The sequence below is a fragment of the Schistocerca cancellata genome, chromosome 8, assembly GCF_023864275.1.
Source record: "Schistocerca cancellata isolate TAMUIC-IGC-003103 chromosome 8, iqSchCanc2.1, whole genome shotgun sequence".
Lineage (NCBI taxonomy): Eukaryota > Metazoa > Arthropoda > Insecta > Orthoptera > Acrididae > Schistocerca > Schistocerca cancellata.
The window spans coordinates 420711521-420783609 of record NC_064633.1 but is presented as its reverse complement, the minus strand read 5'-3'; the positions used below and the strand labels follow the sequence as shown (position 1 = coordinate 420783609).

The following is a 72089-nucleotide window of genomic DNA, read 5'->3' as shown; positions in this document are numbered from 1 at the left end:
TTTCGTTAGGCGCAAATTTCACTGGGTGTAGCTTACAGGACACCATTACGTACCTATTATATTGAGGTTTTACTGACATCAGAACAATACTGGTATTCCGTGCAGGGTGAACGACGTAAACAGTGGACTGGAATCCTTTAAAGCAGACATAGCGCTTTTACTATGGTTCGGCCAACGGCGTTAGCTGACAAGCACATGTTATGTACTCCCGACGAAATGCTCAACGCCGCCTTCCATCTGAAAAAAAAAAAATCAGCAGGTTGTTCCAGAGAGTTGTTGATATGGTGGCGCTCACAAGGTCAAAGGCTTGCTGAATACCTCGGCCAGTACGCACGCTGAACACGGAGGAATGAGCGTTATCACACGTAGAAGATGATATTCAAACAAGTATGCGGAGAACTGTAGCTAACTGAGGCAAAAACCCTCTCTTGCTTGGTAAGTTCTGCACGAGGAGTTACTTTAGCCATAATACAGTATGTGCAAGATCTCGGGGCACAAGATCAGCGTGACATGTTACTTCAATTACAACTTCCGGGCTTAAAGGCCGTCGTCGACATGTGAAACTACTCTCTGGCTTTCTCTCTTCATTATTGCAGAGCTTAACCCATCTTTTTATAGGTGTAGCTATTTTTCTTGAAAGCCGACCGTAAGTGATTAAGCTCATAATGTAAATAAACCGGCTTTCAAATTTTATTAGGCTCATCCACAAGCGACAAAGGTTTAAAGACGCTTCTTTCTTGTCTTGGGTGATTGTTGGATTCCTTATGGGAGATATCGAAAGGAGTGTGTTAGCTTTCCTGTACACATTACGACGCGATAGCCCATCCACCCGTGAGATTACGGATAAACCCAGAAGACTAAGCTGCCCATTGCTATCTTTCGCCATCGTAAACAAAATCAAATGGCTCTGAGCACTATGGGACTTAACATCTATGGTCATCAGTCCCCTAGAACTTAGAACTACTTAAACCTAACCAACCTAAGGACAACACACAACACCCAGTCATCATGAGGCAGAGAAAATCTCTAACCCCGCAGGGAATCGAACCCGGGAACCCGGGCGCGGGAAGCGAGAAAGCTACCGCACGACCACGAGCTGCGGACAATCGTAAACAGAAATGAAAAGAGAAACCCTGGACTAACGATGAACAAGGGTCGCCAACTGGGAAAGTTTTCTTCCCTTTTATTAACAAGATTACGGATCGGATGGGAAAAGTGTCAGCCCAGTATGTGGTTGAAACGTCTTTAGCGCAATAATAATATTAATAAGTGTGTCATTCACTAGCGAGACCTGGGTTATATAAAATTCCGTATGGTTGTGAGGAAGTATACACTACCTCACAAAAAGAAGTGAAGCACCCAGAAGACAGTCGAATGTAAATCTAACTTCGTACACCTACACACCGTTGGTAGGTATGTAAATGATTAGGCTTACAATTCTCTGTGACAGTCAGAAAAGCCACCAGGGTGTTCAGCGTTGTTGCCAGGCCTGGAACGGTACAGAAGGCGTGTAAACACATCAGATGTTGAGTGATCACTTGAAAGACACAGAGTTGCTACATACTGCTGTGACACAGCATTATCAATTTAAAAGAGGCTTCATTGTGGGTCTCCATTTACCTAGATGGCCAAATCGTGCAATATCCAGCTTTATGGGACATTCAAATGGGACAGTAGTCATTGTTGAACGGCATCGTAACGTGAAGGCAGGCATACTAGTCGTCAGGTTTTTGGTCGATCACATATGACCACTACAAGGTGTGATAGCCGTATTATACACCAAGCACATCGTAACCCCTTCACATACGTGCCTGCCATCCGAGAACATGTAGCGGACTAGCTGGAACGTCCTGTGCCATTCCACATCATTGGTTGGAGACTAGGCAAGAGACAGACTAGGGTATTTTTGTCCAATTCATAGACTGCCGTTAGCAACACAACACAAACGGCTGCGTTTGGAGAGGTGTTGTGACCGGGAAGCAAGGACTGCTGATGAATGGCGTCAGTGTGCAAAGAATCACGATTTTGCACTGCAACGGATGACCGTCGTCGGCGTGTATGGCAGCTACCTGGGGAGAGGAACCATTCTACCATTGTACTGGAAAGGCACAGTGCTGGGAGCCGTCGCGTTTGTCTTCATGTCGCGGCTGGCGGTGACTGACGGGACTGTGATGCCACAGTGGTACGTCATAGACAACCCGTATCCTCACATGTTAGCTTTCATCTGACAGTAACGTGGCGCCATTTTTCAACAGGACAATGCTTGTCCACAAGTGGCACGTCTCTCTATGAAATGTCTGCCTGATGTTCAGGTATTTCCCTAGCCAGCAAGATGCGCACATCTCTCGCCGACAGAATTCGTGTAGGGCCAGCTCCGTTGTCAACTCTGTCTCATTGACAGGACCCATAATATCAAGGATCATCAGAACAGTTGTGGCCAGCTTGTCTCAAAAGCCGGCCGGTGTGGCCGTGGGGTTCTAGGTGCTTCAGTCTGGAAGCCTCTTGACCGCTAAGGTCGCAGGTTCGAATCCTGCCTCGGGCATGGATGTGTGTGATGTCCTTAGGTTAGTTAGGTTTAAGTAGTTCTAAGTTCTAGGGGACTGATGACCTCAGAAGTTAAGTCCCATAGTGCTCAGAGCCATTTGAACCATTTGATTCGTCTCAAAAGTGTATACAACGGCCTTATGTCGCATTTCCCAATCGAATCAATCCATGCAACTAGGCCATACCGATAAGTAGGCTTACACGCCAAGTTTCTTATAAACTTGACTCGGTGTTGTAATCACTGTACTAACATGACATACCCACTCAATCCGTGAAGTTTCTTTTGCTCCTCCACTTCTGGATACTTAACTTTTTTTGTCAGGTGGTGTAATTTTTTTAAAAAGAAGTGTTAACACTCACTAAGCTGAACAAAAAGAAACTATACCCTGAACAATACATCACATTGCCACTAATGGAACATGCTTCCCTAGTTGGAGACCATTAAAAAATCTGTGAGGCTAGAGTGTTAGCAAAGGCAACGCATTACACGCGCGCACGTATGGAGAGGCTATAGAGATTTACAAACACCGTAATAATTTTAACAGAAATGGAGAGGAAGTTAAATTAAATATCAATGACGAGTTTGCACCAAATGAACGACGGTGATCTTGTTGGCTTGTGGAGCGCTCAACATCGCGCTCAAGAGCACTCGTACAAGTTCCAATCTCTCCATTTGCAGTCTCGCCACTACCCGAATGATTATGAAATGATGATAACACAAAAACCAAGTCCTCGGGCGAAGAAAATCCCCGACTCGGCTGGAAATCGAACCAGGGACACCGTGATCCACAAGCAGCAACGCTAGTCACTAGACCACGAGGTGCGAACCCCAAAAGAACGACGAATGATAGTCTAACTGTTAATTGAGAACGATGGCGTCCTTCAGAGCAAATCTCACATTTGGGCAACGCTTGAAGAACTGTGGTACTCTCTACACAGTTTATAAATTTGATAGTTCCTTGAGCCTTTGATGCAGTCGCCGTTTCACTTCCAAATATGTCTTCCGTACTCGGAGACGAGACGACAAGAAATAATTTTATATGTCGAGCATAGACCCCAGCCCAGAAGTTTTAACTATAGCGAACAACAGTCAAGAAAGCCTACACTGTATGATGACAGATGACTGTTCAGCCAATAGGTTCTAAGACGGAGCGCTGAGCATCCGCAGTTCGCGTTTTATTTACGGGGCAGGCTGTTTTCACATACACAACAGGAAATAAATTTTTTCAATAACCACCGCTGGGTAGATGCATTCCATCGAGAGACCATTGAAATAAGGCGTCATTTTCGTTTTAGCATAAGCAAGTAACCCACATCCCTGGCCGATTCTTTAAAGGATCGAACTGCTTTACATAAAACAGTAGGGGAAGAAGTAATAAATTAAAACGTCATGTCTGATGATGAAGTTTTACTGTATGAACAGCGAAAACGTAGTAAGCCACAAACTTTTTTGCCTTTCATTATTTTGTGAGGTGTGTCAACGAGATAAAGCTTCTAAAAGATGAAAATTACGTGTAAAGTTTACTGGAAGTCCTAAGCGCTCTCGTTCACAAATATAGGGTTATTACAAATGATTGAAGCGATTTCACAGCTCTACAATAACTTTATTATTTGAGATATTTTCACAATGCTTTGCACACACATACAAAAACTCAAAAAGTTTTTTTAGGCATTCACAAATGTTCGATATGTGCCCCTTTAGTGATTCGGCAGACATCAAGCCGATAATCAAGTTCCTCCTACACTCGGCGCAGCATGTCCCCATCAATGAGTTCGAAAGCATCGTTGATGCGAGCTCGCAGTTCTGGCACGTTTCTTGGTAGAGGAGGTTTAAACACTGAATCTTTCACATAACCCCACAGAAAGAAATCGCATGGGGTTAAGTCGGGAGTGCGTGGAGGCCATGACATGAATTGCTGATCATGATCTCCACCACGACCGATCCATCGGTTTTCCAATCTCCTGTTTAAGAAATGCCGAACATCATGATGGAAGTGCAGTGGAGCACCATCCTGTTGAAAGATGAAGTCGGCGCTGTCGGTCTCCAGTTGTGGCATGAGTCAATTTTCCAGCATGTCCAGATACACGTGTCCCGTAACGTTTGTTTCGCAGAAGAAAAAGGGGCCGTAAACTTTAAACCGTGAGATTGCACAAAACACGGTAACTTTTGGTGAATTGCGAATTTGCTGCACGAATGCGTGAGGATTCTCTACCGCCCAGATTCGCACATTGTGTCTGTTCACTTCACCATTAAGGAAAAATGTTGCTTCATCACTGAAAACAAGTTTCGCACTGAACGCATCCTCTTCCATGAGCTGTTGCAACCGCACCGAAAATTCAAAGCGTTTGACTTTGTCATCGGGTGTCAGGGCTTGTAGCAATTGTAAACGGTAAGGCTTCTGCTTTAGCCTTTTCCGTAAGATTTTCCAAATCGTCGGCTGTGGTACGTTTAGCTCCCTGCTTGCTTTATTCGTCGACTTCCGCGGGCTACGCGTGAAACTTGCCCGCACGCGTTCAACCGTTTCTTCGCTCACTCCAGGTCGACCCGTTGATTTCCCCTTACAGAGGCGTCCAGAAGCTTTAAACTGCGCATACCATCGCCGAATGGAGTTAGCAGTTGGTGGATCTTTGTTGAACTTCGTCCTGAAGTGGTGTTGCACTATTATGACTGACTGATGTGAGTGCATTTCAAGCACGACATACGCTTTCTCTGCTCCTGTCGCCATTTTGTCTCACTGCGCTCTCGAACGCTCTGGCGGCAGAAACCTGAAGTGCGGCTTCAGCCGAACAAAACTTTATGAGTTTTTCTACGTATCTGTAGTGTGTCGTGACCATATGTCAATGAATGGAGCTACAGTGAATTTATGAAATCGCTTCAATCATTTGTAATAGCACTGTACTGTGTAATTTATGTGCGGTGAGTTACGCTTCCTCAAGTCATGTACACTATTTGTACCTTTAATACGTGACTTATTGTGATATGCCTCTAACGTAAGGTTAAACCTCCTTATCAGTCGATTAGGCAACATTCTAAATTTTTGAATTCTGTCATTAATCATATGAAGCACAGAAAATAAAATTTTTGCCCCTCGAACCCGTTAGATGGGCAACCTGAAATTGTAACGGGGAGACGGATGCTATTTAGTAAAATAGACCAGGAAGCTCCGCTTCTTTAAAGAATCGAACTCCCATTTATAAAATTGTTTCCGATTACTTTAGAAGTGAGTTACTGAGTTAAGTATTTTAGGCCAAGCACGTATGTGGGAAGAAATTTACGAAAGGTTTGAAACTACACTCCTGGAAATGGAAAAATGAAACACATTGACACCGGTGTGTCAGACCCACCATACTTGCTCCGGACACTGCGAGAGGGCTGTACAAGCAATGATCACACGCACGGCACAGCGGACACACCAGGAACCGCGGTGATGGCCGTCGAATGGCGCTAGCTGCGCAGCGTTTGTGCACCACCGCCGTCAGTGTCAGCCAGTTTGCCGTGGCATACGGAGCTCCATCGCAGTCTTTAACACTGGTAGCATGCCGCGACAGCGTGGACGTGAACCGTATGTGCAGTTGACGGACTTTGAGCGAGGGCGTATAGCGGGCATGCGGGAGGCCGGGTGGACGTACCGCCGAATTGCTCAACACGTGGAGCGTGAGGTCTCCACAGTACATCGATGTTGTCGCCAGTGGTCGGCGGAAGGTGCACGTGCCCGTCGACCTGGGACCGGACCGCAGCGACGCACGGATGCACGCCAAGACCGTAGGATCCTACGCAGTGCCGTAGGGGACCGCACCGCCACTTCCCAGCAAATTAGGGACACTGTTGCTCCTGGGGTATCGGCGAGGACCGTTCGCAACCGTCTCCATGAAGCTGGGCTACGGTCCCGCACACCGTTAGGCCGTCTTCCGCTCACGCCCCAACATCGTGCAGCCCGCCCCCAGTGGTGTCGCGACAGGCGTGAATGGAGGAACGAATGGAGACGTGTCGTCTTCAGCGATGAGAGTCGCTTCTGCCTTGGTGCCAATGATGGTCGTATGCGTGTTTGGCGCCGTGCAGGTGAGCGCCACAATCAGGACTGCATACGACCGAGGCACACAGGGCCAACACCCGGCATCATGGTGTGGGGAGCGATCTCCTACACTGGCCGTACACCACTGGTGATCGTCGAGGGGACACTGAATAGTGCACGGTACATCCAAACCGTCATCGAACCCATCGTTCTACCATTCCTAGACCGGCAAGGGAACTTGCTGTTCCAACAGGACAATGCACGTCCGCATGTATCCCGTGCCACCCAACGTGCTCTAGAAGGTGTAAGTCAACTACCCTGGCCAGCAAGATCTCCGGATCTGTCCCCCATTGAGCATGTTTGGGACTGGATGAAGCGTCGTCTCACGCGGTCTGCACTTCCAGCACGAACGCTGGTCCAACTGAGGCGCCAGGTGGAAATGGCATGGCAAGCTGTTCCACAGGACTACATCCAGCATCTCTACAATCGTCTCCATGGGAGAATAGCAGCCTGCATTGCTGCGAAAGGTGGAAATACACTGTACTAGTGCCGACATTGTGCATGCTCTGTTGCCTGTGTCTATGTGCCTGTGGTTCTGTCAGTGTGATCATGTGATGTATCTGACCCCAGGAATGTGTCAATAAAGTTTCCCCTTCCTGGGACAATGAATTCACGGTGTTCTTATTTCAATTTCCAGGAGTGTATTTTCCATGTTTGTTGGAAGTCGCTAAGTGCTTTCATTATCAGCTAATGGATGAGTATAGAGCTGCGCCACGAATAAGTACAGGCGTGGGTTTGGGGAATTCTTGTAAATTTCGTGCAGCTTTGGCTGGAAGGTAGCAGTAAAGGGACCGATTGGCTCATAAGATGGCAGGCAAGGGCGATATTGATATTTTGCAAACAGTTCTGCGCGGCAGGTTTCAGACATCGCTCGCAGGCGGGAAGGCATGGACCGGCAGTCACTGTATGCAATTGTCAAGTAATCAGGGCAGCTCTGGTCACTGGTGTGCTGTGAAGAACCCATACGTTGCAGTTACAACAGCACGTAATGACCTGTGATTAGGGGCGGAAGCAGGTTGAGCAATGCTGCATTCCACTGTTCCCCTCCAGAGGAACTACACTACTGGCCATTGAAATTGTTACACCAAGAAGAAATGCAGATGATAAACGGGTATTCATTGGACAGATATATTATACTAGAACTGACATGTTATTACATTTTCACGCAATTTGGGTGCATAGATCCTGAGAAATCAGTACCCAGGACAACCACCTTTGGCCGTTATAACGGCCCTGATACGCCTGGGCATTGAGTCAAACAGAGCTTGGATGGCGTGTACAGCTACAGCTGCCCATGCAGCTTCAACACGATACCACAGTTCATCAACAGTAGTGACTGGCGTATTGTGACGAGCCACTTGCTCGGCCACCATTGACCAGACTTTTCAATTGGTGAGAGATCTGGAGAATGTGCTGGCCAGGGCAGCAGTCGAACATTTTCTGTATCCACAAAAGCCCGTACAGGACCTGCAACATGCGGTCGTGCATTATCCTGCTGAAATGTAGGGTTTCGCAGGAATCGAATGAAGGGTAGAGCCACGGGTTGTAAAACATCTGAAATGTAACGTCCACTGTTCAAAGTGTCGTAAATGCGAACAAGAGGTGACCGAGACGTGTAACCAATGGCACCCCATACCATCACCTCGGCTGATACGCCAGTATGGCGATGACGAATACACGCTTCCAATGTGCGTTCACCGCGATGTCGCCAAACACGGATGTGACCACCATGATGCTGTAAACAGAACCTGGATTCATCCGAAAAAAGTAACGTTTTGCCATTCGTGCAACCAGGTTCGTCTTTGAGTACACCATCGCTGGCGCTCCTGTCTGTGATGCAGCGTCAAGGGTAACCGAATCCACGGTCTCGGAGCTGATAGTCCATGCTGCTGCAAACGTCGTCGAACTGTTCGTGCAGATGGTTGTTGTCTTGCAAACGTCCCCATCTGCTGACTCAGGGTTCGAGACGTAGCTGCACGATCCGTTACAGCCATGCGGATAAGACGCTTGTCATCTCGACTGCTAGTGATACGAGGGTAATACGGCGTTCCGTATTACCCTCCTGAACCCACCGATTCCATATTCTGCTAACAGTCATTCGATCTCGACCAACGCGAGCAGCAATGTCGCGATACGATAAACCGCAATCGCGGTAGGCTACAATCCGACCTTTATCAAAGTCGGAAACGTGATGGTATGCATTTCTCCTCCTTACACGAGGTATCACAACAACGTTTCACCAGGCAACGTCGGTCAACTGCTGTTTGTGTATGAGAAATCGGTTGGAAACTTTCCTCATCCAGCACGTTGTAGGTGTCGCTACCGTCGCGAACCATGTGTGAATGCTCTGAAAAGCTAATCATTTGCATATCACAGCATCTTCTTTCTGTCGGTTAAATTTCGCGTCTGTAGCACGTCATCTTCGCGGTGTAGCAATTTTAATGGCCAGTAGTGTACGTCAGGAGCGTCGGGAAAAGACGTGTAAGTAAGTGAGCCCAGAGGCTCAAATCAGGCAGTGGTGTCGCCGTTCTGTCCGTGTCTAGAACCGAAGAGAATGACGATTGTTTAAGTTGCTGGCTAACCACGAAGACTTACTGTTGATGAATAACGGCAGCCAACAGACCAATTGAATCTACCTCCAACTTCCGCTGCACGAACACGTCATCGCTGTGTCGGGGCGTGTCACACCTTGGAGCTACACCGACAGGTAGAGCGAGAATACTGCCGCCTCCGCTCTCTGGCTGGCATAGTCCGGAGGACTGAAAGTTGCCTTCCACAGGGGCGGGGCCAGGGCGCGAATTCGCGACCTACAGGGTGCAGAGTTGTCTGCGGTCACTGAACGAACTGCCCTCGGCGGATGGTCGGAGCTGCAAATGCTCACCACAACGACGGCGAATGGCTGTTTCCCTTTGACGCTTGAGGGAGCAGTCAGCCGTGGGCACAGCGACCCAGGCGCCGGCCACTTATCCGTAGCGTGGATCGGAGCGCTACGTCCATAAAGCATGGCTACCGGGCACCGGCGCTTCAGGTTCCGGCATCCGGCACCGTTGCCGAGTTCAGCAGAAGGCCTGCTGTGTGTCTTCCATGTAATGAAGTCATTGACACACTTGCATGTATTTCTCTGCACGCTTCGGAGCGAGTCACCCCTCTCTCCCAGATCATACCTCTTGGTCGTTCTGACATAGTACAACCCCTGAGCTCGAAGGGATTTAACAATAGTCCCGGTAATTTTCTCTCCATTTTAAGCAAAAGCTAGTTTTTCATGCATCGCAATGTTTACAATGGCATACCTCTTGCACCGTGTGTCGTATAATGATTGGATTTTGCAGGTACTGTAATGCATACGTGCACTCCTTTCACGTGTTTATGCTAATTATTACGCACATTATGAACCTTTGCGAGATCTAAACGCTCGGGAATGCTCTGTAGCAGCCAGGATACATGTCCAGCTGACAATTATGCGTCAGCAAGGAGCATTAACGATAACACCATAAGAGGCAATGTTGTGCAACCTTAGTAGAGACAAGATTCGACTATTCGGGAGGAGGATCTTACAATCTGAGAAAGTGTTCCGAGACAAACATCCGTCACACTGTCCGCAAACGTGACGTCAGATCCGCCTGGCAACAGCGATCTGAACGCCCATTGGCTGAGAGTTTTGATATCTATATGCGTAGGACACGAGTGGAGTATCCCTGTTGGCTGAGGGAGACAGCTGGGTTCTCACTTGTGCATCGGGAAGACGGTGCGAAGTTAGTAGCAAGGCGCCACTCAAAACGCACGGTCGAGTAACCGGAAGAGGCTCTAAAAGGACGGTCGCGAGTAGGCAGTGGCAGTAGCAGAATGCACCACTGACCACAAATATAGAAGTGATAAACAAGACACAAAGTTAAAGTGAATGGTATTATCAGTGAACGCCACGTGTCATGGGCAGTATCTATAATGAGTATTGAAAGTGATAACGGTATTGTAAAGTGTTGATTGTAACGGGGGAGTCCAGAGCTGCCATATTTGAAAGTCTGTGACGCGTGTTTTAAAGTCTTCTTCATTAAAACGATTATATTAGAAGACGTTGTTAACCTTTAACAACTGGCATCCCGACACACCCTATTTCAGCAGGAGCAAAAACCTACATTGAACATGGCGCCTGAGTGCTACTACTGCGACGAAGGACAACCGAAGCAGCAAGACACCAGGTTAGTAATAAACAAACCAGAGAAGGAAGGCAGAGTCGCTTCCGTCTCGCTACAATGCCACACATAAGAAGGAGGGCATTGTAGTACATTCAGTAATACATGTAGATACAGTGCGTTACGAACAGTAGTAAAAAAGTAGTAAATTAGAAGGACACCGTATGTTGAAACATTATTCCATGCCGTCTTAACCAAAGCTAGTTTTTCAAGCATCTACATTTTAATAATGTCATATCTGCTAAACTATGTGTCACACAATGATATAATCTACCCTTCAGTTGACGTTACATTTCAGATGTGTTACGACCTGTGGATCTACCCTTCATTCGATCCCTGCGAAACCCTACATTTCAGCAAGGTAATGCGAGACCGCATGTTGCAGGTCCTGTACGGGCCTTTCTGGATACAGAAAATGTTCGACTGGTGCCCTGGCCAGCACATTCTCCAGATCTCTCACCAATTGAAAACGTCTGGTCAATGGTGGCCGAGCAAGTGGCTCGTCACAATACGCCAGTCACTACTGTTGATGAACTGTGGTATCGTGTTGAAGCTGCATGGGCAGCTGTAGCTGTACACGCCATCGACAACATGCACATGTTAAAGTGGCGGTTGTTCCACATATGTAACGAAATTCGGGGGCAGATGGCTCTGAGCACTATGGGACTTAACATCTGTGGCCATCAGTCCCCTAAAACTTGGAACTACCTAAATCTAACTAACCAAAGGACATCACACACATCCATGTCCGAGGCAGGTTTCGAACCTGCGACCGTAGCGGTCACGCGGTTCCAGACTGTAGCGCCTAGAACCGCACGGCCACACCGGCCGGCTAGGTGTGTTTGTGACTTTGAGTAGAAGGGCTCTAGGCTGCGTAAGAAAGAGTGGTTACTACAAGAAATGGATCCTATAATGTGAACAGACATATTGTTATTATCGAACAGAATTGTCCATTTCCCAAAACATATTTGTTTCCAGATATACGTTTATAAAACATTTTTCCAATTTTCAACAATATTATCTTCAGAAAGAATATGGGATTATGATAGGACTGTTGCTGCCGGCCGGAGTGGCCGAGCGGCTCTAGGAGCTACAGTTTGGAACCGCACGACTGCTACGGTCGCAGGTTCGAATCATGCCTCTGGCATGGATGTGTGTGATGTCCTTAGGTTAGTTAGGTTTAAGTAGTTCTGAGTTCTATGGGACTGATGACCTCAGAAGTTAAGTCCCATAGTACTCAGAGCCATTTGAATTTGACTGTTGCTACTAATTGAGCTCAAACATCCATAGTAGCAGAGAAATGGTTTTACTGCTATAGTTGTTTACAGGTGGCGGGTTCCACGCTGTAACTATCAATGTAAACACTTGATTCACAGGACGGTACTAAAATAGAGTGGCAACACGTTTGATGTGTGGCACTTGATGTCCTATAAATAATACAATATTTTAGTAATTTTACTCTCTCTTAGCATCGATGATTTTGTCACTGTGACTAAAAGTAATGTGACAGATGCTCTTAATTGTCCTACTACTCCACAAACGGCAATTTCTGAGTCTGAATGTAGTTTTGTAGGAGCTTTCCTGAACTGGCTGTAGCCAATGAGCTGTCTGACTGCAGGATCTGAAATGAATGTCCGTGGTACATTGTATTTTGTGCATGTCGGCGGACGGGTTTCCGTCTCCGCCAGTACAAGGCAAAAGCAAAGCAGTCAACGAGTGGTGGTGCTCTCTCGGTGGGTGTATATGGCGTGTTGAAGGACGTAGCGCAGGAGCAGAAAGAGGTCCGTGTTTGTGAGCACCATCTGGAGGCCGCTGCGTGCAGCTGAGAGGCGCCGGGCAAGTGGTTGTGCCACTGTCGCGGCGGCCTCTCATGGCATTCTGCCTCTTGCTTGGTACACAACGCTAAAGCAAAGCTACACAGCGGGTCGCCAGGCGCATTTTCCCTGGTGTCTCGGCAGATACTTGCAGTTCAGCTTTTTCAATGTGTAGTTGGAGTCAGCCCAGAAAAATACTTGTCAAGTCTTTCGTGCGACGCCTAGTGTCAACAGGACGTGTCGGTTTGTTTCCCGTTACAAACCAGATGATTTTAAAGCATAATTGTGTGTGTCCATTCGATTGATTGGTCCCAAATTTGTCTTGTGCGGTATTTGTTTAACCAATACACATTAACAGGGACAGTAAAACTCGCAGAAGTAACGAGTACTTCAGCAGTGACAACACCAATCAGACCCTCACAACTGCTACACAGCAGCGCTGCTCAGGAACTGCTGCTGGAGTGCTTGCTATTCTTCTGGTTTTATTGTCTCTGTTAATACACAGCGATTAAAAAATATCGCACTATACTAATTTGGGACCACTCAAACGAATGGGCACGCGAAATTCCGCTTTAAAATAATTTTGCTCGTAATGGGAAACTATCTGACGCTTTCTTTGGCACTAGATGTCGCATAAAAGACTTGATGAGCAGTACCTTTACAGGCTGACTCCAGCTTCAAGTCGCAAAACTGAAATTACAGATATCTGCAAAACACCAGAGCAAATGCTCCTGATGCCTCTTAAGAGAGACGTCCTATATACGCTGATGACCACATGCTTAACAGCTTGCCTACCCGTCCTTGGAATGAAATGCATCACTGTTTGTGACATCACAGATCCGACAGATTTTTGGTGCGTTTTTCAAGGTAGGTGGCATTAGATGTCTACGCAAAGGTCATGTAATTCGCGTTGATACCGCCGCATAGCGGCTCAGACTGTGTCCATGGGATTTACATCAGGCAAATTTGGTCGCCGAGACATGATCGTGAGCTCACTATAATGCTCCTCAAACCACTGTGGCACGGTTCTGGCTCCAAGACAAGGACAATTATACTGCTGAAAGATGACATCGCCGTCGGGGAAGGTATCAAGCATGAAGGGATGCAGGTGGTTCGCAGGTGTCAGGGTGTCTTCGATTACTACCATAAATCCCATGCAAGCGCATGAGAATCTCTCCCACAACATAATACTGCTCCCACCAGCCTGCGTCCATGGGAGCCGTCGTTCACCTCGATGACGGCACTTGCGGAGACGACTATTAAACTATTATAGCAAAAATGTGATTTATCCAAAGATCCGACATGTTTCCATTGATCAACGGTCGAAAGCCGGTGGTCCCTTGCCCACAACAATCGTAACTGACGATGTCGCTGAGTCAACATGTGAACATATAGGGGTGGTCTGCTGCGGAGCTGAATGTTCAGCAATGTGCGATGAACGGCGTGCTCTGAAACACTTGTGCGTACACCAGCATCGTGGTCTGTCGGCCCAGATGCCAGAGATCACAATCTGTCCTGCTTTAGAGAGTGACAAGCCTCCTAACCCCACGTGCTGTGAAGAGTCGTGGACGTCACACCATTTAGCACCTAGCGGTAGTTTTATTGTCCTTCTACCTCTTCCCGTACATGCTCACGACAGCAGCACGTGAACATTCGACCAGCTTCGCCGTTTTCGAGATATTCGAGTACAGGCTCTGCGTAATAATAATCTGCCCTATGTCAAAGTCGCTTATCTCGATGGATTTCCCAATTGTAGCCCATATCTACATTAGAGTGATCCCCCGACCGTGTCTGCTCCGCTTACATACTTCTGTTACAGCGTCACGTGCCCACAACGACACCAGGCGGCATCCAGCGTCGCGATGGGCAGTGGTCATAATATTTTGGGCTATCAGTGTATAACACGTCACTTTCGTTCTGGTACTCTTTCGGAAAGCCGAGCCGTAATTCTTCACTACTGGGAGTTTTGGGTGCATCCCCTTATCTCGAGTGCCGTTGCAAGACTCTGCTCGTGCCTACCTTCCATCTTCTCGGACCTATCCTCTCGTTTAATATGCGTTACCACCCTGCTTCAGGGTGGCTGTAGTGTCCCCATTATATGTAACACAGCAGGTACATTTGTAACGGTGACTCCAAGCCCATCGAATGTTTCAGTCGACTCTGCAGGTAAATCTGGAATGCACCTACATAGTTATTTGTATTTTACTACGGGGTCACCTGCTGCGCCATGTAGCCCGTATTTTCAATATAGAGAATACAGGTGGATTTTTATGCAAGCAGCAACAAATCGTGTCCAACTGCATATCGGCACTATTTACCAAACCGTGTTATAATAAATAATTCAACAATTCGATGTGTCTGAAAAGTATAAATATGGCATGCAGTAATTCTAGGGAAAGATCTTGATCGCTAAAATCTTTATTTATGACGCATTTCGAGTCATCATCAGATAGCTGTGGTAAAATTTACCAAAAGAAGAATTAGAAAAACTAATACATAATAATTACACGGCAATGATAACTACCAAAGATATTATTTGGAGACTTTGCATATCAGACGGAAGACAGCAGACTCGAGGAGCGTATTGTATCAATTTGCCCTCAGATGGCGTTGATGTCAAAGATGGAGACAAACAAAGACGTACCTTTTATAATACACAAAAAAACGTAAATATTCCTACCAACTAGGCACTAGGCAGTTAGGCACAATGTCCAAATATTCCGTCGAGAGAGAAAGCAATGCAAAGGCCACCATTATAAAGGTAGACATTACAATGTTTTAATTACAATTTTCCAAGCAAAGCAAGCAAGTTTCAACCTATTGAGACTACTGATGGACCATGTCAAAAACAGAACCTATCACGAAATAGTAATTTTTCCAACTGTGTCAGGGTGGACTGAGGATGGACTGGAAAAAGGAGGGCGGGCTGTGGACGGTGAGGGAGGGGGGGGGGGGGGGGAGGGGGAGCACTAAGGGCAGGTTAGAGAAGGACAGATGGAGAACAGATGGAGACAGATATTGAATTACTTGGAGGGGAAAGGGATAGGAGGAGATGCGTAGGAAAATAGGTAGGAGTTGGAGAGAGGTGGAGAACTGAGGAACTGGATGGAAGGGCAGCATGAAATGATGATCGCATACCTTATAAATGGAGGACTGCGTCAGTCAAATCGAACGAATTGTAAATATGATGACACATCTAAGAACCAGTCCGTACTTCGTATTCTTTATATCTCATATTGACCTGATATAACACATTATTATTTCAGCTGAATTAATATCTTGAGCTTGAATACTAACCTGGAAATCCTATTTCTTCATCAGCGGAATTTCTTCCTCTTATCAGTCTATTTTTGCGTATTTCTGTCTTAGTCTTTAGTTGACACTCTTCGTATGCATCAATTTTCTTTTTTTGAGGATCGCATTTCAAGGGCACATCATGCGAGATCGTGATCTCTTTGAAGCCTTTCCACCCTTCTGTGAACACAGTTAAGTTTTATTATCAGGAAACTATACATCAGTCATATTGGGCAACTTTTTTAATCCCATTCCTGTTAGCTGGCCACAGAAATAAGTCCACGTTTTTCTCAACTGTAAACGTTATTTGCTACATGTGTGAGTATAGATTATGGTGGTCTTCTTTCGTTCATACCCTAGTGTAGAAAGTACCTAAAATAGGATGAACAGAAACAAATTTCAAAAGCTTAAAATTATAATTAAAGAAGGAATATGAAATCAGAGCCAATAGCCACAGACGTAATTATACATGCGTCATCCAACCACCTGCAAAATCAAACATTAGCGGCCCTATGACGCATGTTATACAGACTAAATAATATCCCACTCAGCAAAGAAAATTATGGAAAAGAGTTACAAACAGTACAACTCATAGCCACAAACAATGGTTACAGCACCCATACAGTACAAAAACTCAATCAAAAAATTAAAACAAAACTAAAGAAAAATCAAAACAAGCAGAGAGCACAGAACCCGACATACACTACAGCACACACAGAAACACAAAACAATAACACTCACGACATGAATAACAGGAAAAATGGTACATTCTTACATACAGACACAAAGCAACACACAAGATAGCAAATGTACTTGAAACAGGGATTACAAAAAGCTTACAAAACAAGAAACACACTCAGTCACATTTACAAACAACAGAAAAACCAGATAAATAGTAAGAGGCACATATATCCCAGCTAGAGTGCCAAGAATGTAAATCAGTATATCTGGGGATAGCAAGCAGAAACTTTTAAACTAGATATAAATTACATATAAGATTTGGAAATATGAAAACAGCCATTCTACCTACGCCAAACACCTGATAAAACATGGACATAAACCATCCAACATGGAATGTAACATGACAGTTATTAGAGTGAATAATCACAACAAAAAGCTCCTGACATTGCTAGAAAACTTTCACATACAAAGAGTCATTGCAATGGAAAAGAAGGTACTCAACGACCAAATCCATATAAATATCTCCTTCCCTTCTTCTCCCCCCCCCCCCCCCACACACACACAGACATATGAACTCACTTTTAAAGAAAACAACACACATTTACACATAGCAAGATACACACACACAAATCCACATTTATTATTAAAAAATGCATTTACACACAACAAAATACACACATAAACTCATATTTATAAAAAAATACGTCTGCACACAGCGAAATACATATGCACACTGCACACACACAAATCCGTAAGCATTTTCACACAGCAAATTACACACACACACACACACACACACACACACACATTTATTATTTTAAAAAAATACACAAACGCGTGCGTGCGCACAAACACACACACAACAAATGAAAAACATCAAACACAATTGAAACAGAAGACAGACACACATGAGTTGGCAACACTTCACACCACAACACACATATGTTGATCATCAAATGGAAGTGAAAGTGAAACATGCAATGTGACAAATGTTGGATGAAACAACACCAGAAATCGAAGTAACACCGAACGATACATTCACAATACGGAACTTGGGCTACAAAAGTTGCTTCTAACTTAAAAATCAAGAGAAAAACACTACAAAATGTAATATAGCAGCGTATTATATCTATCACATAATACATTTATTGTATGTATGAAAAGAAACATGTTTTTCAGGCCACTGATGATGCTACCCAAATAAAAGAAGTGAAACGCGTATGGCAAGAAACAAACTGCCTTCATTTAGTTGCATAGACGCTACGTACCTCCACGAAAATCAAAATTGTATGATATTATAGATATTGTGCCTAGCTTTAAGCTTAGAGTTTGGACCTATCTTAGGCTCTTATAACATAGAAACTAAAACTTGGTGTTTGTGTTCACCCCTTTCTGTGGGGTTATTATTATTTTTTCCGTTCATTGCTCTTTGGGGTAGAATAGGAAAATGCCAGAACCTGTTTTGGATCTGGGAGAATAAGAAAAAAGTTTAAGTGGTTCAAAAACAGTTTTATTCAATACGAACACTTAAAATATTGCACGAACTGTAGCTTCTACTCTGTATTCCAAAAATTGTTATACCTCTAATTACTTTATTGTAACATTAATTTAATGAATTTGGTTTCTTTGTTAATAAATCACTGACATCTTGTTTGAAAATGATGTCTTTGAACCTACCCTCAGAAGTAATCTAAAGCTTTTGAACAATATCTCCTTCAGTGACAAAGTGTGTTTAAGCGGCCTTATTGTTTAAATAAACCTTCAACATAAACTTTATCTGCTAAGTAACAAATTTGGCATGTATACATTATAAATGACTGCTTACGTTTCCCATGTAGTTTAATCACACCTTAACCTTCTGGCTTGAGAACAGTGACAGATGATTTCACATTTTCGTCAAATTCTTGGTATTTTTCTAAAGAAACACTGACGAGTACTGTTTCTATTCACCTCAAATTCTGAAAACATGTCCCTATATTTTCATTTAGCTGAAATTCAAGTGAGATTCAAGCATACCTTAAAACTGAAGTTTTGGTTAAAGTAACGGGACTGCAATCTGTTTACCAAGTACACCACTTGGAATTGTTTTTACAGACAAGGTTTGCAGTATGCAAATTCAACACCATGACCGCTTATTGTCATCGAGTGAACAAAAGTCAACTGACAGTGTCGTCAACTTTGAATTTCATTATTTCCCTGCTAGATTGGTTCACTGCCAACCTAGACAAACAATACTTTGAATGATAGTCCGATTTGTCCTCCGACGACGTAGTGCAGAAATTATTTTGGAAGAGTATCAGTGCCCGCAACAATTTGTCACTTATTATTGTGTTACCAGTAGGATTATTATAGCATACTACCCCTGTGGATCCTACATTACTTTTCGGCTTGCTTATTTGTTTCAGTATACTGGGGCTGTAAAATTAGTTTTATTTCAGAATCTCTCCTTCGTTATGCATATATAACTTCGTACCAGCGTACGACTTAAACTTATGTACACTATGAATTGCCAAACCATCTGTTGCGTAACATTTCCCTTGCTGAGACGCCTATATGGGTACGATCCGAAAGCCAATAAATTGTAAAAAAAAAGAACTATTTTTCTAAGTTTCATATCTATCCAAGACAATGGTTCTTTTCGCCTCTTTTTACGGTACATGTATATTTCCTCTTCGAACGTGACAAACTGTCGGTTTGTTTTTCTGATAGTTTTTATTCGTTAGCATTTATACAAGGGAGTATAGGAAGAGATTATCCTCAGTATAAGGAAATGTTGGTTATACAATAACTCACCAAGAATGTATTGTGTGGGGGGGACAGACATACTGAAAGAACAAAATTGTTGACGCTTTGGTGGCCAATTGCTGCGGTATTGTCTGTTGGCTTTTGTCTTCCGATCTTCGGCCGACGTGTGTTTCGCGATTTTTCTGACTTTTCGACGGCACGAATGGCTATGACAATGAAAGATTCACCCTCCATTGCTTCTCTCTCTCCCTGTCTCTTCCTCTCTCTAGCTGTCTCTGCTGGCTACGATATCGCAGCTACAACAGTCTCTTTCTTCCAGTCCGTTAACAGCAGTGAGATATTACAGGGGATCGATCTGTCGATACGCTGTGCACCGGTGAGTATCGATGGCTGTCAACGTTACCATATTAAAATATCGCATCTGCGTGCATGCTGTATCTGAAACGTGGACACACCCATGAATTTTTCTTGCTTGACTTCCTCAGTACCAATATTAACACCGCCTCCAACAGGAAATCGTTATCATCCAATAATTCGTTAGTACTTTCACCCAGAGTTTTCTTAGTAAAGCCTGCTCATGTAGGGGTTGTTGGGAAAAAAATATGGAGGCGGCGAAAATACCATACATAATACGAAGTAGGAGACACGCTGGCATTCAAAACAGCTTGCAATCGTGTCGGAATGAAGAACTAACTATCGGTCCCGTAAATCGTCGTACTTTCTGCAAAATAGTGGCAACTTGATGTAAAGATTAAGGACTTGGATTACTATCAGACATGCTTCTTTCCTAATTAGGCCACAGACAGCCAGTAATAATGAAATCTGATGACTGTGGTGGCCAGGGGCGATGTGGCAATTCACCGTCGTGCTCACAAAAGCAGTCCTGGACGATCCGAGCCGCGTGAAGAAGAGCACTCTCGTCTCGGAATGCATTGTACCGTGGTATGGACCTTCTCAGCCAAAATGGTGCATAACCCTTGTCAAAATGCGACCTCGCAGAGCGACCATGGGTCTCATGGAATACCACCCTGCAGCCGCCGAAAACATCACCGAACCCCTACCCTGTTTCACTCTTAGGGCGTGAACACGGCCAGAAGTTGAAAACAGTGTGCAATAAGACTCAGACGACCAAATGAGTTTCTTCCATTGACCCAAAATCCAGGGTTTATGGCTTCGGCGCCACATAATCCCTGTTAGGGGCATTTGTGTAACTAATGAGTTGTTTCCAATTCCAGATCGCCCTTCAATTCCCAGCTTTCAGAGCTACTTTAGTTTTGTTTTGGTGCTGACAGGGTTCGCGAGTGCGACTTTCAGTTCCGCACTGACGTTTGTAGCTGTCGTTCTCTTATTTTTCGTCAGAGTCATCTGAAATAGCCATACGTTACGCATACTGAATACTCACTTCCGTCCACGTTGTGACTCAGCAGATGATTTTTCATACTTTCCCTATATGGGTGTAAATCATCCTTACTGTGCCTCTTCAAACACCAGATACTTCCGCACACTTAGTTACGGAATCACTCACCATTCGAGCACAAACACTTTGCACATACTTGAATTCACTTAGCTCTGACATAATGCACTCATAACTACTCAAAACTTTTTTCGGGCCACGACTGCCAATCGCATCTTATTGAGGACTTTCCACTGGTGCCAAATACAACAGTGCACTTTTAGGCTTGGCTAGCATCTACATTTACAATCAAACACGCATTTCTCTCTGTGTTTTCATGCTTTTGTCCAAACACTGTACATTATTAGAACAAGACAGCAACTAAATATTTTTACAGTTACCTTGTTTACTGGCCTTCAAATACTAACACACATTAAATATCCGGAATCTTGTATCTGTGAAAAATTAAAGTCAACAAGTTTATAAACGAAGCAGAAGGAACTGACACTTCAAGAAGTTCAGCGTCTATCGCAGAGTGCAAAGAGTAACTCCTGGTAATAACGTAGGCAAGTTCAGCGTGTTCCACACGACACAGGCAACGGCAGAACAGATCTACTGAGAAAATGTTTGCTAGGCTATCACCTTATAGTCGACCACTGCTGACAGAATTCCGCGGCAGTACAGCAGGGTGAGACGATGAAGCAGAGTCCAGCAGAGTTAAGTGATATCTCATTCAGACCACAGCGTCAGCGACGGTGAGACGTCGGTGGCTTACGAGAAGAACACAGCTAGTGCCACAACCCGGTTTCCCAGGAACTTCTGTCAGTGAAAGGAAAAGAGAATATGTGTCTCAGCTTCGTAGATACTCGACAGTTTCTGGGAAAACGACGGCCAAATTTTGCGATATAATTTAGATGCCTTTTAACGAGCGGTAATTTCAGTCGGTGCGGTGGTACAGAGGCTGCGTCGAAGCTTCTAACTTTCGCGTACTGTGTTCGAAACCCGATTATTGTTTTTATTTGTTTATTGCTTCATTTAATTTTTCATTTATCTACCCATGTCTGTAGAAGGCTACCTTACTCGTATGTTTCTCATTAGGTTAACTGTTACAAGAGGGTTGTATTAATTGTACAATTACAACTGTGTTTCAAAATAAGAGTCATATATTTCTTACATAAAAAAAATGGCTCTGAGCACTATGGGACTCAACTGCTGAGGTCATTAGTCCCCTAGAACTTAGAACTAGTTAAACCTAACTAACCTAAGGACATCACAAACATCCATGCCCGAGGCAGGATTCGAACCTGCGACCGTAGCGGTCTTGCGGTTCCAGACTGCAGCGCCTTTAACCGCACGGCCACTTCGGCCGGCTTTCTTACATAATATCCAGGGTGATTCACGAAGATATGCATATATTTTAATATTCTACAAGCAAGAGTAAAGAAAAAAGTTCATACAAACAGAGGCCCGCAAATGTTTAGATACGGCAAAAAAGATTTTGCCTGAAATTTAGCAACTTCGCTAATGTGAAACCATCGCAAAACTGTACGAGGTTAAAGTAAAGCTCCATTTCCATTTATTTTGTTGATATTGCTTTGCTGAATCTAATAAAACATGTCCCAGAGGTGTATCTGCAGTAGTTTTCCGGAACATCCAGAGAAGAAAAGAAGTAATTTCGTAAAATTTTTAATTTATTAACTACTTGCCCCAATTAGTTTTTTTAAATGCCAGACAATTGCACAAAGTTTTCAACAGAAGTTGTAGAGAACTTAATTTTGGAAAAATGATGGTCATAACGTTAAATGAAACTGTATGAATGTGTCAGATAATTTGATTTAATTAATACCATAGCACACCTGAATTCACGTTAAAACGGAAAAATTAATGTTCAGTGTTAAGGAAGTTGTACAGTGTACACACAATTCACAAAATCAAATTCTCTACAACTTCAGTTGAAAACGTTGTGCAATTGTCTGGCATTTAAAACAACTAATTGGGGCAAGTAGTTAATAAATTAAAAATTTTACGATATTACTTCTTTGCTTCTCTGGATGTTCAGGAAAACTACTGCAGATACACGTCTGGGACATGTTTTATGAGATTCACCAGATCAATAACAACAAAATAATTGGAAATTATGCTTTACTTTAACCTCGTACAGTTTCGTGATATTCTGAGTTTGCGTGTTTCTAGAAAGCAAATTGTGTGGCCGATGTGATTTGTTGTAAATTGTAACTTTCGATTCTTTCACTTTGAATTCTTGAATGGCACAGATAATGATCTTGGTGCTATAATCTCTATGCAGCCTTCCAAGTAAATTTTGGTACCTCCCACAATGTTAGCGTAATTCTTGGTAGTTTACTTTGATAGTCAGATAACATTGCCCTCTGTCAGTTTGTTGCTACTTTCCGGAAGCATACAGAGCGAATAAATTCCTGTAACAGGCGGACTTGACTTACATTTCAATGTCCTTTTAATTTCCCGGATATAGACTGGGAGATTCAAACGTTCATAACGGGTGGCAGGGACAAAGAATCCAGTGAAATTTTTAAATCTGAAAACTACCTTGAGCAGTTAAACAGAGAACCGACTCATGGCGATAACATATTAGACCTTCTGGTGACAAACAGACCCGAACTATTTGAAACAGTTAACGCAGAACAGGAAATCGGCGATCATAAAGCGGTTACTGCATCGATGATATCAGCCGTAAATAGAAACATTAAAAAAGGTAGGAAGATTTTTCTGTTTAGCAGAAGTGACAAAAAGCAGATTTCAGAGTACCTGATGGCTCAACACAAAAGTTTTGTCTCAAGTGCAGATAGTGTTGAGGATCAGTGGACAAAGTTCAAACCATCGTACGATATGTGTTAGATGAGTATGTGCCAAGTAAGATCGTAAGAGATGGAAAAGAGACACCGTGGTACAACAACCGAGTTAGAAAGCTGCTGCGGAAGCAGAGGGAACTTCACAGCAAACATAAACATAGCCAAAGCCTTGCAGACAAACAAAAATTACGCGAAGCGAAATGTAGTGTGAGGAGGACCATGCGAGAGGCGTTCAATGAATTCGAAAGTTAAGTTCTAAGTACAGACTTGGCAGAAAATCCTAAGAAATTTTGGTCTTATGTCAAAGCAGTAGGTGGATCAAAACAAAATGTCCAGACACTCTGTGACCAAAATGGTACTGAAACAGAGGATGACAGACTAAAGGCCGAAATACTAAATGTCTTTTTCCAAAGCTGTTTCACAGAGGAAGACTGCAGTGTAGTTCCTTCTCTAGATTGTGATTGGATTGAAGAGTTCCTAGATAACAGAGCGCAGCATGTCATTCTCAATGGAGAGAAGTCTTCCGAAGTAAGAGTGATTTTAGGTGTGCCGCAGGGGAGTGTCGTAGGACCGTTGCTATTCACAATATACATAAATGACCTTGTGGATGACATCGGAAGTTCACTGAGGCTTTTTGCGGATGATGCTGTGGTATATCGAGAGGTTGTAACAATGGAAAATTGTACTGAAATGCAGGAGGATCTGCAGCGAATTGACGCATGGTTCAGTGAATGGCAATTGAATCTCAATGTAGACAAGTGTAATGTACTGCGAATACATGGAAAGAAAGATCCCTTATCATTTAGCTACAATATAGCAGGTCAGCAACTGGAAGCAGTTAATTCCATAAATTATCTGGGAGTACACATTAGGAGTGATTTAAAATGGAATGATCATATAAAGTTGATCTTAGGTAAAGCAGATGCCAGACTGAGATTCATTGGAAGAATCCTAAGGAAATGCAATCTGAAAACAAAGGAAGTAGGTTACAGTACGCTTGTTCGCCCACTGCTTGAATACTGCTCAGCAGTGTGGGATCCGTACCAGATAGGGTTGATAGAAGACATAGAGAAGATGCAACGGAGAGCAGCGCGCTTCGTTACAGGATCATTTAGCAATCGCGAAAGCGTTACGGAGATGATAGATAAACTCCAGTGGAAGACTCTGCAGGAGAGACGCTCAGTAGCTCGGTACGGGCTTTTGTCAAAGTTTCGAGAACATACCTTCACCGAAGAGTCAAGCAGTATATTGCTCCCTCCTACGTATATCTCGCGAAGAGACCATGAGAATAAAATCAGAGAGATTAGAGCCCACACAGAGGCATACCGACAATCCTTTCCACGAACAATACGAGACTGGAATAGAAGGGAGAACCGATAGAGGTACTCAAGGTACCCTCCGCCACACATCGTCAGGTGGCTTGCGGAGTATGGATGTAGATGTAGATACCTACAAATTACCTCTCTAGAGCGAAGCCGGCCGCCGATTCCTCTAATCTACTTGCTCGTTTCCATTTCTCCATTTCAAAAGGAGACGAATCTATTGTGTTGCCAATGTGATTGAGAATTGTTGCTCAAGTCATAAAAAGTTAGTAGCAAGAACACGTAACTTCCTGCTTTTACTTATAAGACGCACATGTTTAAACACAAAGCTGGTACTGGGCCAAAGCAATGTCTTCACGAATGATCAGTCTTCTGTACCAAGAAAAAGTCTGTGTCAAAAGAGACGAAATTCTGGCCTAAATATTTGGAGCAAACACAAGTGACTCTTCCACAATGGTCGGATGACCACGGTGCCTTGCTCTCTGATGTTCGCACAGAAAGGCAAAAATATCATGCTCAATTATTATCTGTATGGCTGCGGCATTCACTGACCGTAGGAGGTACAGGAGTCAGCTTGGCTTTCAAAAGCCACGGTGCAGGTCACTGCGATAACTGATTTTATTCCCAAAGGAGGCAGTCTTACGTAATAAGATTCTCTGACTGCCTTCAGTCGAGAAAAGAGGCCACAGAGACGTTCCTGGTGGCCCACTGTGACAGTATGGAGAGTGCGGGGCTACTTATCTAAGCACACAGTCCCAGAACTTTGACTAATGCAACCACGAAATAATGGCAGAAAATGAATTAATGTCGCATAACAAAATATGGCAGTAACGTCACACAGTCAGTTACAATGCTCCATAACAGATAAGACAGGTCTAGCAGACCAACTGAAAGCTCAAGAACCTAAAATTCAAGGTCACTTTTTGGCGCATTTATGGAAAGTATGTGTGTGAGGGACACAATCCTCTATAGACTCCAAGTGGTGCAATCAAGTTGCTTAAAGTTTTTTATGGTTTATTTCTAGGGGTCATCATGGCAAGGGCTGATGGTTATTAAACTGGGAATTTCAAGTAAGTTGAATGAGATTTGGAACACTTCTCCAGTTCTGTAGTTTTGGAAGTAACTAATCTGTCCAATTCAGTGTCCTCTTACATTGATGTTCTCATTGTTGTCAGTATCCTAGATTAATCAGAGTGTGTATGTGTGTGTTTGGGGGGGGGGATGCGTGTGCGTGTGTGTGTGTTTGTGTGTGTGTGTGTGTTTGTGTGTGTGTGTGTGTGTGTGTGTGTGTGTGTAAAAATGGTTCAAATGGCTCTAAGAACTATGGGATTTAATATCTGAGGACATCAGTCCCATAGAACTCAGAACCACTTAAACCTAACTAACCTAAGGACATCACACACATCCATGCCCGAGGCAGGATTCGAACCTGCGGCCGTAGCAGCAGCGCGTTTCCGGACTGAAGCGCCTAGAACCGCTCGGCCACAAAGGCCGGCTGTGTGTGGGGGGGGGGGGGGGGCGGGGCCTTGGGTATGTAAGTGTGCCTGTTTGAAATATGATCGTATTATTTTGTTTTAACTATCCATGACGTATATTTGGATCTCTGTATTATTCACTAAGGAATTGAAGTTTGTTTTTACTCTTTAATACGTAGTGTGTTTGAAGAGGCTGTTTGAATGCAGCCTATGATCCAATAAATAAAAAAAATCTGTTGAAGACTATAATTTGTTTTGTTAGCGCACTTTTAAGTTTATTTACAGTAAACTACTTCATTGTATTTAGTGTCAAGTTCAGTAATCAGTACAACATTAATTAAAAATATATACCCGCCCACACCTGCCAAATCTCAACAATCTAAAACTGATAAAAGTGAAAACTGCCAATATTTGTTCTTAGGGAAAATTGGCTAGCTAGTAAAAACTAACATAAATAAGTGTCTTAGAAAGTTTGCTATTAACTATAAATGCAAATAAAAGCTTGAGTATTACAAGGTTATACCTTTCTTCTTTTTTTTTTATCGGAAACTAAAGTACAATATAGTAAGCTTGAGGATAAGTGATATCAAAAGTTTGCAAGGAAACCAAACTGCTGCAGACCCTTTCATATTAACGTTGTTCTATCGGAAAATGCTCGAACAGTTTTGCGAAGAAACATAGTCCATTCTGTAATGTCAAATCCGGTTATTTGTTCATCGTGTTTATTCGAAATAGATCTCGCGACAATGTGTTTTCAGAATTAACTGTCCACGTTTACAAAGAAAAGAAGTCACAGTAGTATTATTGCGGGATGACGCTATTTTTTCTGCTGTCGAGAAAATATTTAATTAACTTCTTATCTGAGCGTATCATTACTGTGCTTAATAGAACTATTAAGAAGCAGCCAGTAATATGATTCATTTACACAGGCTATATGCAGGACGTAAGAAGACTATATATACGAATTAGAAGAGTTATTTGAGGAGATAAAACGGAATACATCTGTTACGGACACAAATAGGTACGCTGTGTCCCCGACAACAGTCGTTAAAGGGATCGACCCTGGGCTCACCTTAGGCCAGTCTTCAGAGCTGTTTTGACTGCATCGTATGCAACGCGTTGACGTAGGAAACTAATTTTAAACACCATTACGTCCTGCTGCTAGAAAGGTTAGGTATTCATTACTGAGAACGTCCGCAGTTCGTGTTCTAGCGGCGAGCGTTGCTGCCTCTGGATCACGGAGTCCCGGGTTCGATTCCCGGCCGGGTTGGTGATTTTCTCTGCCTGGAGACTGGGTGTTTATGTTGGAACCATGGACCTTGCCGTTGGTGGGGAGGCTTGCGTGCCTCAGCGATACAGATAGCCGTACCGTAGGTACAACCACAACGGAGGGGTATCTGTTGAGAGGCCAGACAAACGTGTGGTTCCTGAAGAGGGGCAGCAGCCTTTTCAGTAGTTGCAAGGGCAACAGTCTGGATGATTGACTGATCTGGCCTTGTAACAATAACCAAAACGGCCTTGCTGTGCTGGTACTGCGAACGGCTGAAAGCAAGGGGAAACTACGGCCGTAATTTTTCCCGTGGGCATGCAGCTTTACTGTGTGATTAAATGATGATGGCGTCCTCTTGGGTAAAATATTCCGGAGGTAAAATAGTCCCCCATTCGGATCTCCGGGCGGGGACTACTCAAGAGGATGTCGTTATCAGGAGAAAGAAAACTGACGTTCTACGGACCGGAGCGTGGAATGTCAGATCCCTTAATCGGGCAGGTAGGTTAGAAAATTTAAAAAGGGAGATGGATAGGTTAAAGTTAGATATAGTGGGAATTAGTGAAGTTCGGTGGCAGGAGAAACAAGACTTCTGGTCAGGTGACTACAGGGTTATAAACACAAAGTCAAATAGGGGTAATGCAGGAGTAGGTTTAATAATGAATAGGAAAATAGGAGTGCGGGTAAGCTACTACAAACAGCATAGTGAACGCATTATTGTGGCCAAGATAGATACGAAGCCCACACCTACTACAGTAGTACAAGTTTATATGCCAACTAGCTCTGCAGATGACGAAGAAATTGAAGAAATGTATGATGAAATAAAAGAAATTATTCAGATAGTGAAGGGAGACGAAAATTTAATAGTCATGGGTGACTGGAATTCAAGTGTAGGAAAAGGGAGAGAAGGAAACGTAGTAGTAGGTGAATATGGATTGGGGCTAAGAAATGAATTTTGCACAGAGCACAACTTAATCATAGCTAACACTTGGTTTAAGAATCATGGTAGAAGGTTGTATACATGGAAGAACCCTGGAGATACTAAAAGGTATCAGATAGATCATATAATGGTAAGACAGAGATTTAGGAACCAGGTTGTAATTGTAAGACATTTCCAGGGGCAGATGTGGACTCTGACCACAATCTGTTGGTTATGACCTGTAGATTAAAACTGAAGAAACTGCAAAAAGGTGGGAATTTAAGGAGATGGGACCTGGATAAACTGAAAGAACCAGAGGTTGTACAGAGTTTCATGGAGAGCATAAGGGAACAATTGACAGGAATGGGGGAAAGAAATACAGTAGAAGAAGAATGGGTAGCTTTGAGGGATGAAGTAGTGAAGGCAGCAGAGGATCAAGTAGGTAAAAAGACGAGGGCTAGTAGAAATCCTTGGGTAACAGAAGAAATATTGAATTTAATTGATGAAAGGAGAAAATATAAAAATGCAGTAAGTGAAGCAGGCAAAAAGGAATACAAACGTCTCAAAAATGAGATCGACAGGAAGTGCAAAATGGCTAAGCAGGGATGTCTAGAGGACAAATGTAAGGATGTAGAGGCTTATCTCACTAGGGGTAAGATAGATACTGCCTACAGGAAAATTAAAGAGACCTTTGGAGATAAGAGAACCACTTGTATGAACATCAAGAGCTCAGATGGAAACCCAGTTCTAAGCAAACAAGGGAAAGCAGAAAGGTGGACGGAGTATATAGAGGGTCTATACAAGGGCGATGAACTTGAGGACAATATTATGGAAATGGAAGAGGATGTAGATGAAGACGAAATGGGAGATACGATACTGCGTGAAGAGTTTGACAGAGCACTGAAAGACCTGAGTCGAAACAAGGGCCCCGGAGTAGACAACATTCCATTGGAACTACTGATGGCCTCGGGAGAGCCAGTCATGACAAAACTCTACCATCTGGTGAGCAAGATGTATGAAACAGGCGAAATACCCTCAGACTTCAAGAAGAATATAATAAGTCCAATCCCAAAGAAAGCAGGTGTTGACAGATGTGAAAATTACCGAACAATCAGTTTAATAAGCCACAGCTGCAAAATACTAACACGAATTCTTTACAGACGAATGGAAAAACTGGTAGAAGCCGACCTCGGGGAAGATCAGTTTGGATTCCGTAGAAATGTTGGAACACGTGAGGCAATACTGACCTTACGACTTATCTTAGAAGAAAGATTAAGGAAAGGCAAACCTACGTTTCTAGCATTTGTAGACTTAGAGAAAGCTTTTGACAATGTTGACTGGAATACTCTCTTTCAAATTCTAAAGGTGGCAGGGGTAAAATACAGGGAGCGAAAGGCTATTTACAATTTGTACAGAAACCAGATGGCAGTTATAAGAGTCGAGGGACATGAAAGGGAAGCAGTGGTTAAGAAGGGAGTAAGACAGGGTTGTAGCCTCTCCCCGATGTTATTCAATCTGTATATTGAGCAAGCAGTAAAGGAAACAAAATAAAAATTCGGAGTAGGTATTAAAATCCATGGAGAAGAAATAAAATCGTTGAGGTTCGCCGATGACATTGTAATTCTGTCAGAGACAGCAAAGGACTTGGAAGAGCAGTTGAATGGAATGGATGGTGTCTTGAAGGTAGGATATAAGATGAACATCAACAAAAGCAAAACGAGGATAATGGAATGTAGTCGAATTAAGTCGGGTGATGTTGAGGGTATTAGATTAGGAAATGAAACACTTAAAGTAGTAAAGGAGTTTTGCTATTTGGGGAGCAAAATAACTGATGATGGTCGAAGTAGAGAGGATATAAAATGTAGACTGGCAATGGCAAGGAAAGCGTTTCTGAAGAAGAGAAATTTGTTAACATCGAGTATAGATTTAAGTGTCAGGAAGTCATTTCTGAAAGTATTTGTATGGAGTGTAGCCATGTATGGAAGTGAAACATGGACGGTAAATAGTTTGGACAAGAAGAGAATAGAAGCTTTCGAAATGTGGTGCTACAGAAGAACGCTGAAGATTAGATGGGTAGATCACATAACTAATGAGGAAGTATTGAATAGGATTGGGGAGAAGAGAAGTTTGTGGCACAACTTGACCAGAAGGAGGGATCGGTTGGTAGGACATGTTCTGAGGCATCAAGGGATCACCAATTTAGTGTTGGAGCGCAGCGTGGAGGGTAAAAATCGTAGGGGGAGACCAAGAGATGAATACACTAAGCAGATTCAGAAGGATGTAGGTTGCAGTAGGTACTGGGAGATGAAGCTTGCACAGGATAGAGTAGCATGGAGAGCTGCATCAAACCAGTCTCAGGACTGAAGACCATAACAACAACAACATCATTTCATCATCATTATCATTGGTGGCTAGAAGAATTTGAAGTCATTTTGACTATTTTTCGGCCGTGACTGTCTCAATAAATATGTAAAGGTTTTCAAAATTACCGCTACCAGTCACAAACTTTGTGAACTACTATATTATCTTTTTATTTTGCTACATGTTTCGAAGGAATACCTCATCTTCAGGTTAAATGCCATTACAAAAACAATTTCACGATAAGATTATATTGATGACACATAGTCTTTTCATAAATGCTGTGGTTATCTTTGTTCTTCTGTGTCATCAATGTAATCTTATCGTGAAATTGTTTTTATAATGCCATTTAGCCTGAAGATTAGGTATTCCATCGAAACATGTAGCAGAACAAAAAAATAAACAACAGTTAACAAAGTTTGTTTCTGGTAGCGATAATTTAAAAAACCTTTACATATTGGTGGCTAGATTGGGTTGGTAAAAAAATTGAACTGTGTAAAAATTGGGACTTTGTACGGGTGCTGATGACCGCGCAGTTGAGCACCCCGCAAACCAAACATCATCATCATCATCATTACTGCTGCTGACAGTGACCGTGTCAGTGTATAAACAAACAGATTATTGTTGTTTCTGTTACGTTGTGTTTACATGAAAGTGTCTACTGACATTTACATATTATTGATGGCACATTACACTCTAACCGAGTTAGATGATAAGCAACTAATTTATGAGGAGCCACGATGCAACATTCGAGCAGCGAGGCATCTGTATATGAAAAAATTTATGCGGAGGAGTTTCCCAAATGACGTTATATTTCAAAGACTTGATGGCCGTCTCCGTGAAACAGGATTCATTAGGCCAGATCATCGGTAAACTTATAGGCCTCACACTGCGCGACCAGTTCAGTTTAAGGAAGTTATGTCACAGTAAATTGAAGGTAACCGCAGCACAGCACACGATGCATATCAAGGGATGTAAATATCTCCTACGCCGATATGTGAAACAGATCTGCATCCACTGAAAAGGTGCACGACCTATCAGCTGATGACTATCCCTAGCACGTGGAATTCTGCTAATGGTCTCTATACCAAATTGTAAACATCCCTGACTTACAGACGTGCGTTTTGTTTAGTGATGAAGAAAGTGAGTCAGGAAAATAAGACGGTCACAACAGGCATGCCTGGAAGTCAGAAAACGCTTAAGGCATCTCACGTGTTCCACCATCAACAGAAGTTTGGCATAAATGTGTGGGCTGGTATTGTTAAGGACCATGTGATTGACCTGTATCTTCTGCCCAACGTTCTCGGTGGAGGAAATTACCGCGTCTTTCTCTGTGAAGGACTACGAGGAATGTTGGAAAATGTCCGCCTTGCAATCATTTAGTGATTATGATTCCAAAATGACGAGGCCTCAAAATACTGTCACTCATGTCAGAGAACATTTAGACAGTATTCTTCCCAATCGCTGAATTGGAAGGGCTGGACCAGTACCGTAGCCACTGTGGGCTTCCGACCTCTCTTATGGATATGGATTCCTTTGTGTGTGCGTGTGTGTGTGTGTGTGTGTGTGTGCGTGTGTGTGTGTGTGTGTGTGTGTGTGTGTGTGTGTGTGTGGAGGGGGGGTGGAGGGGGAAGGAAAGGGGATGAGATAGCACTGGGTGTACGAGAGACCAGCCGACACTAAAAGAGCTGGTTGCCCGTTTGTCTGAAGCTGCAGCCATTATTCGTGGAACACCACGCTGTTTTGAGCGTGCTAGACAATCATTAGCACGTAGATGCCCATTGTGCAGCAATGTAAACGGACGACTTTTTCAGCAACATCTCTAAAACAGTATTTGTGGCATAGAAGTTTGAACATAGTCTCTGAACATGCTAGCTTCTAAATCTTCATGGATCCGTAGCTGGTAAACGGTGGTTCTACGACAGTTTTGTCACATACTTTTTTTGTTTTTATCTCCTCTAAACGTTCTAAAATTCTGTATACGAAAATTTGTACACCCTATATAATACCGCTTTGATTGGTACGACAGTAATTTTTTTGTCCTCATCATAGAGTAATGCATCAGTCCATCTACGGAAATAAGTACGTAATATACTGGGTGATCAAAAAGTCAGTATAAATTTGAAAATTTAATAAACCACGGAATAATGTAGATAGAGAGGTAAAAATTGACACACATGCTTGGAATGACATGGGGTTTTATTAGAACAAAAAAAACATAGTTCCCAAAATGTTGACAATCGTGTATAAAAGTAGCTGTAATGAGAGAGAGAATCAGTTGCGCCAGCAGTCACAGCATGTTGACGTTACCTGAAAAGGCGCTTTTATTTGAAGCTGTATTATCAGAATGGGGAATGTGCTAGTTCAGCGTTACGATCCATATCGCCATAGGAAGGGGATTAGAACGGGTAAAGATTCGTTGACAAATGCAGCTGTGGCGAGAATGATTTCGAAGTTCGAAGCCACGGGTTGTTTAGACGATAGACCACGTAGTGGCCGACCGAGCACAAGGCGTAATGCTGCTGAGACAGTTCAGGAAGAAATGGAGACTGTAGCGGGTTCGCGTATGCACGGGGAAGTCAGCGCTTGTGCAGTCGCACGTCGCACCGGCATTCAATACGCTACTGTTTGGTGGGCACTGAGGCGTACCCTCTGGTGCTATCCGTACAAAATCCATCGGCATCATGAACTGTTACCTGGCGATTTAGTGAAGCGGAGGGCGTTTGCGGTGTGGGCGTTTCAGAAGATGGCGGAAGATGACGATTGGTTGAGTAACGTGTTGTGGGCCGACGAAGCTCATTTCACGCTCCGAGAGTCTGTCAACGCCTACAACTGCAGAATTTGGACTACCGAAAATCCTAGAACTGTCGTGGAAACTCCATTGCACGACGAGAAAGTCACGGTATGGGTTGGATTTACCACATCTAACGTTATCGGGCCTTTTTCTTCGAGGAAATGCGTGATTCTAGTTTTGTAACTGCTACCGCGACGGGTGAGAGGTACGCCGATATGTTACAGAATCGTATCATCCCCAACCTGGCTGATAAACACCTGCTGGAACATACGATGTTTATGCAGGATGGCGCTCTACCCCATATTGCTAGATGCGTGAAAGATCTCTTGCGCGCGTCGTTTGGTGATGATCGTGTGCTCAGCCGCCACTTTCGTCATGCTTGGCCTCCCAGGTCCCCAGACCTCAGTCCGTGCGATTATTGGCTTTGGGGTTACCTGAAGTCGCAAGTGTATCGTGATCGACCGACATCTCTAGGGATGCTAAAAGACAACATCCGACGCCAATGCCTCACCATAACTCCGGACATGCTTTACAGTGCTGTTCACAACATTATTCCTCGACGACAGCTATTGTTGAGGAATGATGGTGGAAATATTGAGCATTTCCTGTAAAGAACATCATCTTTGCTTTGTCTTACTTCGTCTTACTTTGCTATCTTGATCAGATGAAGCGCCATCTGTCGGTCATTTTTTGAACTTTTGTATTTCTTTTGGTTCTAATAAAACCCCATGTCATTCCAAGCGTGTGTATCGATTTGCACCTCTCTACCTGAATTATTCCGTGATTTATTAAGTTTTCAAATTTCTACTGACTTTTTGATCACCCGGTATATCAATGAAGGCGTGATGGGTCCACAATCGTTCACAAGTTTCCAGCCTCAAGCTGACAATGCACAGAAAAAATTACATTTAAATTATTCTTACGTGGTTGTAACCTCAAAGAATAATAGGGGGTCATATCAGCAGCATCGCAAGGCGAAACAAAACGCAGATTCACATATGTAGTCAGTGTGCCGTATAACTGTGTTCTAAAGACGTCTTTCTGTTTTAAGTATCATCTGCTTAAGGTGGAAATGAGGAAACATTAAAGAATTTTGTGAATGTATGTTGAAATCCATACTGCACCATGTGCCTTTGTATGATGGCACGTTATTATCACAATAATTTGGGCAATGAAGAGCTTGAAAAAACACCCTCACAACAAAATTCGGTGATCGGTCCAGTGAGTGGAGTGTTATATTAGAATCATACACGGTTTTAATAGTTTTTCCGTTGACATAGCTAAACATTCTGTTTGTTTTATATCAAAGTCACGTTCGTAAAACAATAATAAATGACGTCGAATTTTCAGTTCGATAATATTTCATCAAGGCAAGTTCATGTGCACCAATCGCTCGCATACAGCGACATACCTCAGTTAGTCACACAATCTGCGTTTGCAGATTGTTACGTTTCGTGGGTTCAACCGATGACGTTTATGTCCCTCTTGTCAAGTGACGGCTGTTGTGTAAGAGCACAAGAGCATGCGTACAACCTAACTTCTGACAGCTTGCTGATTTATTGTTTAGTTTTCTTTGAATGCTGTTAAATGTAATGTATATGGGGTAATCTGAAATATACAGCACTAAAACTACCACGGTGTGCTACATTGCTTCCCTAGACTCGGTGAAACTTGGCATCAGGCTGGCGACCACACCATCAGTTCTGCATGTTTTAAGGACCTTTTGCGCATGCGTAACTGGCGTGACGTAATTATCTTATGAGCCAAACACATGCGGATTTGATAAACGACATGCACAGTTCACAGCATGCACAGCTATCCCTTTTTACTCAACTAAGAGTTTCAGTGAATGCCACCAGCAGCCGATTTTTGTGTCCATTCACTTGTCAGAAATCCCACTAGCAGTAGCACACTCCTCAGATATGCCAATTCACTCACTATGGCGCAAAATTAGATCGGGCTTCAGTATATATTATAATTATACTAGTAGAAAAACCTATTTTGGGGACTAGTACGGAGATGGCGTCGTCACTCCACTTCTGATATCAAACTGATATGCAGATTAATTAAATCAATCAATTAATCACCCCCACTGCCACCCACACCCGCCCCCGACCACACCCACCACCGCCCCAAATGACGTCACGTGTTTTTATCAGCTGCACGTGTGCCCCATCACCCTCCCCCTCCCCCTTGTCCCCCTCCCCCCTCCGCCTCTCACCCCCAACCTACCCTATTGGCTGAAATATTGAATTTTGGCGGGAATTTCCTTGTCCCAGGGCTGTGCTGACATTCCACCCCACTCCTCCCGCCGAAATTGGCGGGAAATTAAAATTGGTGGGAAATTAGAATTGGCGGTGCCCTTTTCAGGACTTGAAAACTGGTCCTCCTGGGCGGGAAGCCCAAGTACACTGCCCCCTAACACAATTAAACCACCAGAGGCACTTGAAATCTATTGGAAATTAAAAATGGCGGTGCCATTGCTGGGACTCGTAACCTGATTCTACTGGATGGAAAGTCCAAGTGCATCCCCAACACACGGAAACTGTCCAAATGCGGGAGAGGAAGGTTATGTGAGTGTACTTTATTTATTTTTGTTGGAAAACTGGTGCAAAGATCGATATTAATTACCTACTTAATCACAAATATCAAGCCTAATTACACAACTAAACGCATAGCACTACACAAGGACGGCTTAAAAGCACAATACCGCTCAAAAACTAACGATACCATACAACTGGAGGTATCCTGCTGGAAAAAATTTCGCAGTATCACTCGAAACTAGGGACACACTCAAACACTGCCCGACACCTACAAGCTGGCGGGAAAAAGTCTGAGGTGTAAGGTACTATCTTTATTCTTTTTCGTGGGAAATTCGTCCAACTGACGAGATGCTGGTGATGGACAGAGAGGAGTTTACAAAGTGTATTACCTGTAAGCATGCAGTGTCTTTCGCTGTTTGACATCAGAGTTCGCTACAGATGCCTGCTCTAAAACCATCCTGCAGCCCAGGTAATCAAAGCCAATACACGCTACCACAACTGATGAAAAAAAAATGCGTCACAGTTCTAATTACACTTAGAAATTGTCATTAAAAAAACAGCACTCATAATGAACGGTTCATAATGCAGCACATGTACTGGGGGAAAATCGTCATCCTACAAGACACAAGGGTGGTAGTTGAATGTGCATGCTTCTTGATGTACAATCACAAACTGCCGAAACCCAAGGCCTTCTCACTTCCCCTCACGTCTCCCCCTCCTCTCCCCCCCCCCCCATCTACAATGCTCAGCCGAGCGTCTTGCGCCCACCCTCTTAGGCAACTGCCTGCACTCGGCTTTGCACCATTTGGCGACTGCCTTAGGGCGACGATCCTATGCCTGCACAATAGCATGTATAGTCAACTAAACAAAGGGAGATAAAAGGATGGCCACCTCAAGTGCAACTTGTTCGTCTAAAATAAAGCTACAGAGCCCCCACATGCCGTCTGCCCCCCCCCCCCCTGCAGAGAGCGTCTGTGTCTGGCGACAACCATAACAGACACGCCGCCCCTCCCCCTCGCCTGCAGCAGTCTGCCATTCGTCGATGGAGAACAATTGTATTTGATGTCAACGCCCATCTATTAAAACAAGCAAAACACATTTGCGGCCACAATAAATGTCCTTTTTCCACGAAAATAGGTGAAATGCATATTCTTTTAGTTTTATGAGGAAAATTGGTATAGTTTGTAACGTTGTTGCTTTATTTTGCGGTGTAAGTGGTGCTGATAGACAGTAAAAGCGGGTTAAAAGCTATGAGCTGTCTGGGGAAGTTAACCTTGCATTACTGCGCAACTGTTTCACCAGGTATCCAGTCTAGCTTACCAAATTCCCAACCAGACTAAGATTAATTATAATCTTTTAATAGTCATACGACAACCGATGATATATATATATATATATATATATATATATATATATATATATAAAAGAGAATTTAAATAACAAGAAATAAATAAGTTTATATTTCGAAATTTATTTTAACATTGATCATTGAAATTTCAGCATATTAAACGTGAGTCATAACTAAGCTGGTGCCTTATTTAGGACTGTGAAAATGTGAGTTTGTAATCTTACGGAACACATCAAACATGGAGCCAAGATTTGGAGACTGCATACAACACTGCATTCATAAAATAACACACGAAGAACGTTGAAACATGTGCAAGAGGAAATTAACCACAACCAACCGATTCAATTTTCACCCAAAAAAGTTACGTTCGTAGCACAATCCTGTCCGTCATGCAATTACCACACACTGGTATACTAAATTCATACTAACTCTCTGTGAAATCTTCCCGAAAAGAATAACTGAGGGCTACTTTGATGATTACACCACATGCTTCACGTGGTCAACTTGGTTTACACAAAGAGTGTAACTCCACAATAATTTTGATAATTAAAATAAATTAGATCAAAAAGCAATTTACAAAAGAAAAACTTCGAACTGGTTACTATCGTTTTACTATTAACCTGATAGGTCAAACAATTGTATAAGCACGTGGTACTGGTCTCACAAAGTACACCCCACGTGGGTTGAACATATAGAAAAGTTGCTATATTGAAAAATATTGTCAAGACATGACGTTATAATCTCACGCACATTCACATTGAAGATTGATGATGCTAGTTAGAGTTACTGATCAACACGTGGTTCCACTTTACTCATAAAGTAGTGACAAAGCAACTACTGGAAGATATTCTGAACTTCACACTCGAAATACACTGCGTTGCAATTTAAGATAACATTAGATATTTTAGAGCTAAACCTGAAATAAAGGTGATTAAATTTTCAGTTAGGCTGAACTTAAGAAATCCATTGTCCTACGGACTTAGCAGACACGCGCTTAGTCGGAGATCTTACCACTTCAGACGCTCACCACGGACAGACTGCCCTGGTCCCTTCCTGTGGGTGGCTCACAAATACAAACGGAAGTGGCCAGAGGGGCAGCTTCCTATACCAACATGACAAGGGACGGACAGGACCATACTAAGGATAGAAACCTCTTTGCTTTTAGAAAGCGTAGCTACCTGTTCCGACGTTGGTCCTACTGTTCTCTAGCAGACAGGCTTGTCTGCTACCCTCAAGCATGCAACTAGAAATACATTTGCTCATTCATCCTCTCACACAGAAGGGAAGGGGGATGACAGTATCTTATCATATACAGTATATAAAAGAAAGCGGATGTAGGTTCCGTATGAGACTGTGTGACATGAATTACATACAAACTGTGTTTTAAAGTGTAGTAGTGTGACACATCGTTCTTGTTTATGTGTAAAAGTAACACTTTCCACTACTTAGTCTCCTCCCAGATAGTCAGAAACGCCACAGTAAATTTAGAAGAGTAATTTATGCCGTAAATGGTAACATATTTCAGAAATTAACATGTAAGGAATCCAACAGAGACCTTTCAAGTTTTTACATTCGACTGCAGTCGCATCTCATTATTTTTTGACGTCCAGCAAAGTGTATCGCCACCGATCACAAGTGATCAGCAGAGACATGCCCACCCTGCGTAAAATCAGGAAAAAAACTTTGACTATTTTGACATGAGAACTACCGATCACTGCAGAACGTCCTCGTTATTTAGAAACCGTAATCAGAGTTAAGAAAAAGCGAGAATTTAAACTCCAAAGAAAAAATCTATATCAAGCAATTTATTCCGGTGTGTTGAACAAATTACACGACCTGAGAGCATCTCTCGCATTTAGTGTCTGCAAATAAACTCTCATGCACGTGTGTATTACAAATGTTTCAGACAATCTTTCACGCCATTGGCACACATGTCGGAAAAACACTTTCACTTAACATTTGACAACAAGAAGCTATAATTCAAGAGAACGTAATTGTTTTATACACTATGACCGGGTCCGCAGCTCGTGATCGTGCGGTAGCCTTCTCGCTTCCCGCGCCCGGGTTCCCGGGTTCGATTACCGGCGGCGTCAGGGATTTCCTCTGCCTCGTGATGACTGGGTGTTGTGTGATGTCCTTAAGTTAGATAGGTTTAAGTAGTTCTAAGTTCTAGGGGACTTATGACCATAGATGTTGAGTCCCATAGTGCTCAGAGCCATTTTTTTTTTAACTATGACCGGTCCCCTTTTATCAATGCGATGCTATATCATACTAGCGTTTACGAAACAAATCGTGAGAGCCTATCTCGCCCTGAAATTTCGTTAAAAGATATCGCCGCAGCGAAAAAAAAAAGAAACGCTGGCAGACGACACATCATTGATATCTATTTGATAGACGAATTAATTAAATTGATCATGAGAGTCACTTTGTACGTCGAGTAATTTTTTTTCAGCAGCCGGATTACACTCACCAAGTAGGACAACTGGAAATCCATGGAGAGATCACGATGTTCTTTTCGAGGAACGCTACTGAGAAATGACACCTGAAGTTGACTACAGAGGGATTCTACAACCCATAACATACATTTCGCATAAGGACTGTGCTATTAAAAAAGGCGATCATAACGACAATGAAATATTCACTATGCAGCGGAGTGTGCGCTGATATGAAACTTCCTGGCAGATTGAAACTGTGCACCGGGCCGAGACTAGAACTCGGAGCCTTTGCCTTTTGAGGGCAAGTGCTCTACCAACTGAGCCACCCAAGCACGGCTCACGCCCCGTCCTCACAACTTTAATTCCGCCACAGTACCTCGTCTCATATCTTCCAAACTTCGCAGAAGCTCTCCTGCACACCTTGCAGAACTAGTACTGCTGGAAGAAAGAATATTGCGGAGGCATGGCTTAGCCACAGCCTAGAGGATGTTTCCAGAATGAAATTTTCACTCTGCAGCGGAGTGTGCGCTGATATGAAACTTCCTGGCAAATTAAAACTGTGTGCCGGGCCGAGACTTTGCAAGGGCAAAGGTCCCGAATTCGAGTCTCGGTCCTGCACACAGTTTTAATCTGCCAGGAAGTTTCATATCAGCGCACACTCCGCTGCAGAGTGAAAATCTCATTCTGGAAACATCCCCCAACCTTGATATCAAAAGTGGAATGACACCGCCATCTCCATACTACTTTGGGGTATTCTCAATGAGATTCAGTATATTAAATTTCGGATTTTATCGTACAATAATCCATCTGGGGCACTGAGAACCATAAAGCACGTCATTGTCGATTGTAAGACTGTAACATTTATTCGTGCTTCTGACATCTTTTGATATTATGATGGGTTAGGTTTATCTGTATTGTAGGCTCAGACTGTATGTATATATGAACAATCATGATAAAGTGTCTCATTGGTTTCTTTTATATTCAGTTAAATGTGGGATCGACGGTGGTGTGCTTTCAGTTCTTTTGGCCTTCAGCACCTCATTTGTATTCTAATCAAATGAAGTTATTAGTGGATAGTGCTACTAGAATTTAATCATTTCTTTATATGGCAGTTCGTGTTTGGAGTTGGTTGCTTACGGTGCAGGAATCGGCTTTCCTGTGCAGTGTCTACATTAACTCTGTTGAATCTATTTTAAGTGCTAACAGAAAAGAAAATTACCAGGGAAATTTAGCCACAAAGGAACTACGGCATCCCAGACCATACCCATTGTGTGAGAGAGTGAGGGAATAAAATAAGCGTGATTGCAAGCGAATATTTAACAAAGAAATGTGTAATAAGCATTAGTTGTTGTGTAGGTACAACGTAAGAATGTCTGATTTTCAGCCTGGGCGTTAACTTGTCATCTAATACATGTATTCGGGAACTTATGCACTTCTCCACACAAAGACTCCCACTTACACAACAATGTGAAATGGAGAGTAGTGAAAACTTAAACATTATTTCATTCTTGCCATAGACTGTGCTTAATTATGTACAAAACAACAAAATTCCACGAAACAAGTCTTTCCCTTTCTCAGACAAGTTGTGCATATAATAATAATAATAATAATAATTATTATTATTATTATTATTATTATTATTATTATTGTTGGTATTATTGTTATTGACAACAGCTCAAGTTGTATAAATATGATAAGCATAACTGTTATACAGCATGTACTATTAATTTCATAATCTCATATCTATCTAAATTTAAAAATTTGTGAATGCTCATATTGTATACATACCATCTGTCACTGCTCTTGTCCACATCAGATGTACATCTAAATATGCATCCATACCCCCTAATCTGAGCTTGTGCTCTGTATCTAATGACCTCATTGTCCAATTCTTCCATTTCATTTGATTCCTCCATTATCTTCACGTGAAGAACTGCACTATTGAAACTTTCAATGTCATTGCTCATGAACTACAAAAACGAGATACAGCTCACAAACAGTGACAGTGAAAATTTAAATAGTGTGGTTTCTCTAAGTGGAGTTAATGGAGAAATAAAGGAAAATTACGAACTGTGAGAGGAAAACAACTATAATGCAAAACACAAAAAACCCTCAAAACTGCAGCACATGGTAACAAGAAAGTAAATAAAAACCCATTGATGATGCTGAAATTTCAAAGAAAAGTGTTTGTGTAATAGAAGACAATAAAAATTATGTTTTTCTCAAGGTGTATACCATCCAAAATCAAAGTTGCTCATGATCTTTGTGATTACTAAAAAGTTGTGCGGATAGATTCACTCAAAACGGTAATGATTCATTTCGTTTCAAAATTTGGTAGGTCTATCCAAAGGCTGACATATTTGGAGAAGAGTAGTGCAATTAGGGTCTTGTGATGTTGTGATTACTTTTAATGATTGAATGGATGGTAGATTCAAAGTTACTGAAATATTAGAAATACCAGTGGGACAAAATCTGAAAAAATGTGGTGAATGAACTCTTCCAAAAAAAGGACAGAATGTTCCACCAAAAAGGACAGAAAAGCAAGAAAAAGGTCGAAACTACAAAAGAAAGAAAGCAAGGAAAGAAGACAAACATGTACACTACTTACCTGGGCAGTTTTAGTTCATGGAAGTCATCCTAGCATACTGTAAAGTATTTTTCAAGTTTTGAAGTTGATTTTCTCAGTTCATATACATAGAAAATGGTTTCCCTGGTATAGTTTTGTTTAATTAATACACCACCTTATAATTTTTGGAGGATGCTGCACTTACATTGGTCCACAACACACACTAGAATTTCCCCTAAAGATAGAAAACTTTTTATGTTATGAAATTTTAATTCCTGTGAATATGGAAAAAGTGGCCAAGGAACTCACTTTATTACAAAATAATTACCACATCGACTGACTTGACAGCTGAAGTAAATATCCTCCTTCTGTATTGTATCTATAAATCCAATGAGAATAAACTCCAAATGTTTCTTATACACTGAGTTATCAAGGAAACCGTGAAATATATCTTTTGCAGAGTTGTATTTTAATTCTTTAACTAAAAAATCTGGAAACTTATTATTTAACCAAATGTGTCTTTATCATTTCTTCACACAATAAATTTCATGGAATTATTGTTTATACTTTTTGAGGAACAGATGTCTGTATTTACTGTAACTTCACTATGTGATAACAGTATGTGCCCCCTAAACATGGCGGTGGTATGGCATGAAATTTTAATGTTGGTGGCGTGTGGGGTGCAGTACACTCCATCTAGTTTTTCACATATCTTTAAAAGTTTAACATTAAAATTAGTGGTTTTATCTACCATAAGTTATTACTATTGGTTAATATTATTGTAAATTATTAACTTATAGTGACAACACTGTTAATTATTAGTCAGATGACAGTTAAAAATATTGAGTCACAAGCTTTGATTTTTAATCCACTACAACTGTTCACAGTTAGAGAAAATTTTCTTACAGTTACTCATTAAACCGGTCAAGAACGTCTCTGATTGGAGTCAATGCTTCTACTTCCTTCCTGGCTGCTCAAGTATCTTGGTTATCAAATTGAGGATAGTGCAAAAGTAATCTGATTCTTTGGAGGAACATAGCAGCCCAAAAAATACTCATCCCAGTTCCATCAGATGCTCAGAGGTCTTCTAAATTCAGACTGCTTGCATTGTAGGTTCCTGATAAATACAGGAACGCAGTGCCATTATTTCATGCTCGGTTGTAGGTACAAGTTATCTCTCTGATGCTCCATGCACTTGTTTGTAAACAAAACAATTTCTTCAACAATATAAGAAGATATAGAGAGACTGAAACACACTAAAGCATAGCACATTATTTGGCATCACCAGCAATGGGTAATAATATTCTATGACCATGCTCTAACATTACTTTGCGTAAATTCTTTTCTCCAATGAACTCGTTCCATCTTTCCCCAGATAATAACTATCAGTGACCTCATCTTCATCATCTTCTTCCTGCTCTTATAATGTGTCATGGTCGCCATTAATAACAGAATTAATTGACCCTTCATCAAGTATGTGATCAATTAATGCTTGCACTGCGTCTCCTTCTGGCCCATAGCAATCCATATATAACAATATTTGTTATGAATTGAATGGTCAGATATCATAACTTACGCAAAATACTCAGAAAAGTGCAATGAAATAGTTACCTTGACTTCTTCGTCTTATGGGACGAGAACAGTGTGTTTAGGTTTCATGAACACTGGCATACTGTTTCAACAGCATCTCACAAAGTCCTATTCTCAATCAAAGTTACGAAAACATATTTGTACTACTCTACGACATCTCGTAGCAGCTACCTGGGACCACAAAGGAGTGTGACATGCCGTCGAGCAGTTAACCACAGAAATTCGTCATAAAGGGTATATCGCACCCCTTCTCAGAACTTTTGGGTTAATATTGGTGGTAGTCTAGTTAAATTGAAAAATACATTAAGGTAAAGGGTCTCCTGAGATAATGAGATTATCTGGAAACACATTTGTATTTGCTTAATTTAAAAATAATATTTTGTTGAGAAACACGCTTCGTAGATAGCAATGATTATCGACGGATCTGAACGTTATTTTATCTGAAATCCATCATTGATCAGTATTCAGGCAATATTTCATGTGGTACACGTGCGGCTCTAAAGAGATTGTACCAACTCCTCTTTCAAGAACTGCAATAACAAGGACTATGAAAGACACATATCTTTGGGAAATGAAACGTAAACACGAGCCGCCGTGACAGCAGGGCAGGTGAGAACGGCACCAGCTGCGGCGCGGTGTGCGGGCCCCACCTGGTGGTGTGGCGGGGGAGTGGCGGCCGGCAACGGACCGCAGTGGGGGGGAAGCGGGGGCGCCGCTGAGTGGCAGCGGCCAGGCCCGGCTGCACGCAGAGGTTGCCGCTCGACAGCTAATCTCTCACCCGCTCGCAACGTTTCCAGAAAACCAATTTCACAAATGGCGGTGTTATCGGGCCTCCCAAGAGGGAAGCTGCGGGCCTGCAAAAATAAATTCGCGAGAGCGACGACAGAGCAGCTAGACCAGCAGACATGCGGCGAACGTACTGCCTGATGCTTGCAGAGAGCACCAACGGTCTCAGGTTCTGTGCGGTGGCGGTGCGATTCTACCACTCACTCTAGGATGTATATCACTGTGCACGTCTTCTGCATCATTTCTAGACATTTCGTTCTAATGAACGAGAGTGAAGATCCATCTCAAAAGCTAACATAGCCTTTAATCCACCCATGTGATGGGGGCTTGTAGAGCACTCAGAAAGGGAGGCCACGACGTTCGGATCACGAATTTACTTCGGACTGTGCACATTTAGTAGACTATTATCACAACGTATTATGCAAATAGTAAGGCGTACTACTCAGGCGATTTCGAGAAAATCGCAAAAGAATTTCACACGGTGTACCGGTGTGTCGCGACCCTGAGCAGGAGATGGCAGCTGTTATATAGTTAGAGTTCAAGTTCCATAAATGATAGACCTCTGGCTCGAGTCCCACTCTTGTTTTTAATTTATATTTTTTTCGGCACGTCATTATTTCATACATATTAGATTTGGAAGGTAGTATGACGAAAAGATAAGTGTATTTGCATGAAATTTATTTGAATTACCAATGTTATTTGGTTGTTAGCAATCTTCCCTTACCATAACAAATAAACAATTAAACATAAAATTTTCCTGAAAATGCATGCCTGTCGTGATTTTCGAAATCCCTTGTACCTGCGATTGTGCAACGTACCGAGAACTGCTTTGCATCTGGACGGTTGGACATAGGTTTCAAGGACGAGGGCCTGGCTGGGAAAACCGAAGTCAGACATCGATAAATAAAGGTGTAAATAACTTTATTCCGTAATACAGTGAGTTTCAGTATGCCAGAATATGGGGGTAACGCACGATTACTCGTCGCATGTGCTTTAGACGTTACAAGTTGCAGGGTGATATTTTTCGTACAGACATGGAAAACATGAATTAAAACGGCAATTTTACCTCATGCACCAGTAATCTTCAGAGTCTGTAAGGAAAACGAAAGACGTTGACAATTTCAAAAATTTGTCTTTCTTCTGACAATTTGGGTGTAAACCATTTTCGTAAATATCGGTGCAAAAATTGGTGAGGTACGATCGAATGTATTTTAATAGCATCTTCACGAGAAGCAGTTTCTCGTTCGTCCTCAATCAAATATGAACAAGTTTGGAGGCACTCGATAAAGTTTTTAACTTGCCTATAGAAATGAATGTCACGTAATATTTGTCATTAAATTAGGAAACAGCCAAATGACATTGGAAATTCAATAAAAGCTCATGCAAATAATATTATCTTACAAATGCAATATGTACGAAATAATATGACTAGTGCTGCAAAAGACATTAATTAAAAAATGGGAAAGACGAGCGGGTTTGGCTCTGGGCACTATGGGACTTAACTTCTGAGGTCATCAGTCCGCTAGAACTTAGAACTACTTAAACCTAACTAACCTAAGGACATCACACACATCCATGCCCGAGGCAGGATTCGAACCTGCGACCGTAGCGGTCATGCGGTTCCAGACTGTAGCGCCTAGAACCGCTCGGCCACCCCGGCCGGCCGAGCGGGTTTCGATCTAGCGATCCATCAATTACGATACGGGTACGCTAACCATATGACCACGTCCAGCTCGTACTCAACACTCGGGATTCACCGGTAAGTCTCTGATGCGTAAAATTTCTCTCGAGATTTTCTCGAAATCGCCAAAGTAGCATGTCTTAGTATTTGCATATTATTTTACCCTAACGTACTAGTAAAAGTGTACAGAATTTGAAGTAAATCCGTTAACCGAACGTCGTGGCCTCCCCTTACCAGATAGGTAACCTGAAAACAAACGTAAAGAGTTCGCTGTAATCTTCATTCCACTTGCTGAATTCTCAGCTTTCACTAGCTGAAAATTTCATACCTAAAGAAGGTAGAAAACAACGAGCAAGTTTTACAACGAAATCACGTCAACACAATGCTAATAAAAGTCCCAGTATTCTTTCTTTTTGGTCGTTGAAACAGGATAAAATTTCCTACAGTTGTTTACCTGTCCTCAGTCTAAAATTCTACTAAAATTCGATTTTTCACCGATACTGGTCTCATTAAAAGTCCGTCGGTTAAGTCAGTGACAGATTCGCCCGTCCTTAAAGTGAAAAGCCTCATGCTCCACCCCCCCCCCCCCTCCCCATGTCCATTTTTGTTGCAGTCAGCACACAAAAACTCAAAAATACCGAAAAGCCTAAAACATCGACACCATTTAGTCTCGTTAGACTTTCACCGATTCCACATGAAAGTTCAATTCCATAAAACTGAAATGGAGTAGCAATATAGTTTCACAAACTGTGTCATTGTTGCTTATTAAAACAGTGATGCAGGAAGTTAAGAATGAATTTCTTTTGTTTCGGCCAAAGAACACAAAACTTTTGGTCCTTAGACTAAAGGTTTCGGTCTGCTTTATTATATTAGGACATGTTATAAAACAGATATGACGATACTTATTACTGACCGAAGCCCGAAGTCTAAGGACCAAAAATTCTGTGATCATTGATGGAACTAAAAGAAATTTATTAACATAGTCTTTTTCACGATAGGTAAGTGCTTCCGAGTACAGTCATTTGTTGACAGTGCCCACCGGCTATAGTTCAAGTAACAGTTACACATGCGCAGTTTCCGTCACGCACTGTTCCCTCCGAGTGGGTATTGAAAGCTGACCCCACTGTCTGTACCGGTATTGCTTTTGTCACTGGGTGCGGACGGCATTTGCTAGACTCGTCTTCTCACTGCTAATACCTCAAACTGCCTGCTAAAGAAGTACACTCGCGCAAAACCAAATCTCAAAGATTCCTCTTGAAGGGATTCGATTTTCATACAATTTTTTTCTCTAACTGAGAACTGTTTGCAGATTATATTGACAAAATTTGAGGTCTCTATCTAAATATAACATTACGCAATAGTTTCGCGTTCTGCGACCACATATTGACGTCAGCTGTTTGCAATTGAAGAAAATTTGTGCCGGACCGGGTCCCGAACCTGGCTCTCCGTCTAATCGCGAGAAGTCGTCTTAATTACTTCTGATATTCGAGCCCACCTCCACGACCAATTCAAGTTCCCATACATCGCGTAGTCACATGCTTTATGCTCCCACAATTTGTGATTCCCACACGGGGAGACAAATATTATATCGTCATTTTAGCCCATCGGGGCATGGTGACGTCATTGTTCGCTAAAATGTCTGTGATTATACAGTGTCTGTATCTTCAGAATACAATATCCTTCAGATTTGCATACATGTCTAATCGACACTATATTGCGAAAATACGTACACTTTATAAACACACGTATTGTAGCTGTCAACGATAAATAATTACGACCTCTACAAACTTTTTAATGGAGCTACTCATAATCTTCTCCCTTTGAACTTGCCACTTCCAAACCTCTGTACCATGTAATATTACATTTATTATTTAGAAAAATGGTGTAGCTTCATTAATCTATAAGCGGAATATGGTGCTTAAATTTCTACTTGCTAGTTTAAGGGGAGATAATTTACAACATTTTTGCTATTCTGTACCAGATTTTATATTTTCAAAAATAATTCGAAAAATAATAAAAATAGTGCAAAAAAATCGTCACCCTGAACTTGGCTGATGATTTTATGATAAAATTCATCTGCTGCCAAAATGTAAGTTTGTGGCTTTCATATCTTGCTCCTGTAAAAATTATGAAAACTCGAATTTTATGGAAACTTCTACATTAATCAACTTAAGCCATACTTTGCCGTATGTCAACTGGTATGCATGATGTCTAGCCGCACAAGGACAATTATTCAAATCTGCGTCCAGCTATGCTGACTGGGTTTTCTATGATTTACCCTATACCGCTCCAGGCAAGTGCCAGGATGCTTCCTATGAAAGGTCACGGCCGATTCCCTTCGCCGCCCTTGAAACAATCCAGGTTTGCGTTCCGTCCCTAATCACGTCAACGTTGATGGCACGTTTCTTCTGCCTGCACGCCCAATACGTCATAAATGAACAAATTCAAGTGCTTCCCCACGCCACCTCTAACCATACCCACAAGCATCAGAATCAATTATTTTTCCTCACTACCATGATCGGACAATTATTCCATACTGTGTTGTTTCGGTGATCAAACCTGAAAGTTGCTTTTATGCATTTCACCATTACTGCCATTTGCCATCTCTCCGTTTCATTACAAAGTAATTGTTGCAGCTTACAACATACACGACCTGCCTTAAACAGGGTGAGCTTCCAATGTGCACTGAAATGTCGCCTCCAGAAAGTACTATTATCCATAAATGTAAATTCCTCTTTTTTTTTACCAACGATTTAGTAAATTATTACCGTCCAAGTTTTCTGTTTACAGAAATGACCTAGGAAAATTTTCTGTCGCTCGAACATGCAGTTACACACTTATATTAGAATAATTAGCCTACCGGTAGACTTCTTGGCTCAATGTATTTAGCGAAGAAATGTTTGCGACATTCACTCACTGGTATTCACTTAGTGGAACTGTCGCAAGTTCCGAAAAAGTATGATGTTTCCAGCGTTACTACAACCTCTCGTTTGGAACACTACTGAAACTTCATTTTGCGATCAATGTACTCTGTTTAGACGAATCTGCTCTATGAAATATTTACGTAATGATAATTTTACTTACAAATCGCTTAGTGTTATGCTTTTCCTTCCCGTCGCCCATCAGCAATAGAAAAGGAGTACCTCCGTGAAAACGGGTTTGCTTGAAGTAAGACATAACTTTTCGATTCCTTTCAGTACTACCTTTTCATCGTATGATTTTTATACCCATTGGAAAGTCACCCAGTATACGCCTATCCGTGGCTGTTCCCGTGATTCATTCCTTCCTTTATGCTTTCAACAACAGTTGTCGCAAATGGATCATTGGTATGTCCCAAGACAGTCTATCCTTTTATTGCCGCGCGGGATTAGCCGAGCGGTCTAGGGCGCTGCAGTCATGGACTGTGCGGCTGATCCCGGTGGAGGTTCGAGTCCTCCCTCGGGCATGGGTGTGTGTGTGTTTGTCCTTAGGATAATTTAGGTTAAGTAGTGTGTAATTACTTTGATGACCTTAGCAGTTAAGTCCCATAATATTTCACACACATTTTATTCCTTTATTACACATTTTTTCTTGTTGACTAGATGCAGGCTGTTTTAATTCCTTACCCAATAAACCCAAGCAATCTTCAACAGCCACCTGTAGCACAACAATTCAAAAGCATATAATCATTTTTTTGTAGCTGCACTTCGTACCCAACATGTATGGTGAAAGAAGACGTTGTAAAATGGCGCAGTTAATAAAATATTCCGGATTATGATGCAGTGGTCAAATGAATTTCACATTAAAACCCAACGTTTCGTCCCCATCTGTGGAGGGCATTTTGTAGGAGGATCGCAGCTTCTTCGAGTGTCCGATTCTCACCGTGGCTCAATACTGACTGCAGCAAAATTCTGAGCATCCGTTCTCCCACGCGGTGGCTCGACGTCACATGCTTTGAATACTTGTGTGCGTTGGTCGTTGTCGGTTGCCCTCGACCACTGTTGCTATCGCACTACTGTGGAAGATCGGTACACATCTTCTTCAGCACTGGTATCCAAATGTCATTCAATTTCACGCCCTCCTCCTACCTACCGAAATTCGTGACGTGTTTAATAATCTTTGTAGCCTCTCTTTATAGCCTTTCATGGTACCTGAGTCGTATTAAAATGAATGTGGTGGTCTCCTGGCTGCAAAGTAGATGATCTGTCCACCTCCCTCTTCTATATTTTCCCTTGTGCGCTACTAGTTGTTTTTTGACCGTTCTTTTGAAGTAACGTACATCTCCCAGTCCTATAATTTCCTGCTTTTTTCCAGTGGTTTGAAAGCATCCTTGGCCAATTTAATGTGACCCTGCATTTTCCGGGATCATCCGGAACGTATAAACAGAATTTTATTGCAATCAGTAGGCAGCCAGGGTGTGAATTGGACACTCAAAATAACTACATTCCCTCCTGAAAATGTCTTCCGCAGACGGGGACGAAACGTTAGGTTTTAAAGTGAAATCCATTCGATCACGGCATAATAGCCCTGAATATTTTATTAACTGTAACAAGCACCGTTGTGTTACAGCTGTCATTGTAACAAGGCACTTCCCACCCAAACATTAGGCACAGAAACCTTTAACCAAAGCTACTGAAATGTGTACAATTCTATTTTTAAAAAAGCCACAGGTTTATTAAATGACCACGAATAAACTTCAAGAAATCGGTGCACAATATTCATAGACTGTGACAGATCAGCTCTGAGGCTAAGTGGAAATGTTGCACTGTATAGTGTTCTAACCGGAGTAGGATTAACCGTGACGGTGCCATGCAATGTCGAAGAGCGTCTGGTCCTTCTTCGGACAGGTGAGCTGCAATGGACGGGAACGCTAGCGACGATAGCGACTGGTGATCCGCTGAGCTCTCACTGCAACTCTCGCAGGAATATACTCTGCTGGTCAAACCACGGAGCGCGTCTTATAACCTGGGGCGCAATGATACTAATCTACGCACTATTTGTTGCACGCGATGCGGGACGTCAAACACATTTCCATTCTGCTAGCGACCTCAGCAGTACACCTCTAGAATATGCTGGCGGACTCGCTCCCCCTAGCGAGTCAACTGTCCCGCGCAGCTTGTGCTGTTTGAAGAAAGACTAGCTTGCAGGAGTTGCTCCTCAGAACACATTTTTATTTCTGTTTCCATAATTATCCAGGTTTCACTAGTTTCGAGTTCTGTGCTGCAGAAATAACTTTTCGGGAACCTTTTCTGGTCTCTAGGGTTATGGATTTGGATGTTAGTGGCTCTTTCTCTTTACGGAAATAACTTTTTCCTTTTGTAATCCTTACAGTGTCTTGAGTTTTCTTCTTAGACTATTATACTAACTGCAAGCTCCAGCACCTTAGTTTTTTGTGCACATTACAACCATCATCTGCCACTCAGTACGTGACTCAGTTGCTAATAAGTTTAGGTTAATACTACTATCTTGTCAGCGACGCATATCACGCAAATTTTCTGTCCATGAAAGACCACTCCCATATCGAGATAGTCCTTTGACTCCAGCGTTGCTCTTCAAGTCACAATTAAACGACGCCGGTGACTGTGAGCAGTCCTGTTTTACACATTTCGTGATTTTTACTTCTGTTATGATTCCACCTGTGCTGATTACTTCAACTTGCTCCAGACAAAAGAAATGGATTACCCTTCTGTCTCTGTAGTTCATACTACATTACAAACTAATATTTTAAAAAAGTTGTTTTCCATTCCAAGTCATCAAAAAGCTTCTCCAGTCAGCCCTCTGTCAGTAGTGATTAAAATTGCTTCTCAGGTGCTTCTGTTTCCCCTAGAACCTCTTAATCTGCTTTCATTTGACCCTTTTATTTTCGATCAGATACGCTACTGTGTGTTTTTGGTGTACGAGATACTCTAGTCAACTTGTGGTAATTCTACCATCGATCCACTCTTGGTCTCTTTGAAACTGCAATAATTCTGTTACTCTCATAGTCCGATAGCTCTTTCACGGTTACATATATCTCTTTGACGACTTTGTTTTGTTTTTGTTCTGCTCCTTCGCATGTCATTCTGATTTCCTCTCGTAATTCATCAACATCTGGGCACAATCTAAAATAGTCAACTGAGTACTACTTTTCAGTGTGAACGACGTGAACATACACATCTATCAAAAGTCGACCATGGTTGAAGCCTTTTGCTATTGCTTACCTCAGGTATACTACCAAATGGCTTTTGTTTATCACTAAGAGTCAGTCATACCCGACCGTCTTGATCTAGTTTTCTGGAGTCTTTCTAAATCGTTTAAGGTGAATACTGAGACTGTTCCTTTAAAAACGAAACGATTACTTTCCTACCCAAGCCTTCCATAATCTGAGCTTTCACCCCATCTTTAATGACTTCCACGTCGACAGGGTGTTAAACCCTAATCCAGCTTCCTTTTAAAAGGTCTATCCACAGCATGTTCAAGAATGTGAAGAGTGTTTATGAAGTGTTGTAGATTAGTCAGATGATCAGTTTGGTGCTAGGCAGATTAAAAACACCAAGAGAAAAAGTTCTACCTCTAAAATTGATGATGGAAGCAAGACTTAAAAAATAACAACAGTTTCGTAAGATTTGTGACTCTGAATTAGAGTCTTCAATGTAGAGTGGCACTAGATAATTGAAAGGTTTAGAATGAATAGTTATACACTGTGGGAAAAGAAGCGTAACATGCAATTAAGTATAAACAATAAAGGTTAAAATAAGAACGAAGGAGGCTTGCTCGGATGAAAAAGGGTGTAATGGCAGATATGTAGTCAACCTGTACGTCGAAGAAACAACGAAAAAAATAAAACAAATATTCAGAAGTGGGATAAAAATTTAGGGTGCTTGGAAGGATACTAGTGACCACATTCGCTCATGACATTGCCAGCCTCTCTGAAAGTGAGGTACAATTACAGTACTTGTTGGATGGCGTGAAGAGACTACAGAGCACGAAAAATGGATTGAGATTAAACCGAATGTAAAGTGTCAGGCAAATCCAACACCTTCCATGAAAACCCTGACATGATAAGCAAATCCAGTAGTATGTCACATAGCTCCGAATAAATCGTGACATTAAATTAACCAAAGTAATACGAGTAACGAGTGAGCAAATGGAATACCACAGACTAACACAAGAATGCCTAAATGCATGTCATACCTTCCCACCGTGAGACAGACGCAGCTCCGAGGGGAGAAACGAGAACAGAAGCCGAGAGCAGAACCGTGTTAAGCTAGAAGGCCCTACGATAACGGCAGACACCCACGTCGCCAGCTAACCACGAGGACCACCCCCCAGCCCATGTTAAAAGCTAGAGCCCTCCAGACGAACAGTATAGATCTTACGATAACACTGAAAGGGCCACACCAGCCGCAGGTTTTAGCGTGAGACTTTTTCGCGTCTCTGTTACGTTGCAAACGTTAAAAACATTGCCCTACCACGAAAAGTAACCGCCAGGACCACCCCCCAGCCCATGTTAAAAGATAGAGCCCTCCAGAAGAACAAAATGGCTCTGAGCACTGTGGGACTTAACATCTGAAGTCATCAGTCCCCTAGAACTTAGAACTACTTAAACCTAAGTGACCTAAGGACATCACACACATCCATACCCGAGGCAGGATTCGAACATGCGACTGTAGCAGTCACGCGGTTCCGGACTGAAGCGCCTAGAACCGCTCGGCCACCGCGGCCAGCTCCAGAAGAACAGTATAGATCTTACGATAACACTAAAAGGGCCACACTAGCTGCAAGTTTTAGCGTGAGACTTTTTCGCGTTTCTGTTACGTTGCAAACTTTAAAAAACATTGCCCCACCACAAAAAGTATAACGTTTCTCATGTGATAGACAGAATTTTTGTAGGCGGAGCTTAAGGTTAACATTGAGACCCTGATTGGTCAGATGAAAAAACAGCCAGATAGTTTTTTTTTAAACCAACAGGTAAATTGTACTAAGGAGAAGTTAGGAGAGAGTTGCTTCCGAGACGGCGAGCTGTATGGAGCTGCGCCGGCTGCCGCCCCCTGACGAACACTGACAAGGTAATGAACACACGCGATGCCGCATTTTTGAGCGCATAAGGCTTCACTCAGAGCTGCAGAAGTCTCATCTGTTACATCCCCTTTTTACGTAATGCTAGTGTCGATCGTCAATTAAATCTCATGGTATTCACATTTGCTACGTAAGTAAAAATCTGAAACGCGATTATTACTCTGTTATATAATTATTGAGAAGCCACATCAGCCACTGTAATTTACGACAACTTAGATAAGTAATTAAAGATAATTGAGGGTCACTGTAGACCATTTTGATAGTTTTCTCTTTTGTGAAACTTAATTTAAATCTAGATTATAGATGTGATATGACATAGGTTATCCTTTGATCCATTGTAGAACTTGGAAACCCATTCAGGGAATATTCGTTCACATTTTTGTTGAACGCAGTTGGTTTTTATCATCCTGTATTAAAACATTTCCTTTTATCAATAGTGAATTTATAAACAATGTTTTGTGAGTAGAATAAAATTTCCAATGGTAAACTTAACTGCTTTTCGACGTTATTTTACCAGCTAACTAAAATTAGGAAAGCCTTGAACCCCTTCCACTAAATTTAGTTAGTATTAAGATTCTTTTACAGGGAGTGCAGTGGATCTGACGCTGAAATCATTAAGTATTTGGTTATATCATCGCTAGTGACACTGAACTCTTCTGAACTCTACATGTCATGTGTGGTCTGGCGTCTCCTTACCAGCAACAGGTCCCAGGTTCAAACTAGTCAATTCCCTAAAAAACACGCTCAGAGCGTCGTTGCGCGAAAGTGGTAGGGAGACACGACATAGAACAACAGACACCACGCAGAATGTTAGACGAAGAATTACGAAAATATTAAAGGGAACAATGGTAACATCGAAATTGAGCACCACATGGTAGACATGTGAAGGTCTTCTGCTACATTTTAACTGAAGTAGCATGAGAAGGGAAAAACAAGGATTGTATACACAGAGGCGAAAAAAGTCATTGGGTACCTACTAAAATCGCGTTGGCCCACCTTTTGCCCGGAGTAGCGCAGCAAATCGATGTGGAACGGATTCAACAAGTCGCTGAAAGTCCCCTGCAGAAATATTCAGCCATGCTGTCTCTATAGCGGTTCATAACTGCGAAAGTGTTGCTCCTGTAGGATTTTGTGCACGAACTCATTATTGATTATTCTATTTGAATTATTTGAAGGTAGCTTCGATTTAGATGAGATGATTCATGCTGGGATACCTGTGACGCCAAATCATTCGGTCGAGTTGTCCTGTACGTTATTTAACCAAATCCCGAACAACTGTGCCGGCCGGTGCGGCCGAGCGGTTCTAGACGCTACAGTCTGGAACCACGCGACCGCTACGGTCGCAGGTTCAAATCCTACCTCGGGCATGGATGTGTGTGATGTCCTTAGGTTAGTTCGGTTTAAGTAGTTCTAAGTTCTAGGGGACTGATGACCTCAGAATTTAAGTCCCATAGTGCTCAGAGCCATTTGAACCGAACAACTGTGGCCCAGTACATGACATAGTTGTTTTGGAACATGAAGTCCATGAATGGTTGCAAATGGTCTCCAAGTAGCCGAACATAACCATTTCCTGTCAATGATCGTTTTCGTTTGACTAGAGGATCCAGTTCATTCCATGTAAACACAGCTCACACCATAACGGAGCTGCCATCAGCTTGCGCAGTGCCTTCTTGACAACCTGGTTCCATGGCTTTTTGGGATCTGCACCACACTCTAACACTACTATCAGCTCCTACTGACAGAAACCGGGACTCATCTGACCAGACCACGGTTTTCCAGTCGCCTAGGGTCCAGGCAGTACGGTTAGCAAAGGTATTCACGTCGGCAGTCTACTGCCATAGTCCATTAACGCTAAATTTCGCCACATTGGCCTAACGGATACGTTTGTCGTATGTCCCACATTGATTTCTGCAGATATTTCTTGCAGTGTTGTTTGTCTGTTAGCACTGACAACACTAAGCAAAGGCCTTTGCTCTCAGTCTGCGCCGTGCGTGGTGAGAGGTAATGCCTGAAATGTGGTATTCTCAGCACACTCTTGACACTGTGGATCTCGGAATATTGAATTCCTTAACGATTTCAGGGAATGAAATGTCCCCTGCGTCTATTTCAAACAACCATTCCGCGTTCAAACTCTGTTAATTCCAGAATCACTTCGGAAACATTCTCACATAAATCACCTGAGTACAAATAGCTCCGACAATGTACTGCTCTTTTATACCTCGTTTACGCTATACTACCGTCATCTGTACATGTGGACACCGCTATCCCATGGCTTTCGTCACCTCAGCGTAAGAAATAGACTAGCACAGATAAGTGGCACGTTCCTCGGTAAAAGAAGTGTAGTATTATCAGAGAGCTCTGCATGTTGTTCTCGGGTGAAGTATTAGCTTAAGGATCGTAGCAATGCTGTAGATGATATGAGATTAGACTTACAGTGTGAGATTATGTATGTTGAATCGAATATTATCAAATACTTCTTCTTAACAGGCTTATGCCCGGATACAACGACCTTGCCGCAGCGGTAACACCGGTCCCGTCAGATCACCGAAGTTCAGCGTTGTCGTGCTTGGCTAGGACTTGGATGGGTCACCGTCCGGAACTGCCGAGTGATGGTGGCAAGCGGTGTGCACTCAGCTCTTGTGAGGCCAATTGAGGAGCTACTTGACTAAGAAGTAGCGGCACCCCTCACGAAAATTGACAACGGATGGGAGAGCGGTGTGCTGACCACATCCCCCTCCGTATCCACATCTGATGACGCCTATAGGCTGAGGATGACGCGGCGGCCGGTCAGTATCGTTGGGCCTTCAAGGCCTGTTCGGACGGTGATAGTTTGGTTTTTAATGCCCGGGATGCATTGCAATGCGTCCTTCAGTTGTTTTGTCATTTGCTGGAAGTAAAAATACATAAATGAAGTAGACAATGATACGTATGTAGAAGATAATTAAAAGGCTAATTTCTTCATCATTGCGTTACATGTGAATACGTTCATCACAGTGTATTGGGATAAACAATATTTTTTTCCATCTTACGCAAAAACAAATTTCTCGCCTGTTCCACTCGTGACCATGTGAATAGCATGAATTTTCCAGATTTAATCCACACACTTGAAGCAGCTGACCTTGTGCTCTGTTGATGGCCATTGAGAATGCTAGGCAACGGGGAACTGTAGTTGTTTGAAATGAAATGGCATGTCGGTGGAAGTGACAGGTATACGTGGAATGAGCACATTGTTGTGACTTGGCAAGACAGCCAAGCCACTATAATTGGTAGCCGAAAGGCACGCGTTTAGTTCACGCAGGCTGGCGTGAGGTCTGGAACAGTTAAAGGAGTTGAGTCTAGTAAAAATAATACGTAGCTGCTGGAATACTTAACTTTAATCCATAATGGGTGAACATCGGTCTGACGGTACATGCATCACAAGATAAATAGCAAATGATAATGGCGCCTTGCTAGGTCGTAGCAAATGACGTAGCTGAAGGCTATGCTAACTATCGTCTCGGTAAATGAGAGCGTAATTTGTCAGTGAACTCTCTCTAGCAAAGTCGGCTGTACAACTGGGGCGAGTGCTAGGAAGTCTCTCTAGACCTGCCGTGTGGCGGCGCTCGGTCTGCAATCACTGACAGTGGCGACACGCGGGTCCGACGTATACTAGCGGACCGCGGCCGATTTAAGGGCTACCACCTAGCAAGTGTGGTGTCTGGCGGTGACACCACACACATCATCTCTGTTTCAATCGCCATTCAGAACTGACGATTCTGTGACGTTTGGCATACGTTCTGACCGCGAGTCTGCTCCTATTGCTCAATCGAGGCGGAGTAATATTGTACAAAAGAATTATTGATGCACCAAATTTGAGCGACAATGTATGCGGAGGGACACCAGGATGATCTAACGAATTCAGAAACTCGTATGGATAGTTTACCGCCCGCATTCATGACGCCATCAATCGATTTGTAAGAGAGAGACTCGCCCGCAATTTCTTCACTGACGACGTAATTGATTGCATCGTTGGTGTTTTTGCTTCCAAGATAACGCGTTAGCAAGGGCATTAATGATTTTTGTAATTTGTGGAAATTTCTGTGAAAACTTTTTCAATTAATTGTTCGATCGAAGAAAGAATGACACAGCTCAGTCGATAGAGCACTTGCCCGCGAAAGGCAAAGGTCTCGAGTTCGAGTCTCGGTGCGGCGCACAGTTTCAAGATGGCAGGAAGTCTCAACGGCACAAAAGATCAATGGGTACGAAATATATTTTGTAACGGTGTCTGCTGGAACGTTTTCATTACCAAAGTGTAATAGCTGTTTTGGAACTATGGCTGGCGTTTTCCGCTGTAGGTGTATGTGCATATTGGTCTGTAATGTGAGTTTATTGTACGTCTCGCCAAAGATATGATGCTTTGAGGCAAGTGTTGAGTTCATCAGCCAGTGTTGATTTTGGTGTAACTGGTAATCTGCGGATGAGCTATTCATTATGCTTACGTATGAAAATTATTGTGTACGCTATTCACTTTTTGTTAAACACACTGTTACACAGGACCACAAACATATGATTAGATTAGATTAGTACTTGTTCCATAGATCATGAATACGACACTTCGTAATGATGTGGAACGTGTCAGGTTAATAAAAGGTTTCTATACAAGATATTGCATTAGACAAAATATTACATGACACACATTTTTGTTTTTTTGTTTTTTCACGCAATTGTTTTTAATGGAAATCCGCCACGTTATTAATGGTAATACTGGTAAGTCTTCTTTATTAGCGATTGGGGTACCCCGTTTGCCTCACTGTCAGCTTGTCTGATATTTGTCTCAAAACATTTGCGATTCGCCAATGGACTGGATCTCAAACAGCCCGCTCAACGGCTAGGAGTGGAGAATGAAAGGAGTTCAATTTTATATAGATAGGACTTGTTGTTCAGATGTTGTATTTACAATCGGCATAGCTTCTAATGTCCACAACTCTCCTTTTTTGGTAGGAACGATTTCTTTATGGAACAGTAATAAAAATGGATGTTTTTATCCTCAGAAATTATCTTAGGCTTACTCAGTGTGTTTTATAAAATCAGTTAAACAGTCTCGGGGAATGGTAACTGTCACTGGGTATTTGTTCCGTATCGGCAGCGTCCTTTTCGACCGCACTCGACGCGCCGCGTGCCCCACCCATTTCCGCGAAAGAAAATGCATTTAAGAAAGGTCACAGTGGGTCACGCTCCCTCCAGGGCAAGTCGTCTTCGTAACACTGTCGCCACGGGCGCCACAGAGGACGTCGTCCTCGCTTCCACTCACCGCATGCAATGTATCCGTCCGCGCCTCTGCTTAAGATGCCGCACAACGATTTCGCCCAGATTTCGGAAGACTTGCAGTCAGACCACAACTACGATTTAGCACGACGCCATTGATATTCAGTGATAAATACTGTTAGCAAGTGCTGAACATTGTTATACAGACAATTGTTGGTCTGAAACTGTCAGCAAGTGCCCAAAATTTTTGTAGGAAAGACAGTGTGAAACAGAAATAAAGTTATCTATAACCATAGTTTGCTTCGCTCATAGTGTAAATAAACACATTAATCAAAAGAATTAGGGGAACAAGCGTGTCATCGGCAGGTATGTTAAATCTACTCAAACGGGAAAAATTAAATACACGATGTAATGGTCGTGAGCGCTAGTTACTCTTGAGATTGGACGCGGTGAGTTGATGGTAGTCAAGAATGTCTTTAAGGCAAAAAAAGAGGCCATTATCAACACCTCACTGAGTTTGAACGAGGTCAAATAGAGGGCTTCCAGAAGCTGAATCTTTCTTCTGCAATACTGCAGAATGAATTGGCAGGAATGTAGCCACTATACATGAGTGCTTTTAGCGGTGGTCACGAGAAGTTACGGTCGCAAGAAGACCGGAGTAAGTTGATGTTAGTCAAGAATACCATTAAGGCGACAAAGACGCTATCATAAAAACCTCAGTGAGTTTGAACGTGGTCAAATAGGGATACGAGAAGCTGAACGTTTCTTCTGCAGTATTGTAAAATGCCTTTGCAGGAATGCAAAATGATTTTGGCTCTGGAATACCACGTGGCCTTACCGAGAGTTCAGACCAAGGTTTTCGGTGTATGGATCTGGCACATTGCACTTCATCTGCAGCAGCAATTTCAGCAGCAGTTGGTACCACAGTGACACGATGAACTGTCATAAATCTGGCTCCGAGCCAGATGTCCTATTGCGTACACTCCACTGACCCTGAACCACCACGATTTGCGCCTTCAGCGGTGTCAAGTGAGAGATCATTGGAGAGCAGGATGAAGTGCTGTTGTGTTTTCTGACGAAAGCTATTTCTGCCTTGGAGCCTGTGATAGCAATGCGTTGGTTAGAAGTAGGTCAGTTGGAGGCCTGAAACTAACTTGTTAGCATTCTAGACACACTTGAGATACTCCTGGAGTTATGGTCTGGGGTGCGATTTCTAGGAGCAATCTCGCGGTTGTAATGATTATTGTAGCATCATCCACAACCATCGTTATCCATCGCTGTATGGACCGAAAAAGTGCAACAGGCAAAGAACGCTATCCCACAAAGTAATATCCGGTATCTGTACAACACAACGCATGCGCGTTTGCATGCTTACATTGAACACACTGGCTGTTACAGCGGTTATTATGTACTAGCATTTCACATTTTCAATGTGTCATTTCGCTCTTGCATTAACCTCTGATGTTGCAATGTTGATCACTTACATACGTTACCTAGAAAATGTATTCCCGAAATTTCAGTAATCAACATTAATTATTTTTTGGTATTGCGAATTTTTTTGTCATTGCATTTTGAAACAGTTGGTATCTGTGGTCTTATAGCCTGAGATCTTCGCTTTCTGTGTATGCAACAACTAAAAGTCATTCTCCGGCTTTCGGCTATGTTACGCATTACAGTATCAGATGACCCGACAGAAGGAAGTGAGTACCGGCATACCAGCGTTATATAATAACGCACACAGACGGAAGCTGTAATTTGTAGGCACTGCATTCAACCAAGCACATGTAATGCGACAGACAAACTTGGAAGAACAGTCTGTTTGATCCAAGAGGAATGGACTCGCCGTTGTGTTGATGCACATGCCAATGTCTCTCCATTCGTCATCTATAGGTTCTGGTCGTGCCACATGGAGACAGATCAACGCATAAGGTGGGTTGGACAAGGTCTCCGACGCATTACAATGCCACGTGACGACCAACTGGCCATCTCTGCGCTGCGGCGTCCTACAGCTACCACCAGAACACTACAAGACGATCTTAGAAGAGCCACTGGAGCGGTTGTATCCGATTTAACTGTAAGGAACAGGTTACGGCGAAGAACCTTACGACGGAGGCGTTCTGTTTGAGTAAATGGTTCAAATGGCTCTGAGCACTATGGGACTCAACATCTTAGGTCATAAGTCCCCTAGAACTTAGAACTACTTAAACCTAACTAACCTAAGGACATCACACACACCCATGCCCGAGGCAGGATTCTAACCTGCGACCGTAGCAGTCCCGCGGTTCCGGACTGCAGCGCCAGAGCCGCTAGACCACCGCGGCCGGCTGTTTGAGTACTCTGCATGACACGACAACATCTTGCAGCCCGCCGTCAGTTCTGCCGTTCCCATGTCAACTGGAAACTTCGACAATGGCGAAACGCGTTATTCAAAGACGAGTCCAGATATCCTCTGATGTGAGGTGACGGCCGAGTTCGTGAGTGGAGACGCCGTGGTGAACTCTATCCGCCAAATATTGTCCAGGAAATCAACAGATTTCCAAGTTTTCTTGAGCCATCAGTGGTGACAACCGTAAGGATCTTGTCGTTGTCAATGGTCGCCAGGCAGTATATCGAACACATCCTGTTGGACCATGTGGTTACTGCTGCATACGGTGGTGGCACTGAATACTTACTTATGCACAATAATTCCACGGCCCATGTGGCGGGCCTCACCAAGGATGCCTTGCGAGACCTTGGCATTGAAATAATGGAATGGTCAGCTATGAGTCTCGACCTAAACGGTACCGAGAATATGTGGGACTTGCTTAACAGACTTATTCGTGGTCGTCCTGTTCCACACAGGCTCTCTGAGAACTCCCAATTGCTCTCATTGGTTCAAATGGCTCTGAGCACTATGGGACTTAACTTCTAAAATCATCAGTCCCTTAGAACTTAGAAACCTAACTAACCTAAGGACATCACACACATCCATGCCCGAGGCAGGATTCGAACCTGCGACCGTAGCGGTCGCGCGGTTCCAGACTGTAGCGCCTAGAACCGCTCGGCCACCCAGGCCGGCTGCTCTCATTCAAGAATCGGAACGGGTACCACAGGGTGACCCCTTTAGACTTACACGGAGCACACCACATAGGTGTCAGGTAGTGACAAAGGCTCACGGAGGACACACACATTATAGAAGCTCTCGAAGTCCAATGAAAAGCACCAAGGATGACGGGATTAATGATTGTTTCCATTTTATTTTCGACACTTGCCGGCCATTTCTATTCTTGATATGTAAATGAAAGTGGACTTAGTGATGTCTTGTTGTGTACTTAATTTGTGAAAGATAAAGGTATAATATAGTAACATCTCCAATACTCAGTTATTGCTCAATGGGGTACGCAGACGTCAGTCTTGTCCGCCTATTTCTTTTGAGTATTGTATATTGAGATTTAATTAATTTAATAAATGTCTGTACTGTTGCACGCCAACTCGTGTCTAATACGGACACGACAAAACGGTTTGTTTTGCTTCCTGTACCATTCATTCTGCAGTATTTTCCTAGACTCGACGTTTAATACACGTTACAACGTAGATAATCCTAAAGCAAAGAAGGCCGCTCAAATCGTAATATTAACGGTTGATTCTTACAAGAGACACTTTTGGCCTCGAACGCTCAGAACCGCACGAAACCGTGCTTAGACTAACACTCGATCATAAAAACAACAGTGGGCTGTGTCATTTCCATGAAAAACTCTGTATATGTCTGCTAACGCCATCAGAAGATGGCACGTTCTAGCTGCACTAACAAGTACCCGAGCTGTATTACGAATGTGTCACTTTCCGTGTTCACATACGGGTTACTGTGTAAACTCTGTAAGTCATATCACGAGGAGAATAGATCCTACGAATTTGGTCCAAATATTAGGGACAAATTTGCGACGTGCTGATATGGAAATGAAATATGGGTCGAGGTTCTATAGTCTGCGGAAATGTTTTGTAAAATAACAATTCAGAAATATAATGAGGATGACACAGAAATACATGACGTTACGTTGCATAGATATACTGATTTTTAAGGTGGATGTCCAAGCCGTACACAACGTTCACCTCCAGAGTAAGTCTATTAAAGTGAGTACGAACTGTCTCCACCCACACAGTCGACGCCCAGTGTGTTAGAAGATATTGATGACAGTGTACTAGAGAACATGTATGAAGACTATTGTAATCATGGCTTTAATTCCTATAGCAATCTAATGAGGCGCTATAAGTGCATTAAAAGTAAATCAAATGCAGATTAATTCTAAATTATGTGTCTATCAAAAGACGAGCTGGAGCTCGTTACAAAGGAAACATACTGTCGCAATTACAGACTATAAAAGAGCATTTAATATCGCAATTTGATAGAGCAAGGTCGTATGGATCTACAGTTCACTATTGACATCGCCAAATGTGAGCACTTGAAGCGTCTAAAACGATTGGCTTGGAAAATTTCAAAGCTTCGATTTCTTTCATCGACAATCTTAAGGGTGAACAAGTCATTTCATCCAGACATAATACTAAATTTGTCACAACTAAGGATATAGAAGACAATAACAGTATAAATCAAAGTTCCGAATGTTGTGGAGGGAGTGAACATGTTTATGACAGAGCAGGATGTGGAGAAAGGAAATGTTTGGAACAGTCACCAGAGTCAATTCCAGTATGAAATGTCTTTATCGTCAGCACTGTTTCACAGAGGAGAGAAATCTCGTGCTAGTGTGTTGCAGTATGTACATAGCTCTACCCAAATCTACACAAATGATGTCGGGTTACCAGAGACAGCCAGAGTATTAAACAAGTTGTGCATCTGTTTTCAAGAGGTACGAGCCACTAAGCACTTCCGGCCTAAATATTTCAAAGAAACTTTAAACAACCTGCCCACGAAACATTCACGTGGAGGCAAGCAAAAGAGGAAAACTGGCTAAAGCACACATGAAACGTTTTAACGTCAATCCTTGGCAAACATGTAACAAGTGACAAGAGCCTACTACGTTGTGATTCCTCGTCAAGTCATACAGATCGTACCATTCTAGGTGTAAGTGTTCCAAACAAATACGTTATACTGAAGATGTCACCGAAAACAACAAAATAATGCCAACCGCTTGATATTTACTTCTTCCGGCATTATAAGCACCATATCAGAAAGGTTGCTGATTTTGCAAGACTGCAATGCGCCAAACCACAAGTGAAGATACAGGGTCGTTATTTGATCATCAAACTTCACTTTGATTTGCAATCAATTTTCTGCACCAAAGTATACGCCTATTTTGCAATATTCTAGGCGAAAGGCAGGCTATGACATTGATATGAAAATGATATTGAAAATGTAATTAGTTTGGCTTTTGATATTGCTCTGGTTGCATGCCAAAGTGGCTTCAATGAGGCATGGACATTGTTCTCTTCCACTTTGTTTTAATCACTTCAGCAAAGTCCCGCTTTTGCACTATGAGGACTAATAAGTACTATCAAGTACGTAGGTTGTATGTGTTTTGCGCTCTGATAATTACTTTAAGCAGAGGATTGTTGGCACTGTTGCCAGACCGTGTGGCCGTGCGGTTCTAGGCACTTCAGTCTGGAACCGCGTGACCGCTACGGTCGCAGGTTCGAATCCTGCCTGGGGCATGGATGTGTGTGATGTCCATAGGTTAGTTAGGTTTAAGTAGTTCTAAGTTCTAGGGGACTGATGACCTTAGAAGTTAAGTCCCATAGTGCTCAGAGCCATTTTAACCTTTTTTTTTTTTTTTTTTGTTGGCACTGTTGATTGAAAATGTAATGATACGCCGGCGCTGAATTACGTTTAATTTTGTTACTTTCTCTCTATGAAAATGTCACTTGTGGTAGAATGCAACGTTTTTGCATGGAAATGACATAGAGCACTTTTGTCTTCTTTTTTTTTAAAAAAAAAAAAAGATCGAGTCTTATTCTAAGCATGGTTTCGTGTTTGTGAGCGTTTGAAGTGAAAGGCGTCCCTTGATGGTGACAATTTCATTATTTGCATAAATCTTGTAAGTAGGCTGTTTATGTTTTCTTATTGGCAACGTTACGTAGCGCTCTGTACGAAAATCACTGGCTGTGCTGTGTGAAGTCTGTGGCTAGTTTGCATTGTTGTCTGCCATTGTAGTGTTGGGCAGCGGCAGCTGGATGTGAACAGCGCGTAGCGTTGCGCAGTTGGAGGTGAGCCGCCAGCAGTGGTGGATGTGAGGAGAGAGATGGCGCAGTTTTGAAATTACATATATTATGACTTGTGATGATATTAAGGTAAATACAGTGTTTGTTCTCTATTAATATCTTTCATTTGCTAACTATCCCTATCAGTAGTTAGTGCCTTCCGTAGTTTGAATCTTTTATTTAGCTGGCAGTAGTGGTGCTCGCTGTATTGCAGTAGTTCGAGTAATGAAGATTTTTGTGAGGTAAGTGATTTGTGAAAGGTATAGGTTAATGTTAGTCAGGGCCATTCTTTTGCAGGGATCTTTGATAGTCAGATTGCGTTGCGCTAAAATTATTGTGTGTCAGTTTAAGCACAGTCGTGTATAAACTTTTCAAAGGGGACGTTTCAATCTGTCGTTCCTCATCACTGCTATTATACATAAAATGGCAGATAAAAGTCACATTACATGATTACAGAAACATTGTACAGAAACCAGATGGCAGTTATAAGAGTCGAGGGACATGAAAGGGAAGCAGTGGTTGGGAAGGGAGTAAGACAGGGTTGTAGCCTCTCCCCGATGTTATTCAATCTGTATATTGAGCAAGCAGTATAGGAAACAAAAGAAAAATTCGGAGTAGGTATTAAAATCCATGGAGAAGAAATAAAAACTTTGAGGTTCGCCGATGACATTGTAATTCTGTCAGAGACAGTAAAGGACCTGGAAGAACAGTTGAATGGAATGGACAGTGTCTTGAAAGGAGGATATAAGATGAACATCAACAAAAGCAAAACAAGGATTATGGAATGTAGTCGAATTAAATCGGGTGATGCTGAGGGAATTAGATTAGGAAATGAGACACTTAAAGTAGTAAAGGAGTTTTGCTATTTGGGGAGGAAAATAACTGATGATGGTCGAAGTAGAGAGGATATAAAATGTAGACTGGCAATGGCAAGGAAAGCGTTTCTCAAGAAGAGAAATTTGTTAACATCGAGTATAGATTTAAGTGTCAGGAAGTCATTTCTGAAAGTATTTGTATGGAGTGCAGCCACGTATGGAAGTGAAACATGGACGGTAAATAGTTTGGATAAGAAGAGAATAGACGTTTTCGAAATGTGGTGCTACAGAAGAATGCTGAAGATTAGATGGGTAGATCACATAACTAATGAGGAAGTATTGAATAGGATTGGGGAGAAGAGAAGTTTGTGGCACAACTTGACCAGAAGAAGGGATCGGTTGGTAGGACATGTTCTGAGGCATCAAGGGATCACCAATTTAGTATTGGAGGGCAGCGTGGAGGGTAAAAATCGTAGGGGGAGACCAAGAGATGAATACACTAAGCAGATTCAGAAGGATGTAGGTTGCAGTAGGTACTGGGAGATGAAGAGGCTTGCGCAGGATAGAGTGGCGTGGAGAGCTGCATCAAACCAGTCTCAGGACTGAAGACCACAACAACAACAACATACATGATTATCAGTTCCAGTGCCTATGAGGTTGACTTCCTGAAACAGCAGTAAGAAAACTGGATGGCGATGTCTCTTCAGACATCTTCCCCTACAATTATAGAGCTTTCCGTGACTCATTAGTGTACAAGCGGCATCAGCAGTTGTAAGGGCCGATACCACAGGCACGCTCTTACCAGCTGTAGCTCGATGTTTCGAAATCGTTGTACGCTGTGTGGCATACTTGCATATCATTAAGCTGTTGGGGTTTGTTGCATTCCACTAAACGAAATGATTGTTCGTCAGACACATGTATTGCAATACCGGCCCATCTGGTATTTATAGACGGGGTAAGCGTCGACAGTGATTTTACAGTAATGCAGCGTGGCTGAGAAGTCCCCGTTCCTTCAGTATTGAATGCTAATTGATTTGTTTCAGCACAAGTACTTACGCATTAAGTGTCCAATATATCGGCATGTTCCACATCATGCTGTAAACGCAAATGCATACTCCTCCATGTTCTTCTTGGCATATTTTTGAGCATGTCTGGAGTTACAGTTCATCCTCAACAGCGTTGCACAGTTCTTCGTTTGTAGCATAACGACGTGCAGATACATGCGCGTTAAGGGGGAACGGCAGGATGACGGTCGAAAACACTCGATTTTCTTTATTACTGAATTCGAATGTATAACATTGAAGAAATATGCCCCAAAATATTATGCAAAAAACTCCACAAAGTAACGATTCTGTGAGCATTTGAAGCTGAGCGTGCACGGCACGCCTCGGCGTTAAAGAACGGTTCGGCGCTCACGCTCCCTTCGTTGCGTCCTTGAAGTGTCTAAGGCTGATTCTAATGGAGTAAATGTTTATCAAGGTCTCGAACACATAGTAGACTTTGACTTTTCTCGTGTTGGCCTCCTGGTGGACGCTGTTGTTTTATGGCTGAGTTAGCGTCAGTCGGTGTCATTGAGAGACGACCGTCTTTATTGTTCGACGTGAAGTGAAAATCAGTTTTGTTTGGTATTTTTTTACATTTAAGTCGTGGCAAATGCCCTTCAAAACAAAATCTGCGATGAAATACTCCAATTCTGTGAAGATAGAGACGCCAGTGGCGATGCGGTCAGCGACGAAACAGGCTCAGAGCACGAAAATGAGGGCGTATCAGGCCAAAGTAGCAGAAAGCGTCATCCATTAGCCGGGGCGATCGTTGTTGTGGGCCAGGCGTCGATGATATCCCGTAAATTTCAAGCTTTGTCCCTTTTTTCATATGATAAAAACCTGTCAAGCTTTAAACGCGTTTTCCCCCAAACCATGCTTTCTGGCTTGGTAGTCGTCATCTATGCTACAATTTTCATCCGACTTTAATGATTTTTGGTCTCCCTTGAAGAAAATTGAGTTCACCTCAGTTCATTGTAGCTGTTTTTTATGTTTATATTTAGTATTTTTTTCAGCCAAAAAAGATTGGCCTAAAATGGCCATTTTTTTCAAGCATCCATTATTTCGTCATTTTTTTCGCAAATCCCTACGATGAACTAAAATTACATCAGGGTGATATGTTAATTTCATGTTTCCTATAACCACAACCGGAGTTACAGCGACAACCGTCGATCTACCGCCTTTCAGAACTGCCTCTGGAAAATCCCTACTACACAGGGAAGATAAAATATTTTTCAATAAAAAATAGCAACAAAAACTTCACTGTGTATTTTAATCATTGCAGCGAACCGCATTTGTCTACTACATCCAACACGGAGAAAAAAATCCTGAATTTGAGGAATATTTTCATCCGTCATCCCGTCGTTCCCCCTTAATGACTCTCCCTAACGTGTTGTCAGGCGTGGTGAGGTCAAGACTTTGGTGGCCATTTCAAGGGAGCTGGTGTTGCTGATGAACCGCAATCCATCCACCGTCCTGGAAAGTGCTCATTTAGGAACTCGCGCACTGCAAGAGTGTGGTGAGGAGGCACTCCGTCTTGCTCCAGTCATATGAGTTCTGTGAATCCCTTTTCCTGAAGCTGAGCTATTAACCATGTTTGTAACTTTTACGCCATTCACAGTCCCTTCAAAAAAAGTATGGTCCAAGCAGATGCTGTGGTGTCATCGCTGTCCATATCATTACGTGAGGCGGGTTCCTTTCTAATTCAATTGTGTAATTATGATTACCTTTGGCCCAAACGACTTTGCTTCTAGCACGTGAGCTGCAATAAATGGCACATTCCTCTGGAAACATAACCTCGGAACGGTTCACTGCCTTTGGAAACTGAGTTAACAAAGCATGGCATGCTGAAACGCGCTCATTCCGGTCTGTATCTGGTAACGTCGGTCGAAAAGGTCAGACATTAAGGTCTTTTTTCTTACGATGTTGAATTGTTGTCCTTGGTATACCGAATTCCAAGGTACATTTACTTGTCGATTTCATAGGAGGTTGTTCAATAAAAGCAGAGACTCCGACACAGGTTTCTGCTCGTGTCTTTTTCCTTTGAGTCCGCGGCCTGTCTTTAAGACTGCCAAAAGCAATAGCACGTCCTCCCCAATCCTGAAGTGTTGCCTTTTGCGGTGAAGCCTTATTCAAACTTTCGTGGAATGCTCCTATAATCTGTCCCATTGTCTGGTCTGTGTATTGTTGTCCACGTACCCACACAATTGCCACTAACAGCTCCTCAATAGTATAACTATCACCGCTCCAATCTTTCATAACTATAAATTAAAACTTGACTGCGATTGTCAAAACACATAAACATGAATTCCATGAATTGATTCCAACAACTTTCCGACCCTGGTAGCTGAGTGGTAAGCGCGACGCAATGTCATACCTAACGGCCCGGGTTCGATTCCCGGCTAGGTCGGAGATTTTCTCCGTTCAGGGACTAGGTGTTGTGTTGTCCTCATCATTATCCTTTCATCCCCATCGACACACAAGTCGCCGAAGTGGCGTCCACTCTAAACACTTGCACCAGGCGAACGGTCTACCCTACGGGAGGCCCTAGCCACACGGCATTTCCATTTACTTTTCCATTCCAACAACTGATTATACGTTACATAGCTACAACCTGAATAATAATAACAGGGGTTACAGAGGTAGGCGGACTTTTAGCTCACCATGTCCTTACGAGGTTCACTCTTCTCACACTGTTTTTAGCGATGAATAATTGAACCTAGGTGCGTGTTTATTCTCTAGCGAGTGACTCTCGTAGTTACATTGCTAACATACTCAACGCTGTTCTGTATTGGGAGCAAACTAATACAAAATAATTCCAAAGTTCATAAAAAAAGAAATTTATGCAACATTTTAATCGTTTTAAACACTTTTGTTACTACTTAGTTTATTGTGTTTATTCTCTCTCTCTCTCTCTCTCTCTCTCTCTCTCTCTCTCCCCGTCTGTGTGTGTGTGTGTGTGTGTGTGTGTGTGTATGTGTGTGTGTGTGAAAAAGTTACGTAAATTTGGTCACTGTTGACAGTAACATCATTTTTTGTGCTATTTCAACTCCTTAACTCCCAATCGCTTGCTTCGTTTAGTTCAGTTTGCAGAAAGTGCGTGTCACTTAAACACGATTACATTTCCAGAATGAGATTTCCACTCTGCAGCAGAGTGTGCGCTGATGTGAAACTTCCTGGCAGATTAAAACTGTGTGCCGGACAGAGTCTCGAATTCGGGACCTTTGCCTTTCGCGGGCAAGTGCTCTACCAATTGAGCTACCCGAGCGCGACTCACGACCCGTCCTCACTGCTTCAATTCTTCCAGTACCTCGTCTCCTACCTTCTGTTCTGGTTTTCCGACAATCCATGTTTCACTACCATACAATGCTATGTTCCTAACGTACACTATGAGAAATTTTTTCCCCAATTTAACTCCTATATTCGATACTAGTAGACTTCTCTTTGCCAAAAATGTCCTTTTTGTCAGTGCTAGTCTGCTTTTGATGTCCTCCTTGCTCCGTCTGCCATTGGTTATTTTGCTCTCTAGGGAGCAGAATTCCTGAACTTTATCTACTACATGATTACCGATCCTGATGCTAAATTTCTCACTGTTCTCATTTCTGGTATTTCCGATTACTTCGTCTTTTTTCGGTTTACTGTCAATTCATATTCTGTACACATCAGAGTGTTCATTCGATTAAGCAGATCCTTTTAAATTCTTCCTCACTCACTGACGATAGCAATATCATCAACGAGTCTTATCATTGATATATTTTCACCTTGAAATTTAATTCCACTCTTGAATCTTTATTTTATTCCTATCATTGCTTATTCGATGTATAGATTGAACGGTAGGGGTGAAAATCTGGATCCCTGTTTTATAACCATTTCAATCAGAGCTTATGGTTCTTGGACTTTGAATCTTATTATTCCCTCTTGGCTCTTGTACATATGTAGCATATTACCCGTCTTTCCCTATAGCTCACCCCTGTTTTTTTTCGGAATTTCAAATACCTTGCACCATTTGTCATTGTCGAACGCTTTTTCCAGGTCAACAAATCCTATGAAGATATCTTGATTTTTCTTTAGTCTTGCTTCCATTGTAAACCGCAACGCAAGAATTGCCTCTCTGCTGC

At 42.5% G+C, this 72089-nt stretch overlaps 1 non-coding gene across 1 annotated transcript; it reads right to left on the bottom strand.

Moving 5' to 3' along the window:
- Positions 1–40280: 40280 nt before the first annotated feature.
- Positions 40281–40355, bottom strand: Trnal-caa (transfer RNA leucine (anticodon CAA)). Its single transcript has one exon. It is a non-coding gene; the product is annotated as a tRNA-Leu (tRNA).
- Between the last annotated feature and the right edge of the window lie 31734 nt (positions 40356–72089).